Source organism: Suricata suricatta, chromosome 8, assembly GCF_006229205.1.
Source record: "Suricata suricatta isolate VVHF042 chromosome 8, meerkat_22Aug2017_6uvM2_HiC, whole genome shotgun sequence".
NCBI lineage: Eukaryota > Metazoa > Chordata > Mammalia > Carnivora > Herpestidae > Suricata > Suricata suricatta.
This window is the reverse complement of record NC_043707.1, coordinates 62,898,830-62,970,918: the sequence shown is the minus strand read 5'-3', so window position 1 is coordinate 62,970,918 and position 72,089 is coordinate 62,898,830.

The window sequence follows — 72,089 nt, the reverse complement described above, 5'->3', positions numbered from 1 at the left end:
AAGCTTCAGTGAGTTTTTATAAACACATTTGAAACAAATTAAAAACATAAGAAACCTCAACAAAGGGAGTTCAGCGAGGAAACTGAAGATATAAAGAACCAAATGGGAAGTTTAAAACTGACAAATATAATTAAATAAAAAGCTCAGTGGATGGGCTCAATAGTCGATTGAAGGGGACAGAAGGGAAAAAAGGTAGAAAAAGAAATTACCCAACTAAACAAGACAAAGAAAATAAACTGGGGGAAAAGTTAATACAGCTTCAAGGATCTGTGGAACTATAACTAAAGATCTAAATTTTGTGTCATTGGTGTCTGGGGAGGAAAAGTGAAAAGGATGGAGCTAAAATGTATGTGAGAAAATAATGGCTGAAAACTTTGCACATTTGATAAGAGACACAGACATAAAGACTCAAGAAGCTGAGAAAAACCCCCAACAGGATGAATTCAGAAATAACCATGATAAGACACATCATCAAATTCTGGAAACTAAAGACAAAGAAAATACCTTGAAAGCAGCCAGAGAAAAATGACACTTTACCTATAGGATAAAAGCAACTTGAATAACAGAAGAGCCCTCTCAGAAATCACAGAAGCTGGAAGGAAGTGACACAATGTTTCAACTGCTGAAAGTAAAGCCTGTCACCCCAGAATCTTATACCCATCAAAAAATTCTTTAGGAGTGAAGGGAAAATCAGCAATTCTCAGGAAATGAAGGAAAACTAAGAGAATCTCTCACCAGTAGGTCTGTCCTAAGACAATGGTTCACCCAAGTTCTCAAAAGAGAAGGGAAGCAGTGAGAGAGGAACCTGGCAAGGTCAAGGAGGAAGAAAGAGCACTGTAAGCAAAAATCTGGGTAAAGACTTTAGCTTTTCCTTCTCTTCTTGAATTTTCTAAATTATGCTTGATGGTTAAAGCAAATAATCATAACACTGTCTGAGGTGACTCTAAATGTATTTAGAGGAAATATTTCAGACAATTCTACTATGAATAGAGAAGGATAAAGAAATGTAAAGGGAAGTAAGTTTTCTACACTTCACTCAAAGTGGTACAGTAAAGGCATCTATAGACTATGATATGTTATGTAATATAATGTAGAGCAATTGCTAAGAAAGTTAAAGAAAAAGAGATACTCAAAAAGAATCACTATTGGTACAATAAAAAAATCACTATCATCAGTAAAATAAAATTCTGAAAAATATACAAGTAACCCATAGAAAGGCAATAACCTCAGACTAACATGTTTTCACTGGGGAATTTTATCAAACATTTAAAGAAAAAATATTCCTACTCCTGCAAAATTCTTTGCAGTGGAGGCCAACATAAACATAATACCAAGCCCCAAAAGAGAAATTGCAGGAAAAGAAAAATACAGAACAATATCCTTCATGAATATAGTCACAAAATCCCAAATATATTAGCCAGTCAATTTCTGTTCTGCAAAAAATGGGTAAATCAATATGACCAAGTGAGAATTTTAAATAAATACAACAGAAATTACACTTAAAAAATGAAGAAGTATAATTCACCAAACACAAAAGAAAAAATATAAATGTCTCAATTGATGCAGGCAAACATAATATTCAAATCCACTTTATTTTTTCAATGTTTATTTTTTTATTTTGAGAGAGAGAGAGAGCATGCACACGTGCATGAGTGGGGGATGAGCAGAGAGACAGGGAGAGAGAAACCCAAGCACAGAGCCCAACATGGGGCTTGATCTCAAGACCCTGGCATCAGGACCTGAGCCAAAATCAATTAAGACACTTAATCCACTGAGCCACCCAGGCACTCAAGCCCACTTTAAATAAAGCAGGTTGTTTTTTCACTCTGAGCTTTAAAAACTTAACCAAAAATCCTGTAGCCAACAGTATATTTAATGATAAAATATTGAAAATACTTTGCCTAAGGTCATAAACATGACAGGTATTTTTGGTATCACCACTGCTAGTCACCATCAAACTAAAGGTCCTAGCCAGTGTGCTAAGACAAGAAAAAGAAGTAAAGGATATAAACATCAGAAAGGAAGAAGGAGGTGTAGTTTTACTTGTAGGTGATATGATATATACATAGAAATTCCAAGGAAATCTGTAAACAACAAGAATTTATCAAGTTCACGAGCACAAGATCAATTTACAAAAATCAGTTGTCTGTCTTTATGCTACTAGCAATTAGAACATAAAATAAAATTCTACAATAGCCTAAAAATTATTCAATCCTTAAGAATAAGTGTATCAAAAAGTATATATCTTTATCCTGAGTCTTACAAAACATTGTTGAAAGAATTAATCTATAGAATCAAAGCAGGCAGTGTGCTTTACCTGTGGAAACTGAAAGGCTGTTTCTGAAATTTACATGCAAAAGAACTAGGAAAAAAATCAAGCAAACAAAACTCCAAATGTTAGTATTACTAATTTTGACAATATAAAGGTAAAATACTTTTGATGGACATAATAAAAATGGAAGGGGTATAAAAAGAGGAAGAAGAAAATGCTACTTTTGGAATCATACCAAGTGCTGTATGAACACAGACCAAGACTGAAGAACAAATAAACACTGAATTCTGTTGTTTAAGAGTGATCTGTGGAGACACTAATAGTAATGATAAAAACTATATAGGTTGGTCATAAATTAGGGAAAAGGAAGTAGTCTACAAGAACTGATTTCTCATCTGTTATAAAAGTAAATCAATAGACCTATCAGAAACTAGCAGAAAAGGGAGGGGGAGGAATATAAGAAACACAATCCCAAATAATAAAGGTTAAGAGGAATTACTCTGGGCAACAGGAGTAGAAGTGAGGAAAAGCGAGATGGGAGATTGTTGCTTGTCATTATATTTAAATCCTTTGTATAGCCACTATGATAAAACTCTCATAAAAATATTAATTGACAAATTAAAGGCAAATTACTTAAATTCAGAACATGATATCCAGGTGTGGAATGTGCATGAAGTTGAGCTCTGGCATGAAGTGGAAGAAGGCAATGGCCAGGGAAGTCACCTTGGGGTGTGGTGACAAAGGGACTTTGATACCAAGATGCTAGTGGACGGCTCTTTATATATATTTTATCTGATTCTTCTTTTTAGGAGAATGACTATATTATTTAACAAAAATGATACATATCTATTTAACAAAAATGTTACATATTTATTATAAAAAGTCCAATAGAAAACTACAGGGAAAAAAAGGTAAAAGTTTTCTTCTAATTCTTTCTCTACTTACAGGCACTACACTAGCCAACAACTCCTATGAGCCAAAGCTATAAGGCTGGACGGTTGAGTAGTGGACAGATAAATAAAGAGAAAAATATTTCAAAATAGCATCAAATATTATTACTATTTTAAACAAGTTAATTAAATTTTATTTACTTAAGTTTAACAAAGAAAAATTTCCTAAGAAATAAAAGGATTGCTGAACTTAAAAAATTATTTGCTTCAAAAGGACTATTTCATAATAGAGTTCCCTAATACTAAGAAACTGAGAAAAATATTGCATTTAAGTTGCTATTTCTAACTATATGTTTCAACCTTAGTCAGTATCAATTCATCTCTGCTTGAGAGATATTATCACTTTATACTTGTTCCCAGCTTCCATCTCCACCTTCCAAATTTTTATTAGTCAAATATTACAATATTCAATATCTATTCAAACTGTATGTTTTTATTATGAAGTTGTGTTTATCTTTATATTATAACCATAATTAATATGGAAAATAATATTGATTTCATACAAATGGTTCCTGTTCAGCTCTTTTATAGTGTCTTCTCCATTCGGAGGTGTTTAATTCTTGAGTTTTTAGTAGTTTTCATAAGAAGTGCTCATCAGATCTCTATGGAAAATATGGGAGTTCTGATTTTGTTTTTCATTATGGAAGAAATACAGAAGCATGTTTGAGAATATTTTTGGTTGCCATTTCACATGACTCATATCTTGTCTGGGTCTAAGATCTTGGGCCACACATTCTCTTAGAATCTTGCAGAAATTGCTCCCTTTAGCTCTGACATTGAATATGGCTTTGAAGAAGTCTAAAGTTAGCCTAACTCTTTTCTGCTTTAATTTAATGTGCCATTTTAAATCAGAATTACCAAAGACTGCTTCCTTTTTGGATTTCAATGACAATCAGAATCTGTCTTATGGATGGTTCTGTGTCTAAGATTTGTCTTTGTAAGGCAGGTCATTTCTGCTGTATTTCTATCAGAGTTGTTCTCTCTACCCTCTACTCACTCATTTACTTTTTTCCTGTTTCATCAGAATAAGACCATTCATATGTACAAACTTTTTGGGTTTCTTTAAAAATTATTTTTATGTCTTTATTTTGACAGACAAAGAGAGTGAGTGGGAGAGGGGCAGAGAGAGAGGCAGACACAGAATCTGAAGCAGGCTCCAGGCTCTGTGCTGACAGAGCCCAAAGCGGGGCTTGAACCTAGACTGTGAGATCATGACCTGAGCTGAAGTGGGACGCTTAAATGACTGAGCCACTCAGGCACCCCTGTACAAACTTTTTGGAATACTGTCTTTAATAGTACTAATCACAAACGAAACAAAACAAAACAAAACAAAAGGCTGGGGCAGAGGTATCCCCATCCTTCCTATAGAAAAAAATGTTATCAAAGCATTGTGCAAAGAGAGCATGATAGTACATTTAGTAAACACCACACATCTAGAAATAAACACATAAATCAGTGACTGTTTTCATTTACAGCAGCCTCTTAAAAGCACAACCTGTGAGGCGCTGTATCCCAGAGATGCAGGGGCTTGTCTAATTTTGAGATATACTGTTGCCCTCTGACTATCATCTAGCAGTCAGGGGAATTTCAATAGTGAATTAAGGCTAATCTGTTCAGATTTCTTAAGGAGAAAAACTATAAGTCTCTCACAATGTACCGAATGGTTTATTTAACCATTTATTTAAACCATTGAAATTAATGGGGCTGGTCTTTTGTTTAAGAAAACTTCTTTAATGGTTATGATTTAACATCCTATCCTACATTGACCAGGCATTTGCTGACATAAATTTAGTGCAAAATTGCCAGTTATTTTAATTTATGAATTGCTAGTACTAGCAGAATGTGTAGCACAGCTGTTACTCAATATTAGAAGGACATTTTTAACATAATTTTTCTAGATGATTAAAGACTATTGTAGAAGCAGAAGCTTAAAGCTCGGTTCCACAGCTATTTTGCATCCTCATTGTTATGATATTTGAAAAAAGGCCATCTGAAGGTGTAAGATGCGTACTGGTCACTAAGTTCCCTTTTTAGAAGCAATATTGCATTCCAGGATGCTAAGAACATTGTTTACCTTCTTCTTTAAAAGATTTGTTGCAGATTCAGTGAAAAACAAAAATACATTCCACACTCTGTTCTAGAAACTAAACTCGACATTGGTATCACAGATAACTCTGTCACCTTGGAACTCATTTGTATGGAAGAGGAATGTAGTGAAATTAAAAGAAAAAATTTTTAATGTTTATTTTTAAGAGAGAGAGAGAGACAGAGTGAGAGCAGAGGAGGGGCAGAGCGAGAGGGAGACACAGAATCAGAAGCAGGCTCCAGGCTCTGAGCTGTCAGCACAGAGCCCAATGCAGGGCTCAAACCCATGAATCGTGAGATTGTGACACTTAGACTGAGCTACCCAAGAGCCCCAGGAATGTAGTGGATTTGTAAGTGAATTCCTAAAATTACAGGAGATATTTAGACGTGAAAAGTGAATCTAGTAAAAGCTCCTTATTTCACAGACTGGAATTGTACTTCTCCATACTATGGAAAGCCTAATCCAAGTTTTTAACACATAAGGCAAAAGCAAGGACTCACTGAGTCCTTTCTTCAATAAATGGAAAACAAAGATAAATTGGGCTTGAAACAGTATAGTAACCTTCCCCCTTATCCCAATTTCTCTTTACTTTGCACTTAAGTTTCTACACCTATAGCTTATAATGGCATTTATCAGCCTATAATGGCTTCATGCAACTGATGTTTTAGAAAGTAATCCCAATGTTCCCTGTAGGACAGGCTGATAATAGCAACTCCTGACTCTATGTAATGTATTATATCAGAAAGCTTGTCATCAACTCTCACAGATTCATTAAGAGGCCAAATTTGAGCTTAGTTTCTTTATTTATTAGAATTTCTTTTTTAGAAATGTCTAGTCCAAGTCAAGGAAATGATTTCCCACTGCTCCGTTGTTTTATGTTTATTTTCATTTAAAAATGAAAGATAGAGTACACTTTCTAGGATTCTGAAAGGATTAAAATGTGATAGTTTCCTCCAGGGCCCCAATTCTGTTCACTGTAGTTTGAGCGGAAAAAAAAAAAGGGTCCTGACTTTGCCTCTGGGAAATGTATATATATATAGTTTCTACATGAAGTTGTCCTGTTGCCAGGTAAGCATAAGTAGATTCAATTCATTCGAACTGCAAACTGCAAGCTTTCTAAAGACTGGGAAGAGAATCCCTACTTAGCAAGACAATAAAGTGATAGCTAAACATGATATGCATTTTGCAAAGCACCACATTTGACAAGATGTTAGAACGGATTCTTCCACAATCTCTTTCACGTGTTTTGTTCAGATACATCATTGTCTATAGTCTCTTGGCCCGGTTTGTAGGACAGTGCAAATTCTTCTAAAATTTTCTTCAAAGGCGAGATGAGCCATTTATTTTAATCCCTTTCCTCTTACCTTTCAAGTTTGCACTCCCAAGACAATATTTTCAACTACAATATTAACTTGGAGAATATAAGAGGTAGAGATGTACATTCATCCATTCGTTCTTTGTTCTTTCAACAAATACTTATTGAATATTTCAATATGATTGACCAGGTAATTAATTCAATATAAATGAATGTGTTCACTACACTCACAAGTAACAACTAGTTCAGCCTCAACAAGATACATGTATTTAATTTCACTAAAAATAATTTTAAAATTACTCTTTATTTTGGGATGCCTGGGTGGCTCAGTCAGTTAAGCATCTGACTCTTAATTTCAGCTCAGGTCACGATCTCAGTTTGTGTGTTAGAGCCGTGCATCAGGCTGGGTGCTGACAGTGCGGAGCCTGCTTGGGATTCTCTCTCTCCCGCTCTGTCTGCCTCTCCCCTGCTTGTACTCTATCCCTCTCTCTATATATAAAAAAATAAAACATGAAAAAATATTAAAAAAAAACAATAAAGGTACTCTTGATTTTGACTCTGTATGATCTTTATAGTATAAAGACCCTTTTATATTTGGTGACAACTTTTGAACTAAAGAATGTATGAGTATTTGCTCATTCTTTCAAGTCCTCTAAGATAATAAGCAGTTTACATTTTTGATATGCTCTGAATGAAGAATGAGGATATACAGAAGTTAATTCAGTTTCCAGTATTGTCTAACGGGCTCACATATGAATGAGGTTTACATAGTGAGAAGTGTCTATGAGAATGAGGTTCATAGCAAGACATCCTATGCAAACCCTCAATTTAAAGCTTGTCTCAAAAGTCAAGAAAAAAAGTTTCCTTGGTCAGTGCTGTCAGGTACTGTGCTCTGGCAGAAACTCAGAAAACCGATTCAGCAACTTAATTAAGCCCTCACAGGAGATCACGTCCAAACTAGGCAATTTCTGGACGGTGAGATTTCTTCCCTGTTGGGTTCTAACTCACCTCAATGTCTTAGGCTACTTCAGTAGCAGGAAGATGAAAATTTGGTACTTTTGGCTCCCATTTAAGTGTTTTAGGCAGACAGGAAAGTGAGGTAGCTATTTTTTAAAAATCATTCCCAGAATACACTAGAGAGAAATCGTCATTTCTCAAAGTCTAAAAGGAAGTCTGCTAACACTGAGTTTTTGAGAGAGAAAGAAACAAAATCAATGAGGAGAAAAATTCCGAGATTACTGTTTGAGTGAAATGTTCTGATTAACAGTAAAAATGTAATCCACAATACAGTAACATTTCAGATGGAAGGGTGATTTCACCAGAGAGGTTTCTAAAGCACAGAGTGAGTAAGGCAATCAATTTTTTTTAATTCTCTAAATATGAAAAGAAATTTTAATCTGGAAGTTTATTATCTCTCTCGAATTTTACAACACAATAGCAGCACACTGGTGCCTTGGATTGCCAAGACGCAGTTACAATGACAGTGAGATTTCATCATCTCCCCAAACCCCGCATGCACCCATCAACATCATTAATTCAGACCAGCCCACCTTTGCATGTAGCTCCTTAATTTAGCAATTCTAGCACTGGTCGTGGTTTTGTTTTGCTGTCAAGAATTCTACTTTGGTGTCTTCTTCACTGAAGTATTTCCACATTACATTGCCCAGGACAAAGCTATTTTGTATGCATAGGAACTCACTTCAGGACTTTAAACTATTTTCTATTCTACAGTGGTTAATTTTTCATTTATGTAGCACCTTACTGAAAAGCAGTCAACACAGTTACCAATACATTGTGCAACAATAAATACTTTACTGGGTATATAATCCCCACAATTTAAAAGTTTTATTTTCTATGTGGATCTGTTTAAAGCTAGAATTGTTAACATTTTGTGAATGCACATTTTTAATAATACGCTCTATAATCACTATCAAACAAATGACCTGCACTTTAATAGGCACTCCAGACATTAGCTGCCATTTCTGCTAAACTTGGTAAACTCTAATAAAGGTATTTTATGGGCAGAAGGTTTATTTTTTTAAAGAAGATATATTACTTAGATTTCATCAGCACATAAAAATGTTATCCTGGGAACACTGGATGATTCATCTATTTCTAAATTATAGCACATTCCTGTCACTTTCACATGAGATCATTCTAATTTTTAAAAAAAAAACATAATAGTTTGGATTGGGTCATGTTTCACACTTTATTCCATTTGAATTAATGATGTTATTTACTTGGAACTTGATTGTGTACTTGTCTCACATTCTACAAGGTAGTTCATAAGAGTCAGTCAACATAATAAAGAAGGAAAATGTTATTTACTCCCTTTCTCAATTCTCAGGAGTTTGGTGTAAATTCTACCCAATAAAACGTGTTTAGTTTGTTTCTGTATTCCTTTAAGGCTCAATATACAGGAGCAGGCAGCAGGGGTGCTCAGAGTCACAGCCTTTGTAGGATTTCACTCCTGAGCACCCGCAGTGTTTGCCCTTGATCTGGGAAACAAACGTATTCTTAGCTCTGGAACTCCTTGATCCAAGAAACAAAACTGTCTCTTGCCATGGAGCTTCAGCGGTTCAGCCCTTGCCTCCCTGGCCCCAGGAGAGGCCAACAATATCACATAGCAAGAACTCGATGAGTTGGGCACAATAAATATTTTCTCTGAGCAACTCTATGCATTAAATGAGAAATATGTCCCAAACAAAAATCCCCCTATTTCTAGAAATAATGTGGTATCCATCAGTCTAAACCTAGACCTGAGCCTAGCTGAAGCCCAGAGTGCCCACATTTTTGGTGAGTGGCCTATAATCCAGGAAGTCCAAAGGAAAGTGACTCCTGGCAGCAGTGCAGCAAGGGAATAGGGGAGAGTCAGGCTTCTCTTGGTGTGCATTTCAATCTCAGGAGCTCCCTGCTATTGTTCTGTCATTAAAGCAAACTGCGGAGTGGAGCAACAAGGCCAGCATGCCAGGCACCTCAGGCCTTGTTATTTAAAATGTCAATAAGCTTGTAGATCTGTGGTTGTTACGACTCATGGGTTGAAGGAAGAAGGCATTCCAGTGCTCTCTGGCTTTGCCTCAGTTCTGGGACCCCAATAGCATTTCAAGCTAGCATTTCAAGTGCCCAGAAGCCATAGGCAGGTGGCTGTACTCCAGAGACAGCAAGTGACCAGTGTGAGGTTTAAAATCAGCCTCTTACAATGGGGGAAAGCCATAAAAATCAGCAAACTTGAATTGTGCTGGGCAATCCTAAGTAAAACACTGGAACAATCTGGGTCTCAATTTCTCCATTTTACACAACCCAGATGCAAATAGAAATACCCTGATTCAAATGAAATATGGGGAGGAGCCAAAATGGTGGAACAGCATGGAAGACTTTTTTCCATCTTGTGTCCCTGAAATACAGCCAGATCAACACTAAACCATCTTGTACACCTAGAAAACTGATCTGAGGATTAACACAACAATATGTACAACCTGAACCACAGAACTCAGCAGGTACGCAGTGCGGAGAGGTGAACTGGGGGAGAGAGCTGTTTTGGCTTGCAGCAAGAGGACAGAGAAGGGGTGGGGAGTGGGGGAGAGAGTATGAGAAAAGCAACCCCCCCACACACACAAAAGCAGATGGAGAGAAACTGGTAAATGGAAACAGTCACAGGGCTGAACAAAAAAGGGAGAAAGGAGAAAGAAAAGGGTTTAAATTCCATTAAGACTCTACAAACAGGGGGAGCAGAGTCTGAAACTCCACAGCTCAAATACCTGGTAATGCTACGGTGGGAAGGGCAAATCCCCAGGAGCAGAGTGGGTCTGGTAGGTCCCCAGGCCATGCATGACTTTCCATAATCCCTGAAACACTGCTGCTACACGATCATGTGAACTTTTTCTGGGGCGGGCTGGTACCCAGCACAGTCTCGGACATTGGCAGAAGCACGGTCCTGCAAACGTTCCTGGATGTGGCTGACACCTGGCCATTGCTCAGTGAGAACCTCCCTCATCATCCCCTTAGAGGATCTGAGTGGTTCAAACCCACAGTCCCTCAGAAGTGAGGGGTTAGGAAAGACAGCCACATGGGAGATAAAACTCAGGAGTAACGTACTGCCTGTTAACCTGATGGTGCAGTCATGGACAACGTAAAAACAGGGAGTAGATGGAAGCTGGAGACAAAGGAGGGGTACACAATTCCTGATGGGGGGAATGGGGTTCCATACTAGAAACTGGATAGCTACGTGATGTCATTTTCACCCCGCCAGCAAATGCACACACACACCTACAGGCGCCACAATGATCCACTCCCGTAGGCTAAGCAGCACCATCTAGTGAAGAATGGAGCTGTTACACTAAGCCCCGCCCAACTGCGCCAACCTTGGTCTTCAGGAACACCACAAATCTCTCCATCTGCTTAGTTTACGAACTATAAAGAGCTTCATAGTTTGACTTCCAAGGGAAAACGATGTAATATCAATCGTATTTCAGTCTGTTCATGGGCCCATTTATTCAATTTTATTTTTTTTCTTTTTCATTTCTTTTCATTTACTTGAATAAAGAAAGAAAAATTATTCTTATTTTCAATTTTTATTAAAAATATTTTATTTTTTTCTCCTTTTTTAAACGTTTTTGTAAATTTTTCAAATTCTATTTTACTTCCATCATTTCGTTATTCTATTTCATTGTATTCATTTTCTCAGATTTTCAAAGTTTTCCTTTTAATTTTTCCTAATCAATCCAGCACCTTTCAATAACCAGACCAAAACATACCTAGGATCTAGCATCATTTATTTGATTTCTTGTGCATCTGTGTGTTTTTCTAAATTTTTAAATTTTAATTTTTTTCCGTCTTTTTCTTTAATCATTCAAACTTTGTTCAATAACCAGACCAAAACACACCTAGGATCTAGCATCATTTGATTTGTGTGTGTGTGTGTGTGTGTGTGTGTGTGTTGTTTTTAATTTTTTAATTAAAAAGATTTTTTACCTTATTAATTCCATTTCTTCCTTCAAAATGACAAAATGAATAAATTCACCCCAAAAGAAAGAGCAGAAAGAAACCATATCCAGGGACATAACCAACACAGATACAAGCAAGATGTCTGAACCAGAATTTAGAATCATGACAGTAAGAATACTAGCTGGGGTTGAAAATAGATTAGATTCCCTCTCCACAGAGATAAAATAAGTAAAAGCTAGCCAGGATGAAATAAAAAAAATCTCAGTTATAACTGAGCTGCAATTTCAAGTGGATGCCACAGTGGCATGGATGGATGAGGCAGAGCAGTGAATCAGTGATATAGAGGACTAACTTATGGAGAATAATGAAGAAGAAAAAAAAGAGGAAGAGTAAAGCAAAAGAGCATGATTTAAGAATAAGAGAAACCAGCGACTCATTAAAAAGGAACATCAGAATCATAAGGGTCCCAGAAGATGAAGAGAGAGAAAAATGGGTAGAAGGGTTATGTGAGAAAATCATATCAGAAAACTTTCCTAACCTGGGGAAAGACACAGACAGCAAAATCCAGGATGCACAGAGGACTTCCGCAAGATTCAAGAAAAAACGACCATCAACAAGGCATATCACAGTCAAATTCACAAAATACTCAAGCAAGGAAAGAATCATGAAAGCAGCAAGGAAAAAAAAAAGTCCTTAACCTACAAAGGAAGACAGATCATGTTTGCAGCAGACCTATCCACAGAAACTTGGCAGGCCAGAAAAGAGTGGCAGGATATATTCAATGAACTGAATCGGAAAAATATGCAGCCAAGAATTCTCTATCCAAAAGGCTGTCATTCAAAATAAAAGGAGAGATTAAAAGTTTCCCAGACAAACAAAAGTCAAAGGAGTTTGTGATCCATAAACCAGCCCTGCAAGATATTTTAAGGGGGACTCTCCGAGGGGAGAAAAGATGAAAAAAAAAAAAAGACCAAAATAACAAAGACTAGGAAGGACCAGAGAACATCACCAGAAACTCCAACTCTACAAGAAACATAATGGCAATAAACTCATATCTTTCAGTACTCAACTCTAAATGTCAGTGGACTAAATGCTCCAACCAAAAGATATAGGGTATCAGAATGGATAAGAAAACAAGATCCATCTCTATTGTTTACAAAAGACACACTTTAGATTTAAAGACACCTTCAGATTGAAAGTAAGGGGATGGAGAACCATCTATCATGCTAATGGACACCAAAAGACAGCTGGAGTAGCCATACTTTTATCAGAAAATCTAGACTTTAAAATAAAGACTGTAACAAGAGATGGAGAAGGGCATTATATTATAATTAAGGGGTCTATCCACCAAGAAGACATAATGATACAAACATTTATACTCCAAATGTGGTGCACCCAAATATATAAATCAATTAATCACAATCATAAAGAAAATCATAGATAATGATACCATAATAGTAGGAGACGTCAACACCCCACTGACAGCAATGGACAGATCATCTAAACAGAAAATCAACAAGGAAACAATGGCTTTGAATGACACACTGGACCAGATGGACTTAACAGATACATTCAGAACATTTCATCCTAAAGCAGTGGAATATACATTCCTCTCTAGTGCACATGGAACATTCTCCAGAATAGATCACATACTGGGACACAAATCAGCCCTCAACAAGTACAAAAACATAGAGATCATACTGTGCATATTTTCAGACCACAACACTGTGAAACTCAGAATCAACCACAAGAAAAACACTTGGAAAGATAACAAATACTTGAAGACTAAAGAACATCCTAATAAAGAATGAATGTGCTAACCAAGAAGTTAAAGAGGAAATTAAAAAGTACATGGAAGCCAATGAAAATGATTCCACCACAGCCCAAAACCTCTGGGATGTAGCAAAGGCAGTCATAAGAGGGAAGTATATAGCTATCCAGACCGTCCTAAAGTAGGAAGAAAGGTCTCAGATACACAACTTAACTTTACACCTCAAAGGGATGGAAAAAGAACAGCAATTAAAACCCCAAACCAGCAAAAGACAGGAAATAATAAAGATTAGAGCAGACATCAATGCCATCAAAACCAAAAAGTAGAACAGATCAATAAGACAAGAACCTGGTTCTTTGAAAGAATTAACAAAATTGATAAACCACTAGCCAATCTGATCAGCTCAGAGTCCTTTAGGATATCCAAAAACTTTATAATATTTCCTTTCTAGCAAGGGTCCATATGTTCCAGGTCTCTTTATATTTTGTGCCTCAAGTGGGAAGAAAGAGAAATATTTATTTATTTCTACAGCGACTTGATTTTAAATGCTCTTCCACTCTCTTCCTTTCATATGTAATGTAAAAATCTGATACTGAATTATTTTTAAGGTTCCTACCTATTTGATGCATCAGCGAAATATCTCAATATTGTATAGATTTGAAAAATGTGAGAAGGAGCCTCATCTTTATGCTCATGATGAAGAGACACTGACAGCTTCTGAGGTAACAGAAGAAGGGCTAGGAGATGATGAGGATTTGAAGTGAGTATGTCTCTATGTTGTGGGCATGGAGAAGGTCAAGAGGCCCTTTATATGCTGCATTGAAGGGTTAGGAATAAAGTACACGGTTGGTGGGACTGGTCCTACGTATTCCTTCACTGACCAGTGAAAGATGTTTTCCCTCCATTGTAGAGCTCAAATTAGGTGTTGCAATGCACCAAGAGGTGCCAATGGATGATCAATCACCCAAGAAGACCTTCACACTGTCATTATTTTGCTAAATTTGTAATGATTCATAAGAATATGATAACCAATTGTATAGGTCTAGGGCTAAAACTACTCAAGATAGAATAACCAATTCATAAGAAGTATAACCCTAAGAACCAATTTTGGAATTTACAATGGAAATCATTCTAAGTCTCTAGCTGCACCATGGGTCTTTGGTCTTTGGTTTTAAAGTCCTCTTCTCAGAAGCAACATCATTTTTTTAATTTGCAATTGCTTTAGAGCTACCTTAATGTAGCCCACAATTTCTAAAGAAGAAAAATTGAAACTCAGAAAGATGTGATAGAGTCAGATTTTAATTAGATGTGTTTACAGCAAATTCAGCTCCTTTTTCACTATGCCAAACTACAAAAGTATTTTTTTAACTGCAGATGTTTAAACACAACCAATAAGTATAAAAATTCTTGGCACTATAACATTCTATGAGGACTATGTTCTTGAAATTATTTTCTCCATGTTGTGAAATAGAGGTTAAATGTCTAAAAATGGTTTTAAATATAATAAGATATATGTACTACTATTTTATATTTCCCATTAGAATATACTTTGTAAAGTAACTAACTTTGACACTGTAATGCCTACACTTCGAAATTATGTTATCATTGATGTTACATTCAACATCAGTGAAACCACTGGAACTGAGTGTTGTAAATAAGAATGATAGTTGAAGACAACCTGATATATGGACAGGTTATTCCATAAAAACTTTAAAATGTTAGGATTTGATTATTAAAAGCACCAAATATGATTATCAGGGACAGCAAGGATTTATTTTAAGTCATCAGGTCTGCCTTCCCAATTTTGCCTAGTAAAATGCTAAGTTTATTTTCTCCTTGTTTTAAATATTTCAGGAGACAGCACTTCCTCAAATTTTGTCATAAGAGACACTTCACAGACTAGTAGATTTCACTCAGAAGTTTTTTTTTCATGTAATTTAGTCTGAATTTTCTTTCTTTGTCCTTTCCTTCCTACTTTCTCCCTTTCCTTCCTTCCTTCAATCCTCCATCTCCGCCCCCCTCTCTCTCTTTCTTTTCACCCTACTACTTCTATCACCTTGTAGCTTGCTAAATAATTTCTCTGCTGCTTTGGTGTTTACAACATTGGGTATCAGCAGGCAGTTGGTTGCCTCACCAACCCATGCATATTTAATTCTGTTAATCCCTCTTCATGAATCACCTAAGATCTCCATCATTTTCTTGTATATCTGATAGCACTGCAAAATGTCTATAACATTCTGATAATAGGGCACCCAGAATGAAACATTATTTCCCCATGTCTTAGGCTGGATGTAGAGAGAATCATTTTTTTTTTGTCTTAAATGATATACTTTCACTTTATGTAAAATAAATGAGGTCCTGGTAAATTATGTACAAACCCAATAGTTGTACATTAAATGGTATTTTTACATTCAGCTGCTCTACAAAGAGCCTTTTTTGATGATGTTGTTTTGTAAAGCCAAACAAAATCTGCTTTTTCTGTGTGTGGAGGGGAGAGGATTGAAAATCCTCTTTTATTTAAGTATTTTGAAAACTACATGTTTTCTCATTTTCCTTTCTCAACCCTATATGAGGTTTCTTTTTTATGAATAAGAAAACCAAATTTCAGAGACTTTCATGGGCTTGCTCTGGATGATACAGGGAGCAATGGCAGAATCAGATATTACCAAAGGCCGTTGCTGCCAAATATAGCAATTTTTAAAAATCAAATCCTGGTGTATATTTGAGAACAGAATTTGGGGTAACACAGAAGTGTGCACAGTCTTGGTTCTTCCCTTGACTCTGACCACCCATGAGAAAATGGAATATCCTTTATAAAGCTGAATTTTCTCATTTGAAAATGGATTGGACATTCTATTTATCCAAGACAGAATATGTTAGATAAGATAACCAATGAAAAAAACTAACTAGGTAAAAGCATACATCACTGACCCTTCCTCTCCTATTTCCATTGCCTACTGCAATGAATATATAAATTTAGATTTTCTAACACTCAGTCATGGCGTCTTCTAAGGTATTGATAACTAACAACTTTTCTAACAGAGAAGTTTTTGCAATATAATATATATTTCCTATGTCCCATGAGCTATTACTAGATGTTCCTTAAAAGGAGACATAGTTATAGGGAACATATTGATTATTGTCTATTCCATCATCTGATGCTTTTGAAATTTAAAGAACAAAAATATCAGCTAAATTTTACTCAGCAAAATCACTGTTAGTCTAAAATAGTATTTATTACATGCAAAGCCTTCTTAAGGTAACCCAGGCATGAATAGCTTTAACTAATTCTCCCACCTTACAGAAGGAAGGCAGAGCCCACATCCATTCTAGGATGGTAGTGTGGTACACTGCCATGGGACATGAAATCTCCCAGAGCCCCCCAAAATAAGATATATTGAAATATTGGTTAGGGGATGTCCCCTCAATACAATTCAAGAAACCTTAAATTAATAGTACTTTCTGTATTTTCCCTGGGATACATTAGCTCATATTGGGGGTCCTCTGAATTCATAACAGTATAGATTAGTGACATTTAGTCTTATTTACCTAATGGGAATATTGTACAGAAAATGTACAACTAACTGTAACTGAGCCTTGTAATTCTGGAAAAGGCTACAGTGAATGAAATCTCCCCTCTCTTTGTGTTCTAGCAGACAAATGACTCTTTCCCATATGATTTATATAACTGATATGGATAATCTCCTTGTTTTCCTAGAACAAGCCAGACACAGACCCTCCAAATTTCCATTCTTTGGAAATGAATGAACTTTATGTCCCCATCAAACAATCAGAACAAGATGATTATTAACCTGACCTGACCAAACATCTACAGTTAAACGTCTCCACATTGGGCCTCAAACTTTACCTCCCCACCCCCAGCCTGAGCCAGCATCACATTACACAACAGCTTCTTTTAATGACTCCTCCACAAACTGTCCACAAAGAGCAATATTCCCTGATCAACTGTCCAATTCAGGTCCTTTCCAGCCTTGTTTACTCCTCCCTGTAAAATAAAAGCCTTTTTCTGCCTCACCCTACAGTCACTTGCCGGATCTTGCACTCGGAACATTCTTGGTATTGCAACAGTCTTTTCAAATAGTCTCTCATTCCGTAAGTCCAGATTTGTCTATATTTGATAATAGGTTGAATAAAACAGATAAAATTTTATAAGATTTCTGTCAGAGTTGGTGAGCTTTATTTAATTATATATTTAATATATATCTTATCAAATTATATTGAGAAATATTTATTTCAGTTGCAGTGAATTCACACTATGAAGAAATGAACTTATTTAAAAGTTATAATGAAAAATGTTCATGTCAACTTAAAATGTGCAAGAGGGCACATAGTATTTCAAAAATTATTGTAGGAGTTACGTGAGTGAAAGTATTTGAGGACTTCTGTGCTAACAAATGAAATCTAGACAAGAAAATCATTGAGAAGATATGGTTATATTTCAGGTTTGCTTCCTGAAACCCACTGATTTATTACTTCTCCCTCTCGGAAATGAAAAGAACATTTGTATTCACACCTTTTGAATAGAAGTTTTTAAAAAGGTATTTGAATTTCCCTTCTGGGTAACTGGCTTGTGTGGAGGGGGTGAGGGGGACCTTGCTAGCTGGCAGTTGGGGTTCCGGGATCGAGGGCTGGGCAGTGGGCAGGACAGTCCTATAGTTTCTGAGCACAGAGAAAAGCAGAACTCAAAACAGCCCTGCACTGACGTGGTCTGGGGAAGCCCGAGGGCAGCCTAAAGAGAACAAAATGTGCGTTCTCGTGACAGAGATGCAAAACAGTGATATTGACAGATCCAGGCGAAAGGGTTTGGTCAGCAAGGAGCAGCCACTTTTTGGTGGGAGTCTTGTCCAAGGGTCTTGCCCAAGGACAGAGAAAGATTTGAGCTGATAGGATATGCCTGAGACTAGAGAGGGTCGAGTAAACTGTTTAGAAACTGACTTTACATGTCAGCTCATTCATAACAATGACTCTTCCGGCTTCTCCAAGCTCTGCAGCTTCATTTTACCAGGTACAAATTTTAAAAGGTTGTTACTATTACTTTCTAGGGCTTTTGTTTCAGTTTTGCTTCCTAGTAATAAATGTCTCCAAATGAATATTTTGCAGCATATTAACTCAAAATGCATTTAGTTAATATCAATTACCTGTTCCCTCTCCAAATTTTACTTTTGCTACCTTACTGGTATCCTTAGGAGATATTTGTTGTATCAGTTAGAATCAGGAGATACTGGTGAAATACTACCTATAGAAATATGGACAAGGTGAGGGAACACATAAGGAATGTCAGGTTCCAAGAGACTAGCAGCGGCAGGGAGCTCTTAGTAGCAGTAAGTATGAGGGGGCCCAGGACTAGGGGGAGCACGCTCAACACCCCAGTGAGAGGAAGACACAGAGGACGGGCTGTGAGACTGGAGCATAGGATCCAAAAGCTGCGAGAGGCATAGGATCTACCAGAGATACAACCCCTAAACATGCGAGGGCAGTAACAAGGAGACAATCCGGCCTCTCTCACCTCCTGCTTTTTGACTTCCTGCTGGTGACTTCCGCTCTTCCCAAGCACTGGAAGCCAATAGGCAATGCAGCCCAGGAGAAGCAATCCATAAGACCCTGTCCTCCTAGTCACAGAGAGGACAGAGAAGAGCGGACAAGGTCTGGGGCAGCAGTGACCACCACAGTACTTCTTAAGGTTGGATGCCTCATGTATTTCACTTACTTTTTTTGATATTGGTAAGTATGATGGGAAATGGGAAGGACTCTTTTAAAAATCCCTCCTTCACTGAATGTAATTTGAACATTCTCCTCATCCTGTTTCCTTTTATGCAGCAAGCCTTTGTGCATATCAAATTTTATTAATTTGGTGAGACATGATATAAATAATAATTATAACAAAATATCAAAAATTTTATTAAAATAAACATAGAAATTGATTTGGTAGAGCTACTCATCTACTCATCTTTTACCTTTATTAAATAATCAAAAATTCTGGCATTGATTTGTTCTTTAAAAATTGTATTTATTACTTTTGATTGAATTAACATATTGATATTTCAATTTTTTTTTTAAATGATAAATTCCAGAATTGATTTTGTTTACTCCTATGAAATGAAACACTGGCTTTTACTGTTTTCTATCTCTCCTTTCACAGCTGTATTCTACACCTTTAAAAGCAGTTTTTGTTGCTCAGGAGGATTTTAGTCAACTAAATTTTTATGGATATTTAGATGTGTAAGTATATCATTTGTTACATATTTTATTAAATGTTTTTTCATAGTCATTATTTTAAAATAATGTTAAAAACACTGAAGATAAACTTGAAACATGAGCTTAATGTGTCATTATGTATTTATTCAACAACTATCTATTAAAGGTATTAATGGCTGACACTTCCTGGGTGTTTAACATAGTGAATTAAAGGGATTATTTGACTCGACTCTAACAATAACTCTCTGAAGCAGGTTTCATTATTATCATAGTTTTTCTCATGAAAAAAGTACAGAGCAGTTAAATGACTTGCTCACAGTCCCAAAGCTAGTGAGTAATAGCTGGTATTTTAATTCAGAGTCAAATACAGAGGCCATGTTTTCAACTATCATGTGCCCGATATCGTTTACAAAGAACTGTAAAAGACAGCTCTGCCCTTGGTGAATTTGGACTGTCGGCATCGATCAGGGAGCAACAATCTGTAACTCACGGTCCAAATCTGACCTGCTGCCTGGTTTCATAAATAAGGTTTTATTTGAGTACAGCCACTTGTTCATGTAGACTCTGATTGTTTTTGTGCTACAAAGCAGAGCTGGGTAGTCATGAAAAAAAACCGTACACCTGAAAGGCCTATAATATTTACTCTCTGGCCCTTTACAGACATTTGCTGACTCCCGGCACTGATATCTACAAAGCTAACTATAATGAAGGCAGTATATGTTAAGCATTATTTAAACACAAACAAAAAAGTGCATTAATTGGAACTTGAAAATACAAGGAAAAGGACATTTTTATAAAAATAATATTATTTCCTGATCACTGAAAAGTGATCTAAACCAGTACACGACACAGTGAAGATCAGATACTGTGAATCTCCTCCTCTATCTTAAAGATTAAGGCAGTTCTATTTTCATTTCCTCCCCATCACCACCCTTCCCAGACCAACATCCCAAAGTATTTCTGACTCTCTCTAAAACCAAGAAATTCCACAAATACGATGTCTCATTGTCCTCACCAAAGCGTTCCAGAGATGGGCAGGCAAATAGGGCTTGTCTGCCTCTACTGAAGATCCCAATACCATCAACATCAACACGAAATAGCCCTGTTCTTCCCAAGGTTATGTTTTTGTCGAATTCTACATCACTAATTATACTTCTAGGACATGCACATCTTCTGTTTCTGACTGTGCTGCAGATTGGTACACTGCTGGTGGCTGAGTCTCAAAATGATCTTCCCTATTCTCATGAAATTAGTGACAATCCAATTGCTTTTGGTTAACTGGAAAGTCCTTTTTAAACTCAGATTGTTTCTTTCTTTTTTTTTTTTTTTAGCTCAGATTGTTTTTTAAGAGATATATCTCTTTGGAAAATTCCAAACATTTATGAACACATAATGCAAGATAAAATGGTCAGAGGGCACACTCAGAAAAGTCATTGCCAGAGTTACTCCTACTTACTAATATGAAAGCTTAAGAGAGTCAGATGTTTGAAAAAGAGAGCAATAAAGTGGGAAACCACAGAGACCAGAAAAGGGTTGGATTTCTGTAATCCTCAGAATAGCCTGTCTGGAGTGCTTACTTACTCAGAGTGAATATTAATTATGCAACCTTGACCTCTTCTATTTGTTTTACTACCTGTATATTTCTAGTTCATCAGAGGTTACTGAATATGCAACGTTACCATGATTTCCTAAAAGGAGTTATCACATGCACTTTAAACCAGAGCTATGTGAAACTGAAAATGAAATACTTTGTTGAGAAGGAATAAAAATTACCAGGAACTAGAAGGTGAAGGAGAAAGCTGAATTGTCAGCAGGAGGGGAACATTGGCTCTAAGTCCAATCACATCCTACTTCTCTGGAAACAGATGTAGGGTTCGCACGAAGGCAGTTTCAATAAGGGATAAAGCATAGACAAGAGTGGTATAAACTTGGATTTCTGCCATAACACAAAAGATTTTGGGGATTAGAGCACATTTTCTTGACCTATATATATTCATTCCATATATCAAGTAACCTAACTAACTGATTGGCACTATGGAAATGTAAATATAATTGTAATTCTCGAATTTATTAGTTAATTCTTGCTATAGACCTAACTTTAATCCTTAGCCATTAATTACATTCAAATCAATGAAAAAATTTTTTATTATAGCTGTAAGAGTTTAAAGCAAAGAATAGTAGGAGAATGGACCACATGTCTGCTAAGTGGGGCTGAGATTATAAGAACCAATTCTAGAACTTGAAGTAAAGGACCAAAGGCTTTCTTCTCTGACTCCCACTATAACCTCAGAAAAAGCAGTGTATAGTGGAATGGTTAGTTTCCTTCACTTGTCTAAATTTTGTCCCACCTTCCTGTTTCTCTACCACTTTCTAAACTAATTCTGAAAGATCTGAGCAAAAGAAAGCAGAAGCCTTGAACATCCCAAAATGTGGGACCGTAATTTGCATTTCCACTTATAACTGCCATGTTTTGCTGAAAACTTTGATACAATTATGCTTACAGGAAATGCTTCCCTATAATTTGATTCTGTGTACTTGTGGAGACTCTTAGTCACCTACCAAATTTTATACCTTCCGTCTTCTGTGGCAGCGGACTTGTAGCTGGGCACCTGGCTGGCCAGGCTAAAACTGCATTTCTTAGCCCCAGGAAGCTTCTGCTAATGGCATGGGAACACAACTGACATAAAATGTTTTTCCTCTCACTTCTCTCTCTGGTCCGAGGCTTCAACTCTTTGCCTTTCCAGCTAGCTACAACTAGACAAGAGAAACACGGCCCCCATGCATGGAAGTTGGCAAAGATACTGTCAGCCTGGGTTCGTGAATTACTGCACTCCCTCCTTCCAACATGGAACATTAACCTCATTAACCTCAGCCTGTTAGGGGAGCGAGAATAAGCAACTTTGTTCTTATGCCACATTCGTCTAGGTCTTGTGGCAACAGCTTAACCTTTTACCCAAACTTTGCTATATCCATTTACATTTAATGAAGAAAAATTAAAACTCTTCTTCATAGTACATATTAAAATATATATGACATATGTAAATGCATGCGAACATATATTAGTTATATTTGAAAATATGTTTTTTCAGGGCATCTGGGTGCCTCGGTTGAGCATCCGACTTCAGCTCAGGGTATGATCTCATGGTTCATGAGTTTGAGCCCAATGTTAGGCTCACTGCGGTCAGCCTGTCAGCACAGAGCCTGCTTCAGATCCTCTGTCCCCCTGTCTCTGCCTAACTCCTGCTATGCTCTCCCAAAGATAAATAAATATTAAAAATATATACATATATATATTTCTCTTAACTGAAAACCTGCTATCAATTTTTACTGAGTGAAAAAATACCTTCAGAAGAGTAAAACTTAGCTGAAACTTAGTTTCTTTCTCAGACTTTTCAAAGCCTAAATCCTACACTTAGCTTTAGTAATGATTTTCATGTATCATTTTCAAATATTCTCCAAATTTAACATAGACTCAAACTTTTATGACCTCTCCTCCTTCCTTAGGGTTGTACGTGAGGGCCCATTTCAATAACCATAGCTTCTGTTGACGGCAGCTCCTGCCTGACCCATATACCAGACCTCAGAAGTCCCCAGTCACTGTCCCTTGAAGTCTCCAACCATTATTCCTCTTGTCAAAGAGAACTTCCTCTCTTCCCCTTATTATTAAATTCTTACAAAAACAGTAGAAATAGACTGCTCTTTTGTAAAGTTCTAAAAAAAATAAAAAATTTGCCAAAATGTTTCATCTTCACAGTAAGGGTGGCTTACAGAAATAACAAAAATCATGCAATCTTTATCAGCAGCATCCGTATACTAAATACCCACAGAAAACCATTCCCTTTGTTTGTCTTCCATGATAAACTACATGAAGTCAAGGACTGGGTCTGTCTTGTTCATCATTTATTCCTAAGTACTTAGCCTAGACACTGGCCATTATAGATATTCACAAAATGTTTATTGAGTGAATAAATAAATGCTGACTTTTTTTCTCAACAGAAAGACTCAGTAGCCATTTTTATTAATGTTTAGTCTTTGAGAAGGTGTTCAGTACATAAGAGGTGAATATAGATTGTGCTTTGTGTTATACCCAGATCACAATATCATCCCCAAAGAACAGAGACCACCAGGGAGACCGAGTCACGCATGCAAAAGCAAAGGGCATTTATTACGGGCTTAAGCTAGGTCTCTCAGATTTCACCAGTGCAGTGGATCCTTGCTGAGACCCCGAACAAGGGCTGAGCAGGGTGTTTATGGGTTTGGGAAGGGGGAGTTACAAGAAATTGTGACACAGGTACAGGGATCCAATCATTATTGCATAACATCATTGGCAGCAACTTTAACCATACATTTTGTTTAGAGCATTCGTTACTTTTGGTGGGACCCAATCACAATATTTAGAGTATCTCTGAAATTAACCAATTACAGAGTGGACCCAGGTCCCCCACATGGGGTGAGTAACTGGTTAATCTAGCATTAAACAACAGGTAACTATCTATGGTTTTCATCTACAGGTCTCACCCTTAGGAATGTGGAGTGTGGTTGCTGGCCTTTTCTGATTGGGTGTTACAAGGGTGGTCTCTCCTGCCTTGGGCAATGTGTAACTAACTGCCTGATAGTTTCGGGGAAACTGAAACTTAGGCCTTCTACGTCAGAGGGGAAACTTAAAACCTGTCATGGAGTCAGTTTGGTTTAGACCTGCGTCCTTTCATTTGGACTGTTTATATATGAATTCTCATGATTGATTACTACTTCAAAGGTTGCTACCTGAGACACAGTGAGAACCACAGGTGAAAATCCAACACTTCCTGATTTTTTTTTAGGTACTAGTTATGGCACTTACATTTCCCTAGTGTCTGTTACCTGGCCAATTGCATCAGTTCACTCTCCAAGCTTAGCACAGACACTTAGCATATCTAAAGAAAGTTCACAGATAAGATTAACATCTCTTCAAAGTTGTTGATTTTTCTCTCTCTCCAAACACTGCCAAAATTTGGCCCAGTGATTAATATGAACATTGTATTCCATACGGAAATCAATTAGTGAGGAGACTCATGGTAAACTCTTTTAACTAGCATCAGAATAAGAGTGGTTCCAATGAATTGAGCTCCTTAAAAAATAAAAGATCCTGTCTTCAGTTGTTTCTGATTCTTGTGATCTGTAGTTTGCATTTTGCTTTTTTCTCTCTACCTTTCCCTTGGCTCTCAGAAAGAGAGTGTAGTTAAAGGTCTATAAAAGGAAATCAAAATAAAAAGTTGTGATAAAAGACTCCCCCATTTTATAGCAGGAAGCAGGCAAACGCATCGGCCGGCACTACAAGGCTGAACGGACCATGGCCAGTTCCTGGTTTGCGCTGGTGGACGTCTCCACTCTTTCCCTGCAGCTGCCCTGGTGCCTGCCATCAACCAGACACAAAATTGATTTTGCAGTGTGTGGTTCATTTTCACTCTCTATCTTGGATCTCTGCTACAACACCATGTCCAAGGCAAAGGACTGCAAATGAAGAAAACTCCATCATATCAAAGCCAATTCAGAGAGAAAATTAATTGAGAAGCCAATGGGATTAGTTGGAAATCAAAATGTAAAGATCCTGAAATTTTCTGCTGAAACATCTTTATCAAGAGGGAGCAAATATTGGGGTCTCCCTTAGCTCATTCCTAGAGAGCAAATATCAGAGTGGCTCAGGAGTCTTATAGATCAAAAGCTCTTTAACCTTCTCCTTCCTAAATTTATACTGCCATCAGTTTGCCCTAACCCTGGGCATATCACTTTCTACTTAGATGGGGTTATCCACAAAGGCTTTAAAATAGTGTAGGTCACATGGCAAATCATCAGTAAATGTTAAGTATTGTCATCAGTACTGTTACTAATTTTAGCCAGATATTCACCAATGTGTACTGAGAGGAATCAGTTTTGGGCTGAGATCCAATTATAAATTGTGACCGTTATCAAACACAAAATATGATATAGCCTGTGGATAAGGCACTCTTTAAAAAAAAATAGTTTGTTTATTTTGAGGGGGGAAGGAGGGCGCAGTGAAAGAGGAGAGAGAGAATCCCAAGTAGGCTCCCTGTTGTCAGCACAGAGCCCAAGGCAGGGCTCCATCCCACAAACCAAACCATGAGACCATGACCTGAGCCAAAATCAAGAGACAGACCCTCAATGACTCAACCACCCAGGTACCTCTATAAGACACCCTTTGGAAGGAGCTGAGCCTTTCTTTCATGCGTGTTGTCTTATCTACAGCAGTCTAATTTCTCTGTGGCCAATTTGGAAGAAAATTACAGTTGAAAATACAAGAACTGTATGCTTTTACTTAATAATAAAAAAGTGCATCTTCTCAAAAAGTTTGGTATTCAGATACATTTGGAGATTTGATCTTTCATCTACATTTTCTTAGAATCTGTCTTCATAAAATCAGATGATTCAGAAGCTATGCAGGAAAAACATGAAGAAAGAAAAATAACTAGAAGTGTGTACACGTAGACATTCAACTCATTAGCAAGTAATATCCAGAAAAGACAGTTACCATATGGACTGCCATTACTGAAAAACTTCTTGCTTCCATCAAGAGGCTCAGGGATAGTTGTTAGAATGAAACCTCACGCTTATTGCTTCTCTCCTGAGCAGGTTTCTTCCCCTCTGGCTGACAAAGGCTGCTGCCTTTAAGGCATCATTTTCTTTGTGAGCCTTTTTGAATGTTAATGTCTTTGCGACTCATTAACCTGGGGTAGTTGTTTTGCACTCTGAGCACCAAGACATCTCATCAGGATGAACTGGGGCAAGGCAGCCTCCAGAAACACACCTGGGTCTCTGGGCAGTCATCTGCAGGTGATTGCCTCCAGGTGTTTGCCAGTGGGAACCCATTGAAAGTCAATGCAATTTAGAGCAATTTCTCTGGCAGTGGAAATTAACCTGCAGGAATCTGCCCGCAACAGGTGTATTTTAGGGCATTCATACCAGCGTCCTGCACTGTGAAGACAGGACCTTGACTACCAGGTGTAGTGCGGGAGGCTGGATAATTGGAGGAGGCAGGAAATCAGTGCAGAGAAGATGGCCAAATTGCTGGTCGGTATGGGTTGGTATAATTATTGGTTAACCCTCTCCTGCCTGTTAACTAAAAACTACTTGTAAGCTCAAGGAGCCAGGAAATTGTCACTGAAGGGAAAAAAATTTATCACCCACTGCTCAGACTGAATTTGTTGATAACTGAGGTTTTCTGCAAATTGTCTTTAGTGTCTGGTACTCAGGATATATGATCATTAGGAACCCACAGATCTTATGGAAGGCACAAGAAGTGAATTGTGAGTGTGTGAAAGTCTCCTGTCTCAGAACCAAACATAATTTTACTAGTATGTTTGGCTCTTTCCACTTCTTTTGAAAAGATATATGAGGAAATACCCTTCTTTTGGATGTGTATTTCTATCCCCTTTATGATCTTATATTTTGATTCCTTGATATAATTCTTTTCTGAGATTTGTTAATGTCTTTTGTTCCTTCCACAGAACTTAATTGTCTTAAATAACTATGTAATTAAGCATAGCCAAAGTCCTGAACTCATTAACTTTCTAACCACAGCATAAATGTTCACCCAACTCTTAATACTAATATAAATCCATGTTATACACCAGTGGAATTTATGTGATAAAACATTTTAGTCTTTTGATATAATATTCATGCCACTTTTAAGAATGAAGTAGAAATATACATTTATAATTGTCAAAGTAATGTGCAGCCACAATTAGTGATTATTTTGAAAGTAATTGATTTTATTACAAAAACAATTATTAGACATTTTCAAAGAATCAAATAAGAAATAGATTGATGGTTCTTATGAATGCTATTGTAAGTGTTAGATAACTTTAGGAGAAACATCCTTTTTTTGAGTCAACACATCTTTATAAAATTTAAATAAAAGGCAGAATAGTTGTGATTAGGATAAATCATAATTTTAATCTTTGTAAAATTGTTTGACATAATAGTATTTATAACATTAAACAAAATTGTATTAGGAATTGTATTTAGTATTTAACTAATTCTATTTATGCCAAGATGTCTTTCAAGAAAAATTCCCATTTGGAATTTTTCATGATTTCTGAAGATGAAATGAAAGTGGATGTCAACTTTGCCACCTCAAAATTTTCATTAGAAAGAAAATTTCCCAAATCATTTCAACAATAGCAGAATAAATATTTGATCCAAACGAAATAAAGATGACATGAAGTTAAGAAGAAAATAGTCCACACATTTTGTTCTCATTAATCAAACTTCAAGGCAACAGACACTGCAACACAACTCAGAGACAGTTACTTGTGATTTTGAGTCTTTGGAGGTTGAATATGGTGTTTGAATTTTGTCAAATTGAATATTTCTTTCCAGGATTTCTCAAAATGTTGTCCCTGACTCAGCAGGTCAGCATCATCTGTGAGTACAGGGCCATAGTTTTATTAGGAATCTTCCAATGATCTAGGGTTGCAATAAAGTATGAGAATTACTGCCCTCAACTGCTAACTGTTTTCTGTTGTTGAAAAGGAAAAAATTCTGAAAGTTGCCCAGCTATACATCTGAAGCACACAGTTTCTTCTAGAAAAGGCATCTCTTGTTTTTTTTACTAAAAAAAATTTTTAATGTTTCTTTATTTTTGAGACAGAGAGAGAGACAGCGCATGAGTGGGATAGGGGCACAGAAAGAGAGAGAGAGAGGAAGACACAGAATCTGAAGCAGGCTCCAGGCTCTGAGTTGTCCGCACAGAGACCAACAGGGGTCTCAAACTCATGAACCATGAGATCATGACCAGAGCTAAAGTCAGACGCTTAACCAACTGAGCCATCCAGGCACTCCTACAAAACAAAATTTTTAAAAACATGTTTTTGAGTTTCTTCCTGCTGAAAGCAAAAAGGTTGTTTGCAAAGCAAGCATATTTTAACGTCACCATAAAATATACAGTGTAATAATGGTGAATACAATCTAACAGCTGAAAGCTCTTAAAGTTATTATTCTTGAACAGTATTTCAAACTTTGAAATTTTGACTAAGTTTTAATAATGCAATTGCAGTCATAATAAAAACTCTGATATAATTTAAATGTATCTTCAATGAGTTGCCTTCATGATGGTGATATCTGTCTTCAGTTGACTATTGGTATTAACAACTGACCATTCTCCATTAGACTAATAGGTGTATTTTTGGTTTACTTGTAGTATGGAATTATAGTTTCCTTAGAACTCAAACCAGGAAGACATCCTTTTGCTTTTTTCATTCATTTCTTTCATTCTATCTAACCCCTTTATTTCTCTATCTTGCCTCATTTGTTTCTTCATTGAACATTTTGCAATATAAAATTGTTTTATTTATTCATTTGCTTAATGGATTGTTTCTCTCTCCTACTTGACGGTCAACAGCATAAGGCAGAGAACATGTTTGATATTTTATCCCTAATGTTTATAACAGTGCCTGGCTCAAAGTCAGCATTCAATATTTGTTGAATACATGAATTCATAAATTAACGCATTAGCATATTCAATCACAATGTACTAAATGTTTGTGGGGTTCTGGGGTAGCTCAGTCGTTTAAGTGTCCAACTCTTGATTTCGGCTCAGGTCACAATCTCATGGTTTGTGAGTCTGAGCCCTCCATCAGCTGAACAGTGCCTGGAATTCACCTCTCTGCCCCTCCCTTGCTCACATGCACTCTCTCTCTCTCAAGATAAATAAATAAACTTTTAAAAATACTATTAAAAATGTGCTAAATACTATATATATGAGCCAAATGTCAAAATATAAGGTAAATGCCCAAGAAATTCTCCTTAGTTATAATTAATTTCTAGTTCCTCAAAATGAAAAAGAAGGGATTAAACTAGTTCTAAAATGTATAGATTGAAGGAATCTCACATGTAGTTATGCAGGCATGCATTTAATACATTATTATGACTGAAGATGATACAAACAAATGAAACGCTATTCCATGCTCATGGGTTAGAAGAACTTATACCATTAAATTTTCCATAGTATCCACAGCAATCTACAGATTTAATGCAATCCTTATCAAAATACCAACAGTATTTTTCACAAAACTAGAACAAATAATCCTAAAATGTGTATAAAACCACGAAAAACTCTGAATAGCCAAAGCAATCTTGAGAAAGAACAAAGCTGGAAATATTAAAGTATCAGATTTCAAGATATACTACAAAACTAAAGTAATCAAAACGGTATCCAGCACAAACACAGACACGTAGGTCAATGGAACAGAATGGAAAAAAATAAGTCCAGAAATAAACCCATGCTTTTTTGGTCAATAAATCTATGAAAAATGAGGCAAGAATATGCAAGGAGAAAAATTCTCCTCAACAAATGGTGTTGAGAAAATTGGACAGTTACATGTAAAACATGAAACTGGGCAACTTTCTTACACCATATGCAAAAACAAGTTCAAAGTGGATTAAAGACCTAAACATGACACCTGAAACCATAAAATCTGTAGAAGAAAACATAGTAATTTCTTGGACACTGGCTATAGAAACATATTTCTAGATATGTCTCCTCTGAAAAAGGAAATGAAAGCAAATTAAACTATTGGGATTATATCAAAATAAAAAGCTTTGCACCGTGGAGGAAAGAATCAACAAAACAAAAAGGCAACCTACTAAATGACAGACGACATCTCAAAAAAAATCCAATAAGGGGTTAATATACAAAATATTTAAAGAACCTATACAATTCAATACAAAAAAGACAAATAACCCAATGAAATATTGGCAAAGGACCTCAATAGACATTTTAGCAAACATCCACATAAAAAGATTCTTAACATCACTAATCATCAGGGAAATGCAAATTAAAAGCACAATGAGATATGATTTTAAACTGTCAGAATGGCTAAAATAAACAACACAAGAAAAAACAGGCATTACTGAAGACGTGGAGGAAAAGGAGAAAAAGGAACCCTGGTGCACTCTTGGTGGGAATGCTAACTGGTATAGTCACTGGAAAACAGCAATGGAGGTTCCTCAAAAACTTGCTTGGGACAACATGGATGAATCTAAAGGGTATCATGCTAAGTGAAATAAGTCAGACAGAGAAAGACAAAGACCATATGATTTCACTCATGTGGAATTTGAAAAACAAAACCAGCAAACAAAGAAAAAAGAAACAAACTAAAAAAACAGACTCTTACATACAGAGAACAAACTGGTGGTTGCTAGAAGGGAGGCAGGTGGGGTTGGGTGACACAGAGTGGAAAAAGAGTACACTTATGAGCACTGACAGATGTATAAAACTGCTGCATATTGTACACCTCAAACTAATTTAACACTGTACGTTAGGTATACTTGAACAAAATAAATAAATATATATACATATATATATTTCTAATTTCTCATTCTGTCATCTCTTTCATTATTTTGAAGTGATACACACCATGCTACCCTCTAAAAAATCTTTATCTCTTTTGGGCAAGTATATAATATAGCTGAGGAACCATTTCTCTCCCTCTTAAATTGTAAGTTTGCTAAGGGCAAAAGGAGTGCTATTTTATTTATCTTTGCATCCTCTGATGTCTTATGTATTGTCATGCTATATACACAGAAAGAAAGAATTAAAGTTAGTAGCTTCAAGAATGCATGCCAAGCTTTCCTTTCTCCTTTGCCTTTAACCTCACTGCTGCTGGCTATGGTGAGCAGAGTCAGTCATACAGCAAAGACATCTGGGCCTGTGAGGAACTGGTATTCTGACCCTTGGGAGACACACGGCCAGTGAGGAGACTTCAGAATCCCTAGCCATAAAAGGAATCAATAAAGTCTGTGTCGGTAAACTAATAAGTGAGCCTCTTCTGAGATCAGGGAAAAGTCTGATGAAAGCTGCCAGCCTTGTCTTTCAAAAACATCCATGGCCTGCTGGCTGTGTAAATCTAAAAGCATGCTAACCATCAGGAAAAGAGAGTGAAGACAGGTGTGTAGTCTGGAGCCCCTTGGTAGGTTCTGCTTGGAGGGCATGAGGAGGCAAGGCCTCTCGTCTGTGCCCTGACCCTCATTAGCTGAGAGATTTTAGTCAGTATGATTTAGACACATGAACTGAAGATCCTTAAATATCATATTCCCAGTGTTTTCATTTGACTTTGTTAGGACCCAGTTTTTCTGAAGAGCTTACTGTCTTTTATCCATTTCACAAACTATTGTGAACCTCTATGAAAGACATCATAGTCTAGTTCAGTGGCTAAGAGTATGTGCTCTAGTACTGGATTGCATGGATCCAAATCTTGACTCTGCCTTTATTAATTATGTCAACTGAGCAGTTTATTTCATATACTTCAGGCCTGTAAACTGGACTTAACAAAAGCCCCCCTGGTTGATATGAGGATTAAAAAGTTGGTTCATCAGAAGTACGTAAAATCATGCCTGGGACATACTAACAGATGAGTAAATGTCAGCTATAATAATATAAATGGGAGAAAGTCCAAAGTATGTGTCCCATAGCTTAAATCAGGAGAGAAAAAAGACACAGCACAGTGCCCGTCCCCAAAGTGTAAGCTCACACATTCATGGCAGAGATAGCAGAGAGAGCTCAAATAAGAAAACTAAGGTAACAGTGCTACACACAGGGTCTCAAAAGAGCCCAAGGGTACCAGAATTTACCTTTTGAAGATCAACATTTTTTTCTAAGAGGAGTACTTAGGTCTTGCAGGACACACTGGCATAATGCCATGAGGGAAGGAAGGTAATTACCAGCAGAGAGACTGACTACAATCAAGAAGGTCTGCAGGGTTTGCAGGTCGCTCTGCCTTCTGGGGAATTGCCCTAAAGTTGTTTTAGTATGAATCTCCCATGCTGTAATCCCCAACCTGTACTAAGGACTTCATATCCTTTACTAACATCATTGGGTTTCCTCTATATTAGTGAGAAAAATATTTAAAAATAATAATGAAGTAGTATATTTTTTAAAATGTTATTACTTATTTTTGAAAGAGAGAAACAGACATGAATGTGAGCAGGGAAGGGGAAGAGAGAGGGAGACACAGAAACTGAAGCAGGCTCCAGGCTCTGAGCCATCAACACAGAGACCCACGCAGGGCCCGAGCCCACGAACCATGAGATCATGACCTAAGCCGAAGTCAGACACCTAACCAACTGAGCTACCCAGGTGCCCCTAAAGTAGTATATCTTTTAGAACAAATAGGAATTTAGGAATTAGACAGATCTCAATTCACATGATGGCTCCATGAGCTAGTTGTCTCTAACCTCCCAGAGCCTTTTTCCTTTGGTAAAATTAGACATAATCACACCTACCTCATGAGTTAAGTAGGATCACCCATAAGGAGGAGTATGGCACATGGTGGCAGCTCCTTAATCATTGTGTTTATTTCTTTCTACTGAAAGCTTTCAAAAGCAAGATTATTTGAAATGCAAAAGAGTTACAAAGATGGTTTAGCAATTAAATAATTTATCTCATCTTGGTAATAACTACTTGCAAGTATGGTTCCCAGAGACCTTTTTGTAGTATTTTAATCACAGAGGTTAGAATTTAACAGTAAAGAACATAAAGAAGGAGGAGGAAGAGGGGAAGGAGGAGGGGAGTCAGAAATATTCTAAATCAACACATCTTGTTCAACTTTTGCTTAGCTAATAACTTTTCCTGACATTTCATCACATCGTAGTGATAATCTCATAAACAGTTTTCAGTTTTTGAGGCTTTTCCAGATCTACATTGACCCCCAGTCAAAATAGATCCTTTTCCATTCTGATCACCTCCTCCCTATTTTCAAAAATCTCTAAAGCCAAGCTTCTGCCAGAAGCAAGCCCAGAGCTCTTAGACAAATAAATACACATTTCCATCAAACGGAAAAGACAACAAACTGGGAGAGGCTGTAAAACAGATTACATTTAGTCCAGCAGCCCTGCCCCATTTTTCTGGCACCCTGCTGCACAGTGTGTACTAGGCCCTTCCAGATTTCTCTGGAACACTAAAGCAAGGCCTAATCCTCTGTGTCCCTTCAAGTACAGAATTACTCCCATTACAATGAATTTGATTGCTGAAATAGAAGTGATAGACAGCCCAGCTGTAATCTGCTATCTTGCTAAAGGAAACCAGTTTCAGGAATATTTCTCAATGGCCTAAGCATTGTATTTCATTTCTCCCTCCTCCCCCATTCATAGACAATCCTTCTCCCAAGCTATGCCAAGAGACATTTGTATCACAAGATAGCAGGTTCAGCTGCAGGAACTTACTACAATACCTTCATTTTTATCATGGCAGTGATTTTACAGCCCCTCTTCTTTTCCTAGAAGTGCATGCACATTTGCAGTGTTGTGCTTAGTTAAAAATAATTGTGGAATGAGCTCAAAGCAAAGAAAGTAGAAGGTGTGATTTGCACGTGCAGAATTCTTCTTAGAAGCATCAAAACTTGTGGAGGAAGACTGCATTCCTTCTATCAAGTGTTTCTCTTCCTACCAGTTCCATAAACTGGAAAATGCAGTAATCTTGCTTTCAAAAATAATAACGAGAGTGACAATGATGTATTTTTTAAAAACGAAAAAGCTCTGGCTCAATCTCTCTCTTTGGCTACGTTTGTCAGGTTTCTGACCAGCCTCAGTGGCAGACAATTAGCACAAAGCACTTTCTATTCGGATGAGATATCACCGTGGTGGAAAAACACGAGGAAACGTGAAAAGTGTTAGACAGTGTTGGGCTAGAAGGGTGAATTGCTGCGGAGAGAGCAGCACAGTCAGTTTGTTATTATGAAATGTCTCTGGATGCGATAGAACAGTCAAACAAAGGGTATTTCTTTTCTTTCTTAATTAACAACTCGAAGATAAATAATTTTCCTCTTAAGCTCAAATCAGGATCAAGCAAAAACCTCTGTGTCCTTTGACTTTCCAAAGCTGCCGCAGGAAGCATCACAGACAGCCATTTTCTTAACCTCCTGATTTATTACCTTAGGAGAAATGCCTCTGCTATCAGAACCTGTCAGTGTCGTACAATGAAAAGGAAATCAGCGGTGGTAACCAAGCGCAAAGCTGCTCAGCACTGCCAGCCTTAGACATCGGAGTCAAACTTCCCCTACCTCCAGCCTCCCCCTACAGGAAACAGCCCACCAGCACGTTCCTCATTCATTAACTTGCTAAAGACATCTGTCTCTGCAGAATCTCTGAGGCAGCCGAACATGATATGGGAAATAAAGAATCCTGCCCACCTCATGCACAAAGAGAGAGGAAAAGCAGTGCTTGGTGGAAGCCGTAATACTGTACATGTTAGTTTGCGTGGACTCAACTGGCAGAGATGACCCCTCATGAAGATCCAGGGAAAGGAGTTTCTCTCCCTGTTTTTCAATTCTTTGAATTTGGCTCATTTCCCTTGACTATGAGTCACCTCTGGAGGCAGCTAACGAGGTACAATTTATTAATAATAGCACTAATAAAAAATAAGGAAATCATTCCTAAGATAACACTCTAGGTCAAGCTTCATCCTCTTCTGTCAAAAAAAACCTTGAAATGTATTTACATATAATGACTCATCAATACACCTGCCAGTCTCCTTTTGGATTTAGAAAAACAAAAACAAAAACAAGAACCTCAAAAGCCAGCATAATACTTAGACAAAAATAGATGATTTGGGGGTGCGTGCCTGGGTGGCTCAATCAGTCCATGCTTGATTTCGGCTCAGGTCATGATCCCAGGGTTGTGGAATCTATGCTCTGCACTCTGCGTTGGGCTCTGTGCTGATTCCCCACCCCACCCCCCTTTCCCTCTCTCTTTTCCCCACCCCTCTGCCCCTCTCTCCTATTTGTGCACATTCTCTCCGTCTCTAGAAAAAATATATGATTTTGTTGGGATTTTCATTCAGATGTGTACAACATCCTATAGCCCCGTGGATATCATTTGCAATATTTATAGCAAAACATTTATAGTAATATAATCTTAATAATATGTATGTGGAGGAGAGACTGATAGGTTCAGTCGGTTGATCGGCTGACTTCAGCTCAGGTCATGATCTCACGGTGCATGGGTTCAAGCCCCCCATCAGGTTCTGTGCGGACAGCTCAGAGCCTGAAGCCTGCTTCAGATTCTGTGTCTCCCTTGCTCTCTGCCCCTTTCCACTCATGCTGTGTCTAACTCTCTCTCAAAAATAAGTAAACATTAAAAGAATTTTTAAAAATACTACATATGTGGAGATTTTTTTACTTATCATGGAATTTGGTCTTTTTCTTATTTGTCATAACTGGCTATCATGAAATGTTATTTAAAAAAGTGGACTGCCAGGCTACATACAACTTTCTTTCTTTTATCACCTGCAACTTCTGAGGTCTTCCCAGAAGGAAGTTAGCCAGAGGCTTTTAGCTTACCTAAGGTAATATGTAAAGGGGAAACATGTTCCCTTTTAAGAAAGGTATTCCCTCTTCAGAGAAATGGCTGCTATAGTCCATGGCTTCATAGTGAAAGTTCATAGCATAGTGAAAGTTCATGGAAATTTCTAAATTTTGTCACCAAAATAATCCAGAAAGTGAGCTCAGAGAGAAACAACCCACTCCAGGTTATCTGACCCCTCCGGCAATCCACCAACACAAGCGACCCTACCTCAGTCTTACTGTTGCTATTCTTCACATCAAAAAGACATCACTACATGTAGCATTTGTTCTAAGGCAGTAAAAGCACTTCTTAACCTTAGTACAGGTTTCCAGAGACGTCCTAACTTTTATTAATGTTGGTTGCAATGATGTTTCCTAGGTTTGGAAGGAGATTTCAGTGCTGAGAAAATTTCTGTCCTGAGCCCCTACCTGAATCATCAGCATGTCCATTTGATGCCTCCATGGTTGATGAGGGCAGAGAAGAAGTTAAGTTAGTAGCCCTGTCAATAGTCACTTGCTTTTTTCTTGAGTCTGTCCCTTTTAGAAGTATAATAAATGACAAATTACTTAGGTCATCTGAGGTCTATATTCCTCTTCTGTTAAACAGGAATTTTTGGGTGGATTGGAATGAAGCAGTGTGTGCAAAAATATTTCAAATGCTACACAATGTCTTATAAATGACAAGCATTAAGATGTTTATTTGAGAAAAATTAATTAATGCATTCCTTAAAATTAGGCTAACCACAATACTGATTAATATGCTAAGAATAGCATCATGATGAGCTCAAGTTAGGAGTAATGCCTCTGAGGTCTGTCTACTTGAGCGCAAATACTGGCTCCTTTGGTTCAAATAGGTGACATTCCTTAACATCTCTGTGTGTCAGTCTTCTCAGCTATAAGGTGATGCTAATTAAAATGCTCATCTTAAAGGACAATTTAGAGGACTTAATAGTTGATATATCTGAAGTGCTTAATAGTTGATATATCTGAAGTGAAATATCAGAATATTTCCTGGCCTATAGTAAGTGCTCATTAAAAGTTAACTGTTAACTTCATTGTCATCACCTGAGGTGATATCTGAAGTATGAATATGGATGGTGAAGTTATAGGTGGGAGAGCATTGATTCCCTTTGGAGTTTATTCCTCTATGCTTTCTGGAACAGAGTAGCTGCATGTATTTTTTATATTACTGCTACATTTGTTAACTATTATTATCCCCACATGAGACACTTGAAGGTTTATACAAGAATGTTAATTGTAACAGAATTCCAAAATACCTTTCTTCTAATAATGGAAATCTCCTCATTTTCAAAAGTAACTAACTAGCTTAAATATGAGCATCTTCTATAATCTTGTGTTCCCTAGTCAAATTTTGTAGTTCATCAAGACTAATCTATAAAAAATTTTGTAGTTCATCAAGACTAATCTATATGTGGCCATGAAGCTACGGTAGCTACAATGTAGCTCATTTTGGCATTATAGTCTTGATAATGTTCAGTAAATATTATTTCTGAATAATTACTATCTGGTTTCTTTCAACAGCTATAATTACCCAATTTAGGAATTAGTTAGGACTTCTGCCTAGCCCAAGTTGAACTTAAGCTGACCAAAATCATGAGCATCTTTTCTCAAATCAAGACATATTTTGGGGAAGCTATCTACCATATGTTTACACTCCTCTTGGTACAATAATAAGTGAAAAAACTAAAGTTATTTTAACAAAATTTTAATGTTTGTTTATTTTGAGAGAGACAGACAAATGGAGTGAGGAGGGCAGAGAAAGAGGGGGAGACACAGAATCTGAAGCAGCCTCCAGCCTCTGAACTGTCAGCACAGAGCCCGAGGCAGGGCTCAAACCCACAAACTGATCATGAACTGAGCTGAAATTGAATGCTTAACTTACTGAGCCACCCAGGTGCCCCCAAAACTAAACTTTTTTAAAAAATCATATTTTTCAAGAGGCGCCTGAGTGGCTCAGTCCAACTTTTGATTTTAGTTCAGGTCATGATCTCACAGTTGTGAGACTGAGCCCCTTGTTGGGCTCGGTGCTGGGCATGGAGCCTGCTTACGATTCTCTCTCCGACCCTCCCCTGCTAGCGCCTTCCTCTCTATCAAAAAAAATTCATATTTTTAAAGACTGTATAAAGCTCTAAGACAAATTCATGACATGAAAAAATCAAGTAAAACAATATTGAAATACTATAAAAATCATTTTAATAGAAAAAGTACTTCTGGTAGACATTAAAAAGATAGTGGTGATCAACTGAGTTCCAAACCCTGAACCATTTTTATTATTTTCCTTACACATGACAATAATTTCAAGATTTCCCTTAAAAGATATGAATTACTATTATCTGGAACAGAAAGCACACATACGACAAGAACAGTAATAAAATATTTTTCCAGGTTAGCTCAGAAAAGTAAAGAAAAAAAGTGAAAACTCTATGGGTGAAAAAAAGGGTTCTGAGTAGGGTCAAGATTTTCAAAGGAAGGTACCTGGGGAAAGTGCCCTTTGGGATTTGGAGGAGCTTTTGGGTATTCCTTGAATAGGGAGTAGGAAAACATTTAAAAGGAGTGATGGACACTTGGAGAAGAAATGTTACAGGAGTGTAAAAAATAACCAGAGACAGACTTAACCTACCTCAATGTCCTACCTTTGACCCTTCTTACATTATCTAATCATGTATAATAAGAATGTGCTTTACAAAACCAGATTCTTCACTGCCCCATCTATACGACCTGTTTCTCTTTGCCTTTAATCTCTAGGACTGGGCTCTGGTTCTGGGTCCCACTTTGCTAGACTTACCCTAGCTTTCTTTTGGATGTACAGAGGGCCACCCTAGATCACTGGCTCTTAGAAGGCAGAAAAATCTTTATCTTTCTCATTCCCTGCTGGGTTCTGCCAGGTATCCTGAGTATTGAAGAGCTGCAGTTAATAGAAATTCTGAGCCACAATTGGTGGACTGTAACTCTGGATACAAAGGTATAATAAGAACAATGTGAAAGAGAGGGAAGAAAAGCAATGCCATTTCATTAATTCTTCATTAATCTGATTAAATGAGTCCCCACCATGTACAAAGCACTGCAGTAGGTGATATAGAGAATATAAAAAGGACACAGGGAATAAATATAGGTGGGGCTCAGTCAGTTAAGTATCTGACTCGGGTTCCACTCAGGTCATGATTTTCAGGGCTCAGTCATGATCTCAAGGTTTGTGAGTTTGAGCCCCATATCAGGCACTGCATTGGCAGTGCAGAGCCTGCTTGGGATCCTCTCTCTGACCACCCCCATGCCCCCACCAACACACCAATCCCTCTCTCTCTGTATCACCCTCTGCTCATACACACTTCTCTCAAAATAAATAAATGAACTTAAAAAAAAAAGAGGATAAGGGTAGTTCCATTTTGCTAACATAAAGTAAGCTACCAGAGGATGACTCTCCTCATAGAGAACAGTTATAAACTCTTAACAAAAATTGCACAAAACAGCTATATGAGGGCACAGGAGACTGAACAAAAGCAATAGATTTGGGGGAGGGAGCCAAAACTAAAAATGGTACCGCATAGGGTGCTTTTACCATGTCTGCAGTTTTCACCCAAGTGTGGTCTATAGTTCTAATGTAGTATGGGTGCAGGTGCTGAAGTTCAGACCTGGCCATCTTTCTAATCTGAAGAGAACAGAGCCCAGGGCAATTCCACGGAAACTGCTAACAATTCAGGTAAGTCCACAGAAGGAGAGAACTGGAGCAGAGGAGCCCCTGATTCTGTGTATTAAGCCTGCCACAGTCTCTGACTGAATGCTGGACCCTGCATGAACATAGTGGATTGCAAGCAGCCTAGTTAAGGGAAAAGTTTAAAAAGGCAACTGAAATTTGAGCTCCTAGCCATGTCAGGCAAGACAAAGTTAGCAGGTAGAGGGATAGATAGGTCTGTGGCTTTTCTCTCCTCTTCTCTGTTAGGCAGGGATCCACTATGTCTCTCTTCAAGAGAGGGGATTGATTCCAAGAGACACAATCCCAGGGACTGCACTGTAGCTGGCCATCTTAAGAGAGAGAAGTGATACCTCAACTCTCACTTGAATGTGTGCTTATATAATGGCTTTTCTAATAACACTTCTGTGTCTATTTGAGCACGGGAGAGACTGGGAGACAAAAAATCAGCAGCATGAGGGGGCAATGTGGGAAGGCTCTTTATGTTTGGCATGCACAAAGATCCGTTGGGTGAATAAATTTCCTGAGGATCAATAGTCAGGCTTAAGCTATGTTCCTGGAACTCATGCCCATTAGGTTACTGACAAGCAAGGGACTAAAGTGGGTACATCAAATGGTAAGGACTATGGAGGATGCCAAGAAGAGATCATTTGGGAGCACAGCTTATACCCCTACAAAAAGCCAGCATTAAATGTCTGTCATGTACCAGGCATCATCAGCCAATTAAAATCTAAGAGCAGCATCAGTTAAGAAAAAAGACTTTTTAACCCCTTTCTTCATCCCCAACCTCAGCTTCAACTGCCTGAGGATTGAAGGCCTTAAGATAGACAAGCAACAGGAGTATGAGAATAGCCTGTGCTTTATTCCCCATTAGAAACTCTTGAGTCAGGAGTCAGGCCTGAGCTCTGACGAGAGGAAGAGCTTTTGTGAAGAGAAGTAGGAATGTTCAGCAATTTAAATTATCCTACCGGCTGTCTTAAGGTTGCTGGATAATGAGCTAACAGATACTGGGGTTTCCCTTCCCCATCCCCCAAGGAAAAGCTGCCTTCCAACTCAACTTCTCACGGGACCAGGGTTTCCAAGGTCTCCAGATGCAGAGAGCTGGCATTTTCCAGCATTCCCCTAAACACCTGTCACCAAAGTTAAGAATGCTTGGGTGCCTGAGCCCCAAATGTTTATTCACCACTGTACAACTGTCCTATTAGAACAACAACAGAGGACCCTTCTGTTCCCAGAATAGTGTCCCACAGTGAATCTGGCAATGCTCTGTGTCAAACATGCCTCTTTTTCAGTAGGATGCTAAATAAAACAACAACCAAAAAATGGGGATATATACACCTGCTGAAACTTATCTCTGAGTTTCTACCTGAACCAAATGACACTTTCTGTCACTTCCAACCACATTAAAGTAAAGGTGAGATCCAAGTTTTAAACTGGAATATATTGTAGTGAGTTGAATTTGACTGGGATTTTTTTTTTAAGTAACAGAGAGTGACTGGAAAACTATGGGATCCACCCAAGATATATTAACAACAACATGGCAAAGGGACACAAAACATAAACCTAACAAGTATTTGGAGACAAAATAAAAACATCCTACATGTAACTCTTGTGATGGGAGCTGCTTGGACGGTGATCACCTAGCTGGGTGCCTATCAAGCTAACATGGATGGTTTTAGGATTCAAGAAGTTCCAATCACAGAGATTTTTAAAAAAAAAAAAACCCTTAAAAATAAACATCCACAGATGAGGGGCTGAAACTTCTTTATAAATGAGTTTTTGTAAAAACAACAGATAATGTTAAAATACTTTTGTTTCAATGTGCAGAGTGGTTGTGACAGAAACCCAAGGGCAGAGGAGTCAGGACAAGGAGAAAAGCTGCAATAGTAAAAAGACCTAGAAGATATCTTGAAAAAGAACTTGGGCAGTGTGACCCTGATGGAGGGGACAAGCTGGAGAGGGCTATGGGGACCAAAATCCAGTGGGCTGATTTCACACAGCTCTGCTGAGTTATCTCCATCCCTAACCTTCCCCCATCCCAGGAAAGGATAAGCTGTAGACAAAGTTCTGTTTCACCTTCCAGAGCCTCAATCCTCTCTTTTTAAATGGCTACAATGATCTCAGCAGAAGAATTTACTTAACCATATTAGTAACATCTTAAATGATGTGACTTTATCTTGTCAGTGAAATAGCTGCAATTAAAACAAATTATCTTTTCCATTCACAGCCTAATTCAAATAGCCTATCTGATAGATACATTTGAAATGTTAACTTCTGTTAGTCTTGCCTTATTTCAAAATTAATTCATGTTTATAGTACGGTATTTAGAAAATTCTAGTGCAAGGCAAGTCCACGTTTGCGTAGTTCCCCACGGAGGCACCAGTTTGGTGCCAGCACAGAGAATATGAAACCACCTGTGATTTCAATACTAGTAATTATCCTTACTTTTTGATGTCTATGTTCCCAGTCACATGTGTGTGTAAGTAGACACAAACATGGGTGTAAAATGTGTGTTCACATAGTTGTACAAAACAGTCAGATGGCTGTTGTAGGGCACCTGTGGAAAAGGATGAGTCAAAACTCTGGGACCATTGAGAGTCCCAATATTTCACCTTTCCACAGCAGTCCTGAGACAGAATAAATGACTTCTGCAAAACACTTACTTATATCTCCCCTCCCTTTTTGAAGTATCCTGCTCTCTTACTTTTATTCCAGTGTATAAATTAGAGAGAAACATCTCTTCATATATAAATAAGATTAGAAGTAGTAACTACCGGAAAAGTAAGGAAAAAACAACATGCTTCCTTCTCTTACTAGACTGTTCACTAAATGGTCTTTAGGCTTTCCTGCAGGCTGTAGATGAGACCTCTCAAGCATAGATCTCCCAATTATGGAGTGAGAAAATACCACCAGGGGTCAGGAATTCAGGCAGTTGAAGATTTCCACATTCAAGGACAGCAGTTCATCTGTCTAAGTATCCAGGATAATGAATACACTGAGGTGAATTTATACAGTAGGATACACCAGCTAAAAAACACTTGAATTCCATGTAACAAAAAGATAAAATCACAAATACAGAATTTTAAGAGACAAGGTAAGTTGCAGAATTAGAGGTACAGTACAATACCATGTATATAAAGTTTAAAAACAAAAAATGTAAAATATGCCTTTTATGGGTACATTCATTTGTCAAAATTAAAAATATGAATGAGAATGATACAGACAAATTTCAGGAGATTCATTACCTTAGGGAGAAAAGGAAATGACACATCATAAGGGATACAAGAAGATCTGAATTCAATCTGTGATGCCTTGTTCCTTAAGCTGAGTCCATATACTCAAAACCATTTTTGGTCCCTGAAATATTACATAATGTAAGAAAAACAGATGAGACAGTTCACATACTTGAAGATCTGGCATGCTAATGATGGAAAGTGTCTCGTGGCCTGTGAACAAAGCTATTATAAAGACAATTTTTAGGTTATTCTTATAAAAAACCTAAGGGGATTTCATAAAAAATGAATGGCCTCTCCTATATGGCTAAGGAGTGAAATGGGGCTAAGACCTTAAGGGGTAGCAAATCACAGTGGAAAACGAGTTTATTTGTCTTTGTTTTAAGAATAAAAATGTCTTTTTCCTGAAAAATTCCTAGGATGTATCCTGCTAGAGCTTTATTAATATTATGTTGACATCACTTTTATCATTCTTCCTTCAATGTGTATCCCTGGAAGCGTCCACTTCAGCTTCTCAGACAGGACTTCTGGCTACTACCTTTGACATTGCAATCTGGCACTGCTCAGGCTGCATGGAAATGCCTCCCAGGTCTAGATTCCCTTCCCAGCTGTCACCCACTGTGTCAGCTTTTAGGACTCACTGGTACCCCTGTGAGATCAGGAGTTCCCCTGTCTGGATGTGTTCCAAAAGAGGTAGACGGTTGGGGAACTAGAGAACGGATTCTAGTAGAGTGTGGTATGGTACACTAGATCACCTCTGTGTATGTATTTCTATATTCACCCAATCAAGAAAATCTTTGGTGTTTGTGTTTACTTTGTGCAAAGCACCTTGCTTGTTCAGTGTATGTATCTTTGCAAATGTACATCTGTTTTCACAAAAATGGAAATCAGGACAAAAGGGAGAAGAAACTTATTTAAGTAAACAACGGGCAGGCTGCGGTCTACAGACCCATCACTTTAGTCTCATTGCCAAGAGCACTACGAGATTCATAGGATCATTTGGAGATAATGGTTAAATTCACAGACTCATAGATGTCTCACCATGGAAGAGACCCTAGAGGTCATCTAATTCAAATACTTCATTTTACAGATGAGGAAACAAAAGGGAGGTTCAGTGGCTAACTGATTGCAGAACCTATTGTCAGATAGAGTGTTTCCTTTCCAACCTTGAAGGTTATGTTCCTGAAAATCCTCACGGAAAGAAGAAATTATGTTTGAGGAACTTATGACCTTTAAAGGAAAACAGTGTGGGAAGTAAAATAGCGAATCTGAGAATGTTGTATAATTGTTTTATATTTACTAACATGAAATAATACAGATGCCATTGATATTCACTTTATTTTGTGCTGAACAAATTTGTAAGGATGAGTCCCTGGAAACTGATTTTTATTTACTTTTCAGAATTCCTTATTATAAACTCTGAAGACACTCCTACTCCCTCTGCACAGTATTTTAAAACTTGTCATTTGTTTTCTTTTTTGCAAATAGTAGTTACAATGGATAGTTTTCTGTTTCAGGTCCCATGGTCTTGACTTTTTTGTGCCTTTGATACTGTCATTCTTATGGTCTCTCTTACCTTGACTCCATGACAATTTCATTTCTTCCTAATTCTTCTCCCACTTCTTTAGCTGTTCCTTCTCTGCTGCACTTTAACTGTAGCTGCTCATCAAGATTATCCCCTAAATGTTCACCTCCTCTGTTTAGTTTCCCTGTCAATGTTTAATAACGAGGGCCTGTCAAACAAACCTTCTTAATTACCTTTCTGATCTGTGTTTTCCCCTCTATTCCGCTGCTACTGCCTTAATTCAGGATATGATCATCTCTCACCTGGACCACGCAGCAATCTCTTTATTGATTTGTCATTAGTTTCACCTTTCTCAAATGCATCACCTGCAATGTAGTCTGAGTGACATTCTTCTTATGACTGCCTACAGCTATACTGCCTACAGAACATTGTCCAAATTCCTAGGTCTTGCATCCTTTGCTCCAGCTATATTAATGTACTGAATCTGTTTAATGTTGCCTAATGCACTAGGATGTTTTGTCATCTTTGGTGACTGTCAACAGATAGGTCTTCCTCAAATGTCCTTCTCTCGTCCCTATTTCTCCTCCTGTGTGCCCCCACCTACCTGGTGAACACTTTCCTTCTTTAAAGGTTCTGCTCAGCCATCACCTTCCCTACTCTCTTTCTGCTCACCTCATACTTCATTGAGAATAGGAGCTTTCTATCCTGAAATCTGAAAAGCTGAAATCTGAAATCTTCTATCTGAATGATTCTATCTATAATTTCTATTGTCTACTTCCCTCTTTACAAGTGAATGTGCCTGCTTTTCATCAAAGGCCTGTCCCTCGTTGCACTTGGGATCCCATTCATCTTACTTTCTCAAGAACCTTAAGGCTTTTGTCACACCTCCTCTCTTGAATTATTCCTACCAGCATAAAACATAATCTAGTATGACCATCCTAAGACTCCTAAAAAAAACAAAATTAAAAGTTCTATATTAATCCATACCTCCTTCCAGTTACCATCTCGTTCTTCTATTTCACAGTAAAACCTCATAAAATAGTTGTATATAAACAGTGCCTTTGCTTTTTTCACTTCATGCTCACTTTGTAATTTACCTGAAACTAGTACTCATCATTACAATACAATTGGTCATTAATGGCTTCCATATTATTAAATCCACATTATCACCTCATTAAAACTTTCAACAATCTCCAATAATTGACCTACTCTTCTCTCAAAATTCTGTCTGTTCTCAGCTTACATGATTCCATATGTCCCTGTTTTTTCTCTGCTTCTATAACCATTCCATCTAAGTCTCTTTTGTGTCTCCTCTATCATATCTCTAAATATTAAATATTTTAGTACTCTGATCTAAACACCAAGCATAATGTTTCCATAAATGATCTTACCATCTTCATGACGTAAAATACTATTTTCAGCCCAACAATGTTTACATTTGTATCTCTAGTCCTAATCTTTCCTCTGACCTCCTGACTCATATACCTGTTCATGTAACACACTCTCATGGATGCTTCATGGTCATGTCACATAAATATATCCAAGACCCAGTTTTTATTTCCCTCTGAAAACCTCCTTCCACCCTCCCTGTCTTTGGCACAGTCATCTATCTAGTTGCTCAGAGATGAAACTTAGGCATTTCCTCCCTGCCTCTCTTCTTCTACATCTAACTGATAACGAAGTCCATCATCTTTGTCTTATAAATGTATTTCAAGGTGAACCTCATTGTCGCACTCTAGGCCAAGTTATGGTCTTAAACTCAGGTGCCGCAATACCTCCCAAACTGATCTCTGTGCACACAGAACACAGCTCTGCCCAGCTCTAATTGATTCTCTACATAACCACAGAAATAGTCTTTCCTGAAACATAAATCTCAGTCTGACACTCCTGACACTTTGCACTTTCTCTGAAGTCCAGGTGTACTGATATGGCTGGAAGCCCTGCTGGTCAACCTCCTACCCAGAATTCCAAGCTCAGCCGACACCAGTATTTCCTCACCCTTCACACTCCTGACTCAAACTTTTGAGATTTTCTCAAGCACGTTGGTTTCTTTCTCATCTCAGTCCTTCACAGTGTTCCCTTTGCTTAGAACTCCACTTTCTCTGTGTTCTCACAATGACTTAGATGTCACTTAGGTCCTCACTTAATGTCCTCTTACTTAATGCCATGTTTTCAGAGAAACCTTCCCTGGTGACCTTATCTCTTCAATGTCCCATTCATTCTTTTATCTCTGTGTCCTGTTTGTTTCCATACTTTGTAATTTATTTACTCATTTTGTTGCTATTTGTTTCTTGCTATTTCTACTACTCAACTCTGTAGAAGGCTCTGCATAATTGACCAAAATAAATCCAGTGCCTGTCAGAGAGCTTGTCACCTAGCAGCACTAAATAATTATTTGTTGAATAACTTAATGATTTTTGCAGTCATATAAGTGTTTTTTTGATTGACTGAAAATAGACTGCCTGAGGTGACATGTAGGATCAAAGAGTGAGGCATAGAAGATAGCACCACTTTGGGATAAAATTTCACTTCAAAGTCAGCAACACTTCAAGAAACAGTTACCAGCATTCCTGGGACTATTATGCCATTATCTACTCTAGCCTACTTTGGCACATTAGCATCTCTACTTACTGACCTTTTGCATAAGAATAGAATAGAAAGTGGCTTGAAACCATGAATACCTGAAGTTTGACATTTAAAAATTCATCCTCAGAAGAAATAATATCTGATTATCTTTGATTGTGCTAAAAGATTCTAACATTGGATTTCATTTTCAATACTCTATTAGGGTTCTCCAAAGAAACAGAGCATTTTACGTATATGTTAGATCATATATGTAAATATAGGTATAAATATAAACATATATGTTATATAAAAATATAAACATAAATATATATAACTATGAGATATACATGCTATATTACATATATTCCTTATATATCTTCATTTTGTATACATTTTTGTCTTCTTCCAATTTAAGAGCTTTCTTAAATTTTATATATATATTTTTTTCCTATTTTATTGTTTTGGTCTTCTTTGTGGGGAAATTTACTAATGCACAAATAGAATTTCCTTTCTCTTCTATATTCCCCATTTTTATGATTATTTTTTAATTTCTTTCCTCATTTGTGTTTCACTTTGCTTTTCTATATTTATCCTCTGCCTCTTACTCTCTGAAATGTCTCTTCTCTCATGCTAACAATTACTCTTCATTTCTGAAATAATTTATCTTATCCATTTCTTTCAGAACCTGCTCTACCTTCTCCTATTTTGATTCTTTAGTCTAGGCAGCACTTCCTTGATATCTTATATTTCTGTTTTGTGGTTTTCTTTTATAATAGTAATTGATTCACTCTAGTTTTAATAATTGAGTTATCGTTTTCATCTGTTCTGTGAATAATTTTCTTCCTGTTGAAGTTGCATTTGCAGAAAAACTTTGCTCATGTTTAAAAACATTTTTCCTTGTGTCTTTGCATATGTGCTGTGCTTGTTCTTTATTTGATACTTCTATTGAATGAGGTAGATTCTTCTGGGTTTGGTAATAGCCAGAGTTTCATAGGGAAAGGAAAAAGGACAGGGTATCCCTCAAGACTTTATAGGTCAAAGACATCTTGAGTTGCTAGAGAGATAGATGTTTTCTTTAAAATACAGCACAATTCTTCTAGAACCCAATTTAATTCAGGAGGATTTATTCAGCCAGTCCTGCATTTGCCTGGTTCCTTCACCAGCTGCTGGTCTTCCCCTACCCATATGGGTACAAGCCTTGCTTTCCAAAATTATCCACTCTTTTTTGAAGGTACTTTTATTTATTTACTTAGTATGTGTTTGTTTTTGCTGTAGCATTCTAAGACCCATCTTTGGGACCACTGGGAGCTTTCCTCCCCTCTCGATTTGCTTCTTCCACCATTTGGTTCCTGTAAATCTCAGCCTACCTCCCAGTAGTTCCTGCTCTGGACAGAGTTCTCTCCTTTTAGCAATGCATGTTTTCTGGGGATCTCTGAGATCTGCATCTGCTCAGCCTCTCAGCTTGCCCATACCTTCTCACTAGTCTGTCTCGGTGTTCTGCTGGGCCGTCTGAGAGTTCCCTTGGTCTCAGTTACTTTGGAAGAGTATAATTTTTTTTTCTGTTTCCTAGTTATAATGAAAATAGAATTTGTGGCCATTTTTTGGAAAAATTCTACCATTGCTTCTTTGTTTTCCAGGAGGCAACATGGAAATATTCAGAATGAAGCTACTGCTACTTTCCTGCAAAAATCTCTGTGAAAACGTTCTGTTGCCATCAGGCCTGCCCCTAACATTTTCAGTTTCAGGAGTGTAAGTACATATGAAGGCCAACATACCATATGTTAAAATCTTTAAGGGTTATAAATCAAGCTAACAAACTATTAAGTGAGACATGTTCTAGTCTCCCTCCTTTATAAATACATCTTCAAAATGACCCAGACGGGCAGCGTCAAATACATTATTTTCAGACTCTGCTGAGTTCCGCTCTAGTCCTCACCTGTCCCCTCCACTTCTCATACCACCTTAGCCGTGTCTCACATCATAAGGGCCTCATGAGCACCTGAGTGGGCATCCCAGCCTGACTGTCCAAGTTCCCACCACGTCATCAGCTGTCCCTTCACCACCGTGCAGAAGTGAAGGCATGCCCAACTGCAACGCAACCCACCTTAGCTTTGAAAGTGGACTCTGGGCAGGGTCTGGCCCCTGCATCCCTGGAGCATGGTCTAAGATTGGGCTGGGACACTTTCTCCTGGCTCTGTGGTTTCCTTACTCAGGGAAGAGGAGGCCAGTAGAGGGCCATATATTTTTCCAGTGATATTTGAATTCCTACCATTAATATTTATTTTGTCATAAAATGCTTTAAAAATGGGGAGTTCTAAATGAATCAAAGTTTTTAAAAGAAAATATTTTATAACTTTACTATGAGAAATTGAAAAGCTAAGTAGAAGAAAACTCAGGTTACTGATAATTTTCTTCTTTGTCTTTTCATATGGCTATGGATTTTCTACTCTCAAGATGTATTATTTTCATAATTAGAAAAGAAATTGCTATTAAAAATGAAAAAAAGGCCTTGAAAATAAATGAGACCCTTAAAAGGGAGTCTAATACTAATATTTACAGGCAAAAACAAAATGAATCTGAACAAGGGCTTATTTTCCAAATGCTCCACCCCCCCCACACACACACATGCAAACACATGCTTCCAGACCTTAAGTGTATTATTCTAAAATGTCCTTTACCAAGACAGCCAATTTGCCTTTGGATTTAGGATATGAGATGTGCCTGGGTGGTGACTGTAGCTGTGGCCCTTGGGCACTGTCCTGTCTGATGTTCAAGTGCACAGTCAGCAAAAAGAACATCTACAGAGGGCAGCCAGATCCTTCCCACAGCCCTTCTTTTCCCTTGTCAAGGTGCCTACATGACCATTTCATTTTGTGTGCATATAATAACTTCCTATGGTGGGTTCCAAACAGAAACAATGAGTATGAAACTGTCAGTGTCAAAGAAACACTAGTTCCAGAATTCCCCAGAATCAGTTCCAAAGTAGGGGGTTTCCAGTATTTGATTTATGGACCTTGTTCCCTTTGGGTCCCAGGTTTCTCATTTTGGAAAGCTGTTAGAACATTTCCTCAGACTATTTCCCCTCTCCACCTTCAGGACTCCTACTTGGATAGAACTGATTGTATTAAACTTTTGCTTTGTTAATTTCTAGTATTTGTATGGAATACAAATAAGACTTGATTTCCTCTATCATAACAAATCTGCGATTAGAGTAATATTTCATTTTTTGGTTTGGAACTAGAGGTAGGATACCAATTTAATTCATCTCAAGTTCACTATTTTCCAATTTCCCTAATTAATTACCACTTGTTCTTCATGTGTAGGATTCGTTTTCTTAAGTCAAACCTCTTCAGGGACTCACATAGCAAAAAACCTAGACAAGAATATTTGTGGTTTTAAATAATTTTTGTAGGTCCTGAATTAATGGGGTTCTGATGAAGAGGTCATTTCTTCCTTCCGAGAAGTGCCACTACATTTTTGACACTATGCCCTTATGATCTATAGCTTCATTTCCCTAAAATAAGACAACATCTTCACCCTCGTGGCTTCTGTTCATCCCACAGGTGTGTCTTCTGCTCTGCTAAAGTGTGCTGCAAAGCATCTGAAAGTTTGGCATGTTGAGATTTTTTATGTGTCTTCTCTCGACTTTGTTTAACACTTTTCCTAAGAACAGTTCCTTAAGAAAAGGGATCTCCAGCTTTTATATTTTTATGGGTTTTTTTTTACTTTTTATATAGTTTTTAAATGTATGTTACATAAAAATTAGGAAGACTATTTATGCAAAACAAGAAAGAAGAAAAGGAAAAATCATCTGTAATTCTACTATCCAAGATAATCGTTGTTACTATCCTCATTTTAGTGCACAATGAAAAATGGAGGGTTTTTTTCTCCTTTCCAAATCCACTGCTATACATAATGGAAGCCTCTCCAAGGATAACCCTATTCATGAGCAATTATTCTAAAGTGTCTCATTTCTAAATATAGAATCTAGATTCTGAGAATTTACTAAATGCAAGGATGACATCACATAAACAGATATCCAAACCTCTTATGCCGTATTTGTGAAAGTGCTCATTTCTGTGTTTGAAGATGTATGGCTCTTATCTTTTTATACCATGTTTTGCCTGAATTTTATTTCTCCTTTCTACATGATCCAGCCAGCCATACTGCCTGTGTAAATACAACTCAGGCTTCTTTCTTTTTGATGCTCTGAAATCCATCTTCAACATTTTTGATCAGTGTGCAGTGCATTAAATACTACAGCAGATGGTGCTTTTTGATGATGTGTTTCTACATGAAGCAACATTTTGTCCTGTATGCTGCATTATCAAAAAATCAAACATGTAATTATGCAAATATGTATGCCTTTATAATAATCAAGTTTTATTGTAAATGGTTGATGCACATCAATTTGATCCTGTAGTGCTGTTTTAAGTGCGGTTTAAGTGGCTTTTCAGTGTACCCAGAGGCAACACAAATGCATCTCTGGAATATTAATAAAATCCTGAATCTTTGAGACCCCAACTGGAATCTCATTGCTTGTACTGATTGAAACAAAATGCTAATCCTTTCCTTTAAAAAAATCCCCTTTGTTATTTAAAACACTGATATTAGTATGATATGAAGGGCCATTTTATTTTAAATTGTATTTTAATGTAGTTGTTAAAATAATGCCTAATCATCCTATATTCAGTCTTCACAATGTAAATTTGATGAGACATGAATCCAATCATTTTGCAACAATGAATGCAGTCATGTATTTTAACCAGTCCGGTTTTTCTAATTCCATAAATTTCTATTGCCAGTGGCTGTTTACTGGTTTCACTTTTGGATGCATGAGCTGTCTTTTGTGGGGATATGTATTGTGAATATTAATTGCAGAAACAATTGACTTCTTAAAAAAAAGAAGGGGAATTCTTTAAGTTGAATTCCTATGAGTATTTTCAAGCAGGATTATAACATAGACAGTGGAATTTATTACTGAACAGAATCTGGGTTTTATACATTAGATTGTTTCATTGGTACATAATAGTGCCCGCCCGTCTCTCCCCAAATACAAACACTCTCGCACATTCTGGTGTGGTTAAACTAACCAGATGGACTGTGGGTACTGATAATCTATGATTGTAAATTATTTTTGCTTGTTTCTTCCTCTTGAAGAGAAATAAAAGGAAGAGAAAAGCAGAATACAAAAGGAAGCACTTTAAAAGGAATGTAGCTTTTAAAGGGAAGAAAATAATCACATAATTTCCCTTTTCTATTTGCAGTTCTCTTTATATTTGCTTTGTTTATTGGGTTTACTATAATTATGGGTTATGTTTTCAATGGCTGCCGCTCCCTGGCAAAATGAAATATGCACTTTCTTCCTTTGGTCCTATGCCTCGTTCCCTTGCACCATCCTTCATCTCACCATAGACTATACCTTTCTTGCAAACATGTGGGTTCATTTGATGTTTTCTTTCTTTTTCATACACTGCCATTAAATCTCTGGTTATTTTTATTTGCCTTCTGTACAACTTTCTGATACACAGTCCCTAATGCACCATGGTCTATATTCACTGCGACCTCATTATTTTGGTCCCACTTTGGGGGTTATTTGTTTGTCGTGCAATCTTCTGTGGTTACTGGATTTCTTTGTCAAAATTACATCATTTCATCTCTTTCAAATTGTTGATCAACATTTACCCATTTCTCTGACTCCCCAAGATCAAGATGCATAGATACAGAGATAAGTAAATCTGGAGAGCAGGGAGGGAAGGCAGGCTGTACTGGAGACTTTTATTGCTCAGATGTCTAGCTATAGTCACATGTTGAAATAAAACATGGAGAATTCATATCTGAATATTTAAAAATAACGTTAGTGCACTATCACTTTCTGAGAATCTTGAGGCTTAAAACTTCCCTGTAACTTAATTACCCTCAAAGATATCAATTATCCATGTCCATTTTGCTCCCTGCAAGCCTCCAGTTTTATTCTTGATGGCTAAAACTGTGCTGTTTGGTTAAGTCTTTAAAAATGCTATGGATTTTGTTACTTGTTACTGCAGTGGGACTTACAATATAAAAATGTTGCAATCCAAGAATTATTTAAATTGCAAACACACACACACACACACACACACACACACACCCCAACATTAATGTAGTGGCCATTTGTGAAGGTCAAGGCAAGCTCTGGACTATTTTCAATCTATATGATTTCCTTCTCTGTCTATAATCAGAGCCCTAGTGATGGCTCCTGGGATCAAGAGGAACTGAGCCTGCATTTATGTTTGAGTGCCTATTATATCCAGATTTTACTAATCACCATGGTATGAGTGTGTCAGGGCTAACCTGAAGATCTATAAAAACTCATATTCGTAATCCATGTATCACTAAAAATGTTATTTCATTCAGACTTTATAATCTTATAAGTAATTTTTTTTGTTTTGCTTTGTTTTAAAGTTTATTCATTTATTTTGAGAGAGAGTGATGGAAAGGCAGAGAGAGGGAGAGAGAGAGAATCCCAAGAGGCTCTGGTGCTGGCAGGGCAGAGCCAGATGCAGGGCTCGAACTCATAAACCAGGATCATGACCTGAGCCAAAGTCAGATGCTTAACTGACTGAGCCACCCGGGCGCCCCAGTAACTGTTATATACAAAAAAACAAGAACCAATTCATTTCTTGGGTTTTCCCCCCAATAACCATTTTTGTTTTTGTAACGTGAGATTCATATATGATCTGAAGTGTATGTTGATGTTTCATTCAACCTCTTAATCTTTATTAGGAAAATCAATAGTGTCCCTGGCCTTTTGACTGCTTTTTAAATATGCAAATGAACACAATACTTTTTTTTCAGCTTTGGAATTTAACTTTAGATGACATGACATTTCAAGCTCAGTTTAGAGATAAAAACATGACAGTAACATACACAACTGCAGCATTGATTTTAATAGAGTAACAAGAAATGTAGTCACATATTCTGCTTAAGTTTCTCCAGCAGAAATTGCTTCTGCATCAGAGCCTATTACAAATGCAATTCACTAAGGTCTTATGGGTGACAAAGCTTTAATTAGCATCACATTGTTTTCTAATGTGATTTTGCACTTGTAAAAACAGGATTAGGAATCAAAATATACTTTTATAAATGTCAATTTTAATTGCATTACTGATGGTTTGCAGGTCTTTAAGCACCCCACGCAGCCTCACATAATACCTCTCCATTTGAAGGATTAAGAGTAAAACATAAAGAAAAGATGGCATATATTGTCCTATAAAACACTTCTAAATCAGAAGAGGAAATACAGTCATTTATGGTATACAGTATTTCATCTAACATCAGCACCTTCCTAAGTCTATGCCCCCACAGCAATCAGTGCCCATAAAATAAGTAATGCTTAGTAATTGTCTGCTGTTTTATTCCACAGTAGGGAAATCAGGGCAGCAGTGCACATTGGGTGTGCCTGCTTGAGAACAAACTTCAAGACCTACTAAATTCTTTCTAGGCCCTCCCTTAAAAGACACCTTCATTGTTTTGTTCTGTTCTTTCTCTTTTTCATTTAACTTCCTTGCCATCTTTTTTTTCCCTTTGTTTAAAAGTAGCTTTCACGCCCAGTGTAGATAGAGTCCAATGTGGGGCTTGAACTCACAACCCTGAGATCAAGCAAGACCTGAGCTGAGGTCAAGAGTTGCATGCTTACCCGACTGAGCCACCCACACGCCCCAATGCCATATATGTATTTTTTTACTTTTGTGTTTATTTCTATACATGATCCATTTAAGAAAAGGGCCATCTTCTTTTGCTGAGAGTATTTTCTAGAAGATCGTGGTAAGTACATTTGATCCTTGAATTAAAGATTTGCTTTGAAGATCACACTCTTTCATCATCCCATCAGGTCTCTATTCTGAGTGCTTAATAGATTTGTGCCCACTCATCCACACCATACACTTTCCACAGGTAGGCAACAACTTTTCCTCACCTTTAGACAGAGGTGGGTCCAAGGACACAGTGGGGTTAAGCAATTTATCAAAGGTTAGCCAACATTTCAGTTGGAGAAATATACCAAAGTGTGTGTTTCTATTTCCTAGCTTGCAGCTATAATCACTAGCCCTGACAAAGGTAATAACTGGACATCATATGAAGGGATCTTGTTTTAAAAAATCATAATAACTTTTATTTGGTTTTGTTTTACTTTCGTGGACGAATACTGTTTCTAAGTTTTGGGTTTTTCGACAGGGGTTAGAACTGAAATGATCTTAATTGAAAGTGACAGTTTTAATTTTGAAATGTTGCCTCTGTGCCACAAATGAAATGATTTGGGAAACGGATTCTTATTCTATAGCAGCTCTACATAGTCACAGCTATTTTTACGTAGTCACAAACTATGTTGGTGTCCACTTAGCTCTTTGCCTAAATCGGTGGGAAGAGAAGACATTTTATACTACAATATAAATGTGATTATGTTATTTGTTCGTTTTAAAACCTTAGTTCTTTGTATTTTTTTTTATATTTTACTCTTTTTCCCCACTAACTTTGTATTTAAATTTTTTTCAAATTAACAAAAAGAATGCAAGAACAGTAAATGAGTTCAACTGTTTTTAAATTTTTGATTTTCTAACAAGAAAAAAAACTGACTACTAGATCAATGTAAATTTTTAAGTTTTTTTCATTTCTCTTTAATTGCTTCTTAATTTCTTATTGATCCACTAACTAAAGGATTATTGTTTGATTCACTGAGTGAGCTGGCAAGATTGTCTGGGTGAAATTAAATCAGTTGACCCAGGCTCTTTTGCTGGAAATTGGGTTGTGCAATTGTAATAGCTTTATGCACTCAATAAGGCGAAGCGAGAAAGGACAGCCCGGCCAGGAAGCTACATAACATGCCTCCTATTTTAATTCATTACCGTGCTTCTGCGGTACCCGTCAGGCAGAGGATCTTGAAAAGAAACCCACATGGAAATAGCTTAGGGCTATTCCCAAAGCCAAAGTGTGGCTCAACTGTCATGAACTTTTATTTCTCTTACTTATTCTTAGATTATGGTATGACAAGACAAAAAGAGAAAGGTCAGTCATTAAACTGTTCCATATGCCCTGTCCAACTTTAACCCATATGTTTCCATATCAAATTTTAGTTTATTCTCAGCTCTCTCCTTTCTGCTCCTCCATTTCTTTCAACTTTACCCCATCCCCATACTTACTGTTGTCTGTCTTAATTCCTCTTGTTTTTCTCACTTGTATTTCATTCAACTAATACAGAAACATCTATCTTTTTTTTTTCCTTGCCTATTGAAAGACCTTGAGCACTTTTGAACATCGGCACAAGTCCTGTGGCCTTTGGAAAGCTTATTCTGATGTTGTTACCCTGCATGTGGCACTTCCTTCTATAACTCTTTGTTGCTTGTATGTTATCTTGTGCAACTGAACATCTTACAAAGCCTGACTATCTTATTGCTTCAAAATATGTCTGTCTTGTATGCATTAGATTGGTAAACAGCTCCATGTCTGTAAGTCTTCCTTTTTGGTATCTTTTTTTGCAAAGAAATAGACCTTACAACGCGGGTGTGTGGGGAAGCGAGGTGTGCCCTGAGATCTCAGGGAGAAGGCAGCAAGTAGATTAGAGAGGACCAGATTCTAACAAGGACGGGGTTCCAGGACAGGTACAGGGGTCAAGGACTCAGCCTAAAAGTACAGCACAGAGAAAGTCAGGATCTGAACAGGGTCACGTGGGTGACATTTCAGCATCAAAGATAGGCAAGGATTAAGAAGTGTCTGCACCCTCTGTGATCACACGTACATAGGGATCAGCTTCCTGACTGATCTCAGGGTAGGGGCAGATCTATACCGCTACTTGGAATCAGGTAGAAACATCTGTAGCACAAAAGGGAGTGAGGGGGCAAGAGTCTAACCGCTTCTAGCAGGTATATAAATTGTGCTTAATAAATGCTGGTTCATTAATTAAAGTTTATTCAAAAGAGCAATAATGTAGTACCTCTTTCCCAGAATGCTAGCTCAAGCTATGATTAGTAGGTAATATTGAAGTTAAAATCTACTAACATATATTTCTCTGAAGTCTACCAATATAAAGCTTTTTCTTATTCTTTTTTTTTTTTTTACCAAGTTTTCAAACACTGTATACTATGGACCACGGCAGGGACAGGAATAAAAATTTTATATGCAGCTTCTTTGAATAGATTACCCCAGATTTTTTTAATTGCCAAATTTCTCTCTCAACAAACAATTCTCACTATCTTTTGTCAAATATATTTTGGTAGCCACAGCCAATTTATAGTCATGAGAGAGAAGTGTCTTTTACTTAATTGTATGAGCTATGGTCCTATAAATGTTTACTGGCCCCTATATGTCTCCCTTTCAAATATTACTGAGTGGTCTTCTGGTATCTGTAAGGCGATATTTCAAACATCTCACACACGTTGCCCACAATGGAGAACTTTCAGTCAATGATAGATTCTTAGACCTCTGTTCCTGACATAAAGACAAGTTCTGGCACTCATTTTTATTTCCATTTCTCACCCACAAGAATAATGGTAGACATAAGTACCGGAAAGAATACTAGTTTCATTGCCAAGAGACTTTGCTTCTAATTCACCCTCTATTGCCAAATCTCCCTTTAGTGTTGAACACATTCCTTCCTCTGTGTAGCCTCTGAACCTTCTGGGCCTCAGTTCTCTCATCTGTCACAGAAGGGAGTCAATCTGTATTGACTAAGGCTCCTTGTATTTAATTTTATGTTTCATTTCTTGGAGAGAATACAAAATTTTAGGTGTCGTAAATTTTACATAAATACATGGATTCATGACAAATTAAAGTGCAGACGAATGCATACAAAGTACTCGATATGTCTTTGTAACTTTCTGGCAGTTTTGATACGAAGTAGGAAATTTTTCTCATGTGTTTAGTGGTCTCCTGATGGCTGGATTAGTCTTCGTCATGGAGCATTCATTATTGCTTATTTAATCCTCAGCTGTTTGAGGTTATGCTTAATAGGTCTTAATTTTTATTCTCATCACTTAATGGACCACTTATTATGTGTCACGCAGCATTCTAAGTCCTTTATATCTAATTATTCATTTAATCCTGAAAACATGAGTGTTACTATCTCTTATCACTAGACCAGGATACACAGGCACATACAGCTAAAACTGTCACTTGAGATCACCTAGAGAGAAGTTAGAGATCTTCAATTGGAAAGAGGTAGCACAGGTCCAGAATCTATGTTCTTTAATGATTATACTATTTTGCCTCTTCTCCTCAAAGTGCTTGAAGAGAAAGCACAACCTCAGCTAGTGTTTTCAGAGTAGGTGAAACTTTCCACATCTGCTGTATGACCGCGAGTTACCTGTAGGGTAGCTGTTAGCGCTATAAAGCAGCTGGCTAGATTTCCATACTTTAAAATGCAGAGTAACCAGCAGGGACCGAATAAAAAATGCTGATGCTCTGAGAATGCCACCCCATTTGGAATTCGAGGGAATGAACCATAACAATCAACAGGGACACAGAACATCCCCACATCAAAGAGGTGAAGTTAGTCACAAGCGACAATCCAGTGTTAAATAATTAAATTGTTTTAGTTGTTAACTGTAAGTGAATGTTGTTTTTAATTGCACTTTAATAATGCCATGCCCTTTATAACCAAAATTAATGTTTTCTGTCACTCTGTTTTTGAAGTATGTGCCACTTTAATTAAACTATTAATGGTACGGATTCTAAGTACTTTATATTCTTCATTAAATGTATCTGTTCAACAAGCATAAACAGGAAAAATGGAGTCAGTGAGGAGCAGACTCACATTCCTCCCATTTAAATCACTCATCAGCAGATAAGATGATGCTGGGTGCTTATTTAGGTGCGTCCTCCCACAGTAAACAAATCCACTTCCAGGTTATAAGAGTCACTGTTTTGTTTAAAAATAATGGCGATTGAGGACCTGGGTGGCTAAGTCAGTTAAGCACCTGACTTCAGCTCAGGTCATGATCTTGCGGTCCGTGAGTTCGAGCCCCACGTCAGGCTCTGTGCTGACAGCTTAGAGCCTGGAGCCTGCTTGGATTCTGTGTCTCCCTCTCTCTCTCTCTCTGCCCCTCCCTGCTCATGCTCTGTCTCTCTTGCTCTCAAAAATAAATAAAACATTTAAAAAATTAAAAAAATAATAATGGCGATTGGAACTTGTAAAAACAAGTTTACGGAGCTTTGGTGAGACAGACAACCAAAATGCAGGGCGTGAGGAACTATGGTGGTAACGGTCCCAGTGCACTTGGGATCTTGGGCCCCTTTCTGCCGTCTAGCTCTGACAGTTCAGGGAAGAGACAGCAAGAAGGGTTGGCTTCCTCTCATTTATCCTCTCTGGATTGCCTAATTATAGCCAAGTCTCCTGCAAAACACATGAAACCAAGCTAACACAAAGCAGCCATTTGTTTTTATTGCCAGAAATGACAATTGATAAAGTAAACACTGTGCACACCCCAAGCGTCTCCTGGATTCAATACAAGAGAATCGATTGAGTCTGGCTTAAAGATTAGGAAGGGCTAGAGCAGGATAATTTCTTGTCCCTTCAGCCCACTGACGACATATGCAGATAGAAAGGGGACCCTAATTGGCAAACGCTTCAAGAAGCAGGACAGTAGCGAAATTACACTTCTCCAGCAAGAGGAATGGTGAGGCAACATCTGCTGCGTGTAGCTGAAGATGTAACGTGTTATAATAGAGACAAGTGTGTCTGTCCTCTGTGCGGCAGATCAATCAATAGCTTTTCATGTGATCTTGTTCACTATTATGTTAGTAATGAAACCCTCGTGTGATGTGACAACTGTGGAATAACATTTGGTCACAAAGCTGGTGTTAACAAGCACAACTGGCACTCCGGTAATTAGACTGATTTCTGGTCTCTTCTTTCACAAATTGTCGATAAGTGCAGTAAACAGGCCGTTGATTCCTTTCTGAACAGCTATATTAAGCTTCATATTCTTGGAAATTCATCTAGGTTTGTTTGTGGGGGTGAAGAAATAGATTACATGACAATCTTCCTTTCTTGGCCAGCCTGTGCATATGTAAACCTACGCATATAGATATGCATCTATCTATCTCTGCTATAGAATCTTGTCGGGAAAATGTAAAGCATATACTAACTAACATGTTTAGTTTTAATTAACTGGCACTTGGCTGAGAACAAGAGCCAAATAAACGGGGATTCAAAACAGATTCTTGGGTTTAAGATTCACTAAAAGAAGCAGAGGGATGGGTCTTAAAAGGAACGCAAAGCACATAAAAAAATAAAATTTTAAAAATTTAAAAAACCTAACCATTTCTTTACACTTTTGTACAAGAAGAGCTCTATTTGGAACTATAATTAATTTACAGGCTTAGCCCTGGGAAAAAGATTAAACATATGTTTCTAATTCCTATTCCTTATTATCCACTCTGATAATTATTTTTGGCCTTAATGTCTTCTCCTACTATATGGATTTTCTGCAAAGGGGCAGTAGAAGCTCTTAAATAGAGAACAACCTGAAAATCTGATCCATCTATAGACAATCAATGGGCTTTTCTCCGAGGACTCCCCCATTGTTAACAGAAGGTGCTAATTGCATTTAAACGTGAGTGGCACTGAGTGCTGGGTGAAAAAGTGTATCCCAATGGGACCTCTGCATCATGGAAGCTCTGATCTGAGCCAGCAACCCTAAAAAGCCTGACATGCTTTCAGCCAGTCAAAGGACAACTTCAAGTAAATCACAATTACATGATCATGGGAAACATTTGGAAGCCAAAATGAAAAGTGGGTAGAATCAGGTCCTTCATGAGATTCTGTTTTAAGCCCCTCTGTGTTTTAGTCCATCCCTGTCCCAGACATTTGTTTGCTGCTTGGTACACAGATGCTTAGAGACAAAAATACACTTGGTCATGTCAAGTTTTTCTTTTTTTTTTTTTCCTCCTGGACTTAGAATTCCATTCTCTTGACAGGTTTTTAGATATTTTTTGTTGTTGTTAAGTTCTAGTGGATGTTGAAGTATTTCAATCATATTCCTCCACAGAGATGATTCTTGCTTTAGTCCTCATGTAGCTTTTCCCTAGTTTCCCCACTTTTAAGATAGTTGCTGAGAGGCTGGAGTGCCATCTCTGGTTATAAATATGACCGGTTAAGAAGCCTTCATGGGAGTCAAGTGGAAGCTCAGTGTGTCATGAACTTGCCTTTCTTACCAAGTATTCTCATAGGCCGATTACCTCATATAATGATACCCTCCTATGATGATGTTTTATGCAAAAAAGTTTCACAAACTTTTACTTGGTGGCTAGTCCCCTAATAGGGAGAGTAGAGATGACAAGACATGGACACTGGAATCCTTTCACAATGTATATCAAATTATCATGCATATACTTTAAATATCTTACAATTTTATTCAACAATTATACCTCAATTAATGAAAAAAAAAGACACAGTGCTGTCCTCACTGTGCTCACAGTCTTAATAGAGGCTTTTCTGGGGGTGTCTGGGTGGCTCAATCAGCTAAGCATCCAACTTCAAGCTCAGGTTATAATTTCACAGTTCATGAGTTTGAGCCCCGCATCAGGCTCAGAGCCTGGAACCTGCCTTGGATTCTGTGTCTCCCTCTCTCTCTGTCCCTCCCCTGCTCATGCTCTGTCTCTCTCTCTCTCTCTCTCTCTCTCTCAAAAATAAACAAACATAAATTTTTTTTTAAAGATAAGCTTTTCTGTAAGTCATTTTCAGAGGTTTGATTTAATTCAGAAAGCAATGATAGAACACTGAATAAATTAAGCCAGAAAAAATAAACAGATATGAAGAATAGTAAGGTGAGGAATCTACAATATTTGCCACCATGTTGATTTATTAACTAAACCAATATTTAACATTCTTTCTATGGCTCCCATGTTTTTCAAAGCAGTGGGGATAGCAAAGAGAAATGAGACAAGGTGTTACTCCAAAGCCATAGTTGGTATGGTCTGGGTCAGGCAGAAAGGCACACAGAGTCTGAGCTACAGAGCAATAGAAGCTGCGAGGGAGGAAGGACCAGAATTCAAATAACTACAGAGGTTGTACTTGCTGCTTACCCCTTAAATGTTAGTCTTCTGGGGTCCAATGAATGCATGCCCCAATAAGTTGATTTACTACATGAAATCTTATTGAACCTTCCCAGTAATATTTTGAGGCCGTTGTTTTTGTTCCCACTTAGTGGATGAAAAAAATTGAAATGTAGAGGAGGTCATTTACTTGCCCAAAGTAATACAGTTAGTAAAGAATGGGTAAAAAAATTGGACAAAAGTCAAAATCAAAGCCTAAATGTGCTTTCTACAACACTAAAATTTTCATAAGGTATGTTGTATCATGGGGGGCACTTACTTAGGGTTCTCAGGACACAGGTTAGCCACCACCCTCTACATTTCAAAAACATAAGTCATGGAGGGTTAGTCCTCAGCTGGTATCATCTGAGCACTAGAGAAGGTCAGAACTTTAGATTTCTGCCCAAGGCAGCCTGGGAAATAAACCAAATTTATAGATATTCAATTAAGAGTTAAAATAACCAAATCTAAATAGGCAGCAGTATATCCCCATATAAAAGCTTAGACCTAGCTCTCAGGCAACTGAAAACCCGTAACTCTTGAAAGGCTAATGAAACAAAAGACACCAATATGCTCACTGCTTGATTGTGGAATCTAGAGATCATTTATAAATCTGCCACCTGTTATAAATCTGACTATAAAGACTCTGTGTTGGAAAGTTGGGACTTTACCTTGAAATATATGGATGTCTTTGTCCACATCATTCATGGCCCTTTATCCACAGCTGTCCCTCCCATACTCTCCAACTAGTCACTAATAGCTAGAATAAGAATCTATCTCATGCGACGCAATGTACATTTTCTAATTTATGTCTGATAATTACCCAGTGAATTAAAGGGAACATTGAAGTTTAGAAACATTGCTCTAGGTTATGTTGTTCTTTGGTTTGGAGCCAGAATTCAAACCTAACCCCTTCTTGCTCTTCTCATATTTTTGACCATCTTAAGTGTATGAAAAAGTAGCAAGGGATAACAGTTTTGTCCGAGGACATTAGCTAGAAATGCTCCCCATGTCCTCTCAGCTGTCATTTGAAACTCATCCCCACTGTTCTCTGATTTCTGGCTTTGGACATCTGCACTTGGTCCTTCAATTTGGAGACCACAGAGATTTCTCCTGTATATGTCTCACTTGTATCTGTTTTCTACACACTTTCTGATATTATCATCTACTCTCTGCAAGACTATCTTTATCAGACTCAAGTCAACAGAGCTGGGGTATTTATGCTTTCATGAACACGTCTTGAAAAGGGAGAAAAATTGAGATGCCATACAAGGATGTTAATAAATTCATGATGTTTGAAGATGAATTTTAATACTGGATTGGTTGCAGCATGGAGAATGAATTGTAGGGAGGCAAAAGTGGACACAGAGAGACCAATTAAATGGCTATTGCAGCAATGCAGATGAAGAAATGGTCTTAGCTTTCACAAGGATAGGTCCAGTAAACAGTAATGATTAAGAACACAGACTCTGGAGTCAGTCTGCCCAGGTCTGATTTCCAGCTTTGTCATTCTCTAGGTGGTCTTGGGCAAGTTATCCAGCTGCTTTGTGACAAAGTTCTCTCACTTGAAAAATGAGGTTAATAATAATAATAATAGTATCTGCCTCCTAAGGTTAGGAATATTAAATGAATTAACATAAACAGAAGTGGCTAGCACATACTGAAGGCAGTTAAAACTGAGTGAAGAGAAACAATGTAAGGAGGTAAAATACACGTCATTTAGTCAATTTTCTATAGGGAAAAAATGATTCCTAGGTTTCTATCTCGAAGTACTGCTTTTTGAAGTTTCAGTTCTAAAAACTGTAATTTTGTAAGGAGGGGAAATCAGAATGGGAGGAGACCTGGGATTGATAATTATGCCTGATAATTACCTAGTGAATTAAAGGGCCAGAGGCAGCACAAACCTTCTCCTGATTCTAGGGCCTGTGTTGTATCACTGTGGCCCAATGCCCCACGGGCCACAGAGTGACACACAGGTGTCAGACTGAGGGCCCACAGACAGCAACTGAAGGGGAAGCATCAGGTTAGAGCTGCAAGCTGATGAATGATGATGAACATAGGGTGCATTTTAATGGGGTAATGCATAAAACCCTAATTTGGTATCCTGGCACTTGAGGTACTTGATTATTTATTTTGTTCTTACTTTTATGCAATATAATTAACTTTATGAGATAAGGCTTATTACAGCTATTCTTTCTTCAGAATGGTTTGTGTCATCTGCTTTTTGGGAGTTTTTGTTGTTGTTTAACTAAATCATTATTTAAAATTTAAAAAGCAAGTAGATTGCTTCTCCACAAGTATGTAATGGAGAGTTAGAAAATAGTTGACCATTTTCAGGGAAATTAAACTATTTGTTTTAAAAATCAATAAAATTGAGACCTACAAGATGCAAAACATCATGGAACAGGAGGAAAATTCTATGTTCATACTAGAGAGCAAGCATGATTGTTTTTTAAGTTTTAAAAACTGTTTAATTAACCATAATCCTCTAGATAATCATTGTTTATATCCCTTTCAAGATGTCTTACTTTAAAACATCTATCTGCCATATTATAAACACAGATGATGTCATTTCTTTATTTATTCATAGAATACCCACTGTGTTTTAGGCAATAATCTGGACACTGGGATACAATGGCAAACAAAATCAAGTCCCTGCTCTTAATCACCATTGCTTCTAGTCAGAAAACAAAAAATAACTTAATAAATGAGCAATGTAATGATACCATATTTCTATATGTATAGAACAAGGCCCAGAGCAACAACTGTCCTCCCTCTGTAGCAAGTAGCTTCAATCATGGTTTTCCTTTTACAATAGCCCCATGTGCCTGACTGGTGAGTACCTTAATACCTGTGTACATTAAAGGATGTTCCTTCCAAGTATCTGCTATACCATCTCCAATGGCACTATTGTTGTGGGCTGGTCAAGTTGGGTCACCATTACATCCAGAGATAAGAAGATGAGGCACCAGGCACTTCCCTATTCATTCTACTGGAGAGACTTGAGACACTAAGGGAGGCAGAGAAGTGTTTGACTACACAACCATGTGGTCATCTTTAATCCCATTACTCTGGAAAGAGAGGAAAGAAAATTTTGATGGACTTTTACTGGTCTCTGCATAATGCTGTTCTTTAGTTTAATTCAATATAGGAAATATTTATGGTAAATTGTCATAGAAGTTTCTTCATAAGCCTTGATTAACCATCCTGATTAATGTTAACCATTAACATTAACAAAAGTTAGTTCGTATCTAACTTTTTATTATTATAGGGAAAAGAACCATTAATACTTTGTGGTTATTTTTTAGATTATTCCTTAAGATGTACTCCAAGAAATATAGTTCCTCACAATACTTGAAAAATTTTGTTATTTGTTATAAATCACTTTCCAAAAACATTATAGACATGTTTAATTTACCCACTGAGTTTCTTTCATACTCTTGAAGAACATGAATATGAAACTTGTTATTCCATGTTAATATGAAGAAGAAAAATAATATCTTACTATTTAAATGTGCATTCCTTTTATTTTTAATTAAAGTCTGTTTTCCCCTAATTGTTTAGTTAACTGCATTTTTTTCATTTACTTCATAAAGTATTTACATTGAACTGAATTCATTTTTACATTAAGGGTTAATTTTTTGTCATATTTGTTACCAGTATGTGTTTTTCCTAAGTACTTCTAGAGATGCCTGGGTGGCTCAGTTGATTTCAGCTCAGGTCATGATCGCATGGTTCATGAGCTTGAGTCCCATATGAGGCTTTGCAACTGAAGGAGGAGCCTGCTTGGGATTCTCTATCTCTTCTCTCTCTGCCCTGCCCCTGCTCGCTCGCTCTCTCTCTCTCTCTCTCTCAAGATAAATTTTAAAATAACTAAGTTATTTCTAAATACTGTTATCAGAAAATATTAGCAATCAATATATTGATGGTGTACAATTATGTTCCAATAATAACGCTCATTAAAACGTTTTGCTTCTTTGGTCAATAGTATTCAGCAGTCACCCCTTCTACTGCTTGCCCCTCACACATCCAACTCTACACAATCCTGAACAACTGCATACTGTCCATTCCCAGTCTCTAGTGTGACTGAGTCATGGTCTGGGGAAGTTGTATGGAGTTCTGGGAAAAGATGGCTCTTGCTTTTCTCTTTTTCTTCAGAGCATAACCTCAAGTATGTAATCTTAGGTAATGTTGGTCCATCCTTATTCATTTTACCTTTGAGAAAAATCTGAAAGAGGAGGGTTCAGGGTAGTGTGAGATCTCCACTGTTTTGCTTCCTCTACATGTTCAGTTGTCTCATTCATTCTCAAGAAGATAATCCACCTGGTACATTCTCAAACAACTCTTTTTCAACCCATCCTATCACTTACTGATACACTCTTAATGATGTATCTTAATTACTACATACTGTATATAATACGTATCTTAACATAATGATGAATTTTAATACATATTAATATATATTAATATATACATTGTGCATAATGTATAAAATTAATATATTTTAAGTTCATAGTCATTATTTAAAGAAAGCACATGATAATTCTATTTCTCAAAACTATATAAATGCATTTTTTAAAAAACATTTTGATTCTAAATGGATCAGTCAGCTCTTTGCTAAGTTATATTATAAAAACAAACAACCCTAAATCAGAGTGTTTTCAAATTCTCTGAAACAAATAGTTTTGTTAAAAAATAGAAAGTGAAATAAAGATATTTAAGAATTAAATAAAAGTCACCTTTCAAAAACTCACGCTGACCACCTTATTTATTTATTTATTTAAGTTTATTTATTTATTTTGAGAAAGAGAACACAAGCAGGGGAAGGACAGAGAGGGAAAGAGAGCATTCCACACTAGGAGTTCTGAGCCTGACACGGGGCTTGCACTCATGAACCAGGAGATCATGACCTGAGCCAAAATCAAGAGTTGGATGTTTAACCCACTGAACCAGCTATGTGCCCTGACCCACCATATTTTTTAAAGAAATCATTGCCACCCCTTTACCCATGTTCTTTCCTGATTAACTTTTATTCATCATATAATTTCTTAATAGCATATTATATTATTCATTTTTTTTAATTATGTCCAGTTGAACATAAATTTCATGAGGGCAAGATTTTTCTCTGCTTTGTTTAGTCATACAACCCCAATGTCTAGAACACTGCCTGGCACATACTAGGCACCCAAAAAGTAATTGTTAGATGAATGGGAAAAAAATTTCAGTGGCTTACAACAACAAAAAAATTTCCCTGCTCATGTACCATGTCTTTCAAGGATTGGAAGCATCCCTGCTTTGTGGCCTTCTGATTCTGAGACCCAAGTGACAAAACAGCTATACTTTTGGAAACACTGGCCTTATTTGGAGACAGAAAAATGATGATAGGACTCAGGAAAGCTCTTACACCTTCCGCTGGAATCACAGGTCATTTCCACTAACATTTCCTTGGCCAAAGCAATGAATTTGGCTAGAGAGTATACCAATGGGATATGGAAGATATAATCTTTCCAAGGGGTAGGCAGTGGATATTTGAGACAATCATATGGTCTACCACATTAGTGTTCTCATTTTCCTTCCCTAAAAAATGAATGAAAAATGTCATCTGAAAGCAGAGAAAAATATTCACAATGTATTATGTTCTCTTGAAAGAATACAGTGCAAGAACAACCAAGTGATAATGGGATCTAATCTATAGTTTGGGGGTAACTAGGTGAAAATAATTGCTTTAAAAGAGAACAAATTAGAAGTAAATTTGAGTTCTTCTAACTATGCATTCACACATGCCCTATCTTCCTTTCTCTCTTGTTCTTATAAGATACTCCATTCATAGATAGTAACTTTTTGTAGATGTAATAACTGTAATATTCCCTGCTTTAGATACTAAAAGAATTCTCAGTGGAATATTAAAAATGAGATTTAGTTTTACATGTAACCATTGTATGAAGCTTAAGAAACTCCAAAGCAAACAAACTGCAAAATTTAATTGAAAAAAAAAAACTTTCTATATTACAAAGGCAAAACCTATCAACTTCCATGAAGGTTATGGATCATAACTCAAAATTAAAGTAATTTTTAATATCCAAAGAGAATATCTGGTAAACAGATTCCCCGGGGGCTTTAGGAATTTGCTTAGGTATTTTTTAATGTTTATTCATTTTTGAGAGAAAGAGAGTATGAGTGGGGAAGGGGCAGACAGAGAGGGAGACACAAAACTCGAAGCCAGCTCTGCACTGTCAGCACAGAGCCCCATGTAGGGCCTGACAAACTGTGACATCATGACCTGAGCCAAAGTGGGACACCTAACCAACTGAGCCACAGAGGTGCCCCAAGAACTAGCTTAAGTATTAAAAGGGAGGGCAAACATGTGTATCTAACCTAAAGCACAGATATCAAACTTGCCCAAATAGTTCAGTCATGCCCAGTTGATTTTGATGTATAGGATAACCAAATATACACTTATTATTAAATTGACCTAGATGCTTCAGATCCATACTGCCTATAAATGCCCTTCCATAAACTTACTAACTGTATTATTTGATGAGCTACTTTCCATTTTGGCTTTCCCCTTTCTTATTATCTTTCCTTTTCCTCTTTCCCTTGAATTTGTTCCCGAGTACACCAGGAAGGATGCTAGGAGCTAAGGATAGAGAAGACATGTTCCTGCCCATGAGGAGTTTACAGTGTGGTAACACAAGCAGGTAAGTAAATCAACTATTAAGAAGATACTAAATGTTTTCATAAAGGTATTTATGTGGGAGTAGAGCACAGGATTGCCAGCTCAGTCTGGAGCTGACAGGAACTCCTGTTAAGGATGAAGAGATGGGCTAGGAAGTATGAAGTTGGAACAAGGTGTGCAAAGTTAACAGAGATCTGGGAGAGCCCCGCCCAGAGAACCTGACCTATAGAATGAGTGCTGGAGAGTACTGGAGGCATGACTAGAGCATTGGTTTTCAAGGAGGAGTGGGGGGTGGGGAGAAGGGGAAGAATATGGCCACCCAAGGAACATTCTGCAAAGTCTGGAGACATTTTTGATCATCACAACCTGAGGGGGTTCCTACTGGCATCTAGAGGGTAGAAGCCAGAAATGCTGCTAATCATCCTATGATTAGCGGGACAGCCCCCTGCCCCAACAAAGAATTATTTGGGCCACAATGTCAGTAGTACCACAGTTCAGAAATCCTGGACCTGAACATATTAGAAGCCATGATCCTCCCATATATTCTGCTTAAGTTTTTAGAATACAGAATCTGAAAGAAAAACCTTTTAATATCAATGTTCTTCTCAGCCTTTGGCTGGCAGGGATAAATCCATGATAAATGCAGTTATCCCATTTTGTTGATTCTAGGGCCTATCAAGAAATTTCTGGACTCTATGAAGATTCTGCCATAGGCTTGTTATTTATTTGGGTAAAAATCCATGATGAACACGGCATCTATAACGGATCAAATGAGTGATTTTGTCTTGAATTCAACAGATGAGTTAACTCGGGTTTTTTTTTTTTTCTGGAATTCTAAATGAATTGTGCTGCTTTGTGGTGACACAGAATAAAGCTACGAGGCTCAGTAGACCCTTTATATTTTATCCCTCAATCTTACCTTCTTTTCTAACATGGCATGTTTGAATTCTTTCTTCTTCTCTAAAAGAAAGTAGAAAAAATTATCTATTTGAAGGAGTGCCCCATAATATCTAATCTTTCCTTGCCCATCCACCAAGGCAAATTACTGTCACTCTTGCAAGATTTTTTGTCCAAAGTTATGATGCGTACTGAATGCACAAATGAACAAATTAATTACATTGGAGTTTTGTATCAACCACAGTTGAGCCACTTAATCCTTGAGTAGTCTGGTCAAAGGTAAAACTACTCCAAGCTTCTGTGGATTATACAGATCTAAGTTATATTATTACATACAATGTTCATTATTATATTTAATTACACAATCACAAATCCCATAAAGCAAAGAGACTGGAAAACCCCTCCCTTACTATTAGAGCCTGTTTTCTACTCATTGTTAGGATTAACACGGAAACCCTGAGATATCTGAGGTCGCGTGAAATCATTCGGTAGAACCATCATCTGTATTTGTGCCCTCTCTCTGCCTTAGCTATGATTTCCATCTTTCATATTAAAACTCGGGACAAAAGTAAGAAGGTACATACAATTATGTGTGCAGTTTTCCAGTGTAATTTTCCTTTTCTAGTATAAAGAAAATCCCGTTTTGCCAAACATTCTATTGAAATTGGTTAAATTTACCCCCAATTGTTGTTTGTTGTTTGCCGATTAGTTTTGCTAATGAATTAACTAGTGCAACCGACCACTTGCAGAGCTATTCTCAGTATAATGAATGTAATTATTTAGCACTAAACCAGGACAGCATCTTTCTTTTTCTGTGACAAGCATAATTCTTTATTCTCCCATTAGCCAGGTGCCCTGGTCTCTGTAAACTAGTTATTGACCTGCTCATTTAAGGAGCTTCACTCTCAATGCTTCTTCCCTTATTTAACTCAAGTAAGCGCCTGTAATTTCTCCACACCATACGAGGTTAGCATGTAAAGAGTTCATTGTTCATTTATTGTGAGTAAAGCAAGGCGTCAGGGAGCTATTCTTAGATAGATGCTCAGACTCCTGAGCCCTGCTTACTCGTCCCTGGTTATAATGGATACAAAACCGTATGGGGCTGAGCGAGCATCATGTAAGCTCCGTAGGAAATCTGAGGCAGTGAATCATGGAGCCGGACTCCTGCTGAGGACTGTGTGCCTGAACAGACTACAAATAGACAGAAAAGCAGCTTAAGCAAGTGGCTTTCATATGACAGGAATGCATATATTAGGCATAAGAGGAAGACTATTTGGATAAGGATGTTTATATATAAAAGGCAATAATAATTCTTCTAGCCAGACTCTGAGGAAGCAAACTGCTAGAGAAGAACAATGCACCTTGGGTCCAATTTGACGTGTTTCAGCCCTATCTTCTGCCACCATTTAATATCCTTTTTTTAAAAAAAAAATGTCACACGATATTGGATCACCTTGGCCTGATTTATTGTGTCAGGGCACACGCAATGAGACATAGTGAGATGTGACTGGTGAAGCCTAAAGTAAAGATTAGATGTCACAAATTAAAGAAAAAGCCACTGCCATCATTCATGATTGAACTCCCCTTTGAAACTGGAGAAAAATTAAAAGAGTTTAAAATTACATACAAAAGAAAGTTGTGTGTATAATGTTTGGGGGACAGTGTTCTCTTTCTCCCACATTTTCTTTAAATAGCAAGCGCTATAAGTTATACCTGACCTCTATCTGTAGAAACGTAATTGTGCTGTTAAGAAAAAAAATAAGTAATAAACACCCCCACCTTGGGGAAACCTTGTTAACATTTTTATTAAATTTTTATGTTTGAATAATGATACTTTAATATATCTTTCTCTTGACTGCAATTCCCAGACTCCTTTTAAGAGTAACTTGGCTTGACAGCCCAGGAATTTTGAGATAAAGAAAAGACAAATTAGGACCAGGTCTATTGGGGGAAACAAGATTATATGGGAAAGTTTATGGTGTGAAGAGAGCAGGAACAGAATCTATTGGTTTTCTTTCAAGGCTGTTTATGTATATGTATGGTAAGTGAGAACAGTCATACAAGCATATACATAAACATGTTTACATTTGTCCCCACGCATGCTCTCTTGACTTTTTAAGCAAACCATACAAATATAAACATGGATGAAAATAAACGGTTTCTTTCAGAATAAATATGATTCAAGCTGGGAATGTGCCCAATGAAGTAAACACTAAATTAAGAATATTACCAAGCAAGAGGATGAACTAAAAAGAAAAGGACAGACTTACATAAATTACAGGGCAGGTATTTGAATCTTTTGACAGGACTGTTCCGTTATGGGTTTGGTGAACATGGGGCTTTACTGGGCATTCTAAATAAAATAATGCTTCCATCAAATAAAAGCTAGGCAACACCTCATCACATTCTCAAGATACACAAATTGAGCTCCAAAACTTACAGGTCTGAAATCAAAATTCCCTTGCCATGTTTAAAAAAAGCTTCAGAAATATGTGCATATCCTTGAGGATATTAATTACAACCACTCAAG